At 54.8% G+C, this 57,019-nt stretch overlaps 2 protein-coding genes across 4 annotated transcripts; one reads left to right on the top strand and one right to left on the bottom strand.

The window, feature by feature from the left end:
• Positions 1-2,626: 2,626 nt before the first annotated feature.
• Positions 2,627-34,219, top strand: Sh3gl1 (SH3 domain containing GRB2 like 1, endophilin A2). 2 transcript variants are annotated; one of them, XM_005332045.5, is made up of 10 exons: positions 2,627-2,863; positions 28,649-28,717; positions 28,999-29,071; positions 29,843-29,986; positions 30,333-30,466; positions 30,611-30,769; positions 31,070-31,173; positions 31,843-31,967; positions 32,150-32,206; positions 32,706-34,219. In XM_005332045.5, the coding sequence occupies exons 1-10, from the start codon at positions 2,819-2,821 to the stop codon at positions 32,900-32,902; spliced, it is 1,107 nt and encodes a 368-aa protein (XP_005332102.1). In that variant the 5' UTR covers positions 2,627-2,818; the 3' UTR covers positions 32,903-34,219. The 2 variants fall into 2 exon arrangements, with proteins under 2 accessions (XP_005332102.1, XP_005332101.1); XM_005332044.5 differs by having other exon boundaries at positions 32,147-32,206.
• A 300-nt stretch (positions 34,220-34,519) lies between these two features.
• Positions 34,520-42,396, bottom strand: Mpnd (MPN domain containing). 2 transcript variants are annotated; one of them, XM_078033949.1, is made up of 13 exons: positions 42,330-42,396; positions 41,986-42,236; positions 41,102-41,338; positions 39,481-39,613; positions 38,606-38,690; positions 38,398-38,494; positions 38,039-38,111; positions 37,891-37,967; positions 36,799-36,967; positions 36,651-36,721; positions 36,052-36,141; positions 35,376-35,468; positions 34,520-34,720 (listed from the first exon to the last, which is right to left on the bottom strand). In XM_078033949.1, exons 1-13 carry the CDS (start codon positions 42,334-42,336, stop codon positions 34,634-34,636), a joined length of 1,470 nt encoding a protein of 489 aa, XP_077890075.1. In that variant the 5' UTR covers positions 42,337-42,396; the 3' UTR covers positions 34,520-34,633. The 2 variants fall into 2 exon arrangements, with proteins under 2 accessions (XP_077890075.1, XP_077890078.1); XM_078033952.1 differs by lacking the exons at positions 34,520-34,720; positions 35,376-35,468 and adding an exon at positions 35,697-35,741.
• Between the last annotated feature and the right edge of the window lie 14,623 nt (positions 42,397-57,019).

The following is a 57,019-nucleotide window of genomic DNA, read 5'->3' as shown; positions in this document are numbered from 1 at the left end:
ATATCTATGACTATATATTAAGGTATCATTTGACTAATAAATCACTTTTAATACCTAATTTTTGTTTTTGTCATTAGCTCAATGAAGGCAAGTATCATTCATCACCAGAACCTGGCAGTGATCGTAGGCGCTCAACTAATATTTGAGTGAATGCATGAATACCATTTTTATGGAATTGTTTACATCATGAAGGTTAAAAACCTCACATAGGGCAGGGACAGGGAAGTGTAGCTCGGTGACAGAGTGGTCGCCAAGGATGTAAGGGCCCCTGATTCCATTCTAAATGTGCAAACACACGCACACACAAAGTATCATACAGAAAACAGCTTCAAGCCTGGTGGGGTTGTGCAAGCCTGTAATCCCAGCAGCCCAGGAGGCTGAGACAGGAGGATCTTGAGTTCAAAGCAAGTCTCAGTAAAAGCGAGGTGCCAAGCAACTCAATGAGACCCTGTCTATAAATAAAATACAAAATAGTACTGGGGATGTGGCTCCATGGTTGAGTGCCCCTGAGTTCAATCTCTGATACAAAAAAAAAAAAAAAAAAAGTTTCAGTATCAGACTGTGAGTCTAGAAACAGGTTTTCTTCAGCAGCAATTTAATATCACAGAAATGGATATGATGTGAAAAGATTGGAAAGTAGTCCAAGTTTGGAGTTCTGTTGAGGATTAGATTGACTAATTAAATTCATAGAATTGGAAAATATGGAGAAATAGGAAACTAAAAGATATCATTTGGGGCAAGCCGTTTTATCACTCAAAGCTTCAGTCTCCCTGTCTTAGCCATAGGATGTGTTCTGCCCCTTATCTGACTCTCTGTAATAATCACAGTTCAAAGTGTGTATCAGAATCAGATGGGGAGCTTTTCCAAACTCTTCATAACTAAAATGTATTCATAGTAGCCTCATCATTATCTTGGGGAGTGAAGTTGGGGCATATGTATTCTGAAGAAACCCTCTGATCTAATCCAGTATCTTCTCTTGAGCATGTGAAACTTTCAGCAATTTTCTGGTACAAAAAAGATCACTCAAACCTGTCAACAACTTCAACACTGAAGTTCCAAGCACCTTGGTTGTGTCATTTTCTTGTTCTTCTTTTTAGAATCATTTATTCACTCCAATTCATTATTAATTTCCAGTTCATTCAATACATTGTATCAATAACAGTTGACGTGAGAATTAATATCAATGAAGATCATCTATATCTGGGGGACTGGGGATGTGGCTCAAGTGGTAGTTCGCTCGCCTGGTATGCGTGCGGCCCAGGTTCGATCCTCAGCACCACATACAAATAAAGATGTTGTGTCTGGGGAAAACTAAAAAAAAAAAAAAAAAAGAAGATCATCTATCTGGGCCTGGGGTTGTGACTCAGTGGTAGAGCATTTGCCTCAGCGATTGAGACACTGGGTTCTATTCTTAGCACCACATAAAATAAATAAATAAATAGATATTTGTTTATTTGTCCATCTACAACTAAAATTTTTTTTAAAAAAGATCATCTATCTGGGGAGGCTTCCTGGAGGAGGTGACATTCCCAGTAGAGTCCTTGTTATGGTTCAGACTTGAGCTGTCCTCCAAAAGCTTATGTGTGAGAATACAAAAGCATTCAGAGGTGAAATGATTGGGTTATGAGAGCCTTAAACAGGTGCGTGAATCCACCTGAATGGATTAACTGAATTACTTAACCCTACCTGCTGACAGGTAGGGTGTGGCTGGAGGAGGTGGGTCACTGTGGGTGTGCCATTGGGGTTTCTATTTTGTCCGTATGAGCTGATTTCTCTCCCTTTCTTTTGGCCATCACACTTTTCCGCCAAGATGGGATGATGTTCTGCCTCCTCTTGGGTCCAGAGCAAAGGAGCTGACAGTCTTTGGATTGAGACCTCTAAAACTGTGAGCACCAACCCATCGGCGACCTGGGCATGTGGCTCAGTGGTACAGCACTTGCCTAACCTGTGCGAGGCCCTGGTCTCCGTCCCCAGCGCGGAAGAGGGGTGACAGGGCCGAGTGGGCGACAGTGATCGTTAATTAAAGAAGAGAGCAGAGAGCGGAAGAATGGACCGGTGCAAACTCTACAGGGTTTGTAGCCATGTTAGGAAGCTGGAGTGTGTCCCCTGGCTAGTGCGTGGACTTTAAGCAGAAGACAGATGGTCTGAATTGAATTCTGAACGCATCCTTCTGATTGCCTGGTGTGGAATGCACTTCAGGAGAGAATCTGGAAGTGGACGGCCAGTGAGAAGGTTAGTGGACAGCTATGATCAGGGCAGTGATACCAAATGGCGTGGAATTTGAACAGACGGACACGCGACAGGGCGGGGATGGGGCCTGAATACACCGAGAACTGGGTCTCCTTGAGATGAGCCCACAGGCATCTGGAGAAGCCCTTTGGCATTCCCGAGCCGCGAAGATCTTCAGGACTCTGGTTCCGCCGTCGGGACTCCGGGGGCGCTGCGGCCTCCATCGCCTCTCTAGGCTCTGCCGGCGTTACTCGTTGGCGGAGGAGGCTCTCCCGCTCGCTTCACACGCCCAGGAGAAGTGCGCGTGCGCTATCGGGCCGGCAGGGGGCGCGCGTGCGCAGATGGGGCCGGGCGCGCGCGGGGCCGGCACCGGAAGTGTGCGGTTGCCATGTAATATCCTGGCCGCGCGGGCGCGCAAGCGGCTGAGGCGGCGCCGGAGCGGGCGCGGAGCTGGCCAGCGGGCGGCGGGGGCGGCGCCGACGGGGCCCGCGGAGGCACGCGAGGGGTCGGCGGCGCCTGGGATCTTGTGATCTGTGCGGGGCCTGCGGTTCGCTCGGTCCGGGCGGGAGGCCCGACGGCGGGAGGCAGCATGTCGGTGGCGGGGCTGAAGAAACAGTTCTACAAGGCGAGCCAGGTGAGCGGGGCCGGCCCGAGGCGGGGGCTTGGGCGGCCGAGCGGCGGGCCAGGCCGGGCTTCGGCTCGGGCGGGGTCGCCGGCGACTGCGGGGCGGCGTTGGCACGTGTTCCGCGCTGGGAGGGCAGCGCCGGGCACCGACGGGGCCACCCCGAAGCTCCGTCTCTGGGAAGGGCCGGCAGAGCCCCGCCGGGACGTGGACCCCGCGTCCTCCTGTCCCCCTCTAAGGCGCGACGCGGGCAGAGAAGGCGAAGAAACAAAGTCGCGAGGCTGTGGACCCAGGGCTCCTGCCAGAGAGCCCAGGGGCAGGGGGAATTTGCATCTAGAGGGTTGCTTCCAAAGTCCTCTTGATGGACACGGTCCAAGTTGAAAGGGTAGAATGAAAGGCGACCCCATCCTCAGGCAGCCAACCCCTCTCCCCAGAAACGGGGAAATTCTCATGTTTCTTCCCCAAAATACGTGTCCACCTTCCCTGTAAAAGCAAAGCACACAGAGTGATAGATAGCCTATACCCTGCCAGACCCTGTGTTTTGTTAAATGTGTCTTGGAGAGAAAATTTCTCTACCCCGGCGTTGTTGACATTCGGGGACAGATTGTTTTCCGGGGTGGGGCGGTCCTGGGAACTGCAGGGTGTGGTGGAGCATCCCTGGCCTCCACCAGTCCTGTGCCAGGAGCACCCTCAGTCTTGACAACCAAAAATGTCTTCAGACCTTACCCAGTGTCTTCAAGGAGCAGAAGCCCTTCCCGCAACTTCTGCACTAACACATATTCCTAGAGTTTCTTGGAATTCCTTCTGCCCCCCAGAGGGAGATCTCTCTATGGTGCCCAGTCTGGCCTCAAATTCTTGGGCTCAAGTGATCCTCCTATATTAGACTCCCAAGTAGCTGGAACAACTCAGGAGCCACAGCACCCAGTTTGGATCTTTCTAGTGGGCACATGGTATTCCATTGCACTAAGTTGACCACAGTTTCTTTAATCAATTGTCTATTGATAGATGTCTATATTATTTCCAGTAACTTACTACTACAAAAAGTACCACAATGAGTAACCTGTGAATACCTCTACTCACGGATGGATTTGGTTTTACAGGATAAATTCCCAGAAACAGAATGCTCAATCAAACACCAAACGTATTTTACATGTGATAGAAACAGATTTTTTGAAAAGTTTAAGACCTGCTACTTCTAAATCTGGGGAAAGCTGTGGATCCAAGAAAACTAGGCAAGTGTAAAATTCAGTGTACAGTTTCAGATCCAAGAAACCCTAGATGCCTTGATTCCTATTGATCCATGCATTGTAGATTAAAGATCTTGGGTGTGTAGTTCATGTGTACAGGTTCCACAGAAGAACCAACAATGACCTTAGGCAAACAGAGCCCTATCTGTAATTTGGAAAGGCCCAATAAAAGGGAAGAAACATGAGTTCCCAGTAACGTGTGGTTGGTATCTTTACCCTTTGGAAGGAAAATATAAGGACCCCAGTGGTTGTCTAAGGAAGATATTTGGGGTCTATCTCTAGACAGCAGATGATAGCCAAACCCTAGAGGAAGCGAGATTTATTCCAGAGGAGTTTTAAGATTGTTGTAGAGAGTACTGCCCCTTTAACCTAGCAGGGTGGAATTAAGTGGGTTGGGCCTTATCTGGCAGACGTTTTAGCCCCCACATGCCCAATGGAAGCACCTTAGAATGTGGCTCACTGGCCTGGATCCTCCTGTGGGGACAATGTCTCCAGAGATCTTGGAAGAATTCCTTTGTTCCCTCATGTAGGGAAGTCTTGAAGGCCCTGCCCTCCTCCAGCTATCAGGCCCTATTGGTGGCCCATGCAGTTCCACATAGACACTGCCAGAGGAACCTGCCTGGCCACTCAGGCCAACCACTAGAACCTTTTCTTTCCTGGGGCCTGCATTCACATCTGTGACAGTGCCTTTAAACCTGGAAAGCACAGTTCAGTGTGAGCTGGTGTTTAGGATCAGTTTACTGTTTCAACATTCCAGAGCTCTGTCCCAAAGGATTATTGTGGTAACCCAGCCTCCTCACAGAGCTGTCTTAGCCTCCCAATCGATTACGAGGTTGTGTTCTCAGGAATCACCCTGGCTGTGTTCCATCTTCTGCAATATTTTCCACAGTCTCTGGCATCTCACTTGTTTATCTGGCTGTACACATCTATCTGCTTCTTCTCAGTAAATCTCTTTGACCCTACCCTGTGCCTTCAGAATCCAGTCACCTGTCAAGAAGAGATTCCTTCCCTTCGGTAGTGATAGCTGATACAATGGCGTTCTCACTGTGTCACCAGCTTCATGCTCTTAACCAGGAGTCTTGACTGGTGTCACTCTTCTGGCCTAAGATGAATGTATTCCGCTTTTATAACCCCAAATCAGCAGTGTCTGGGAGCATGTTTGGCTATCACACTTGATGGAGTGGTACAGGGATGCTTCTGAGTATCTTCCATATGGCAGATCCTTGTTCCCTAAGAATTAGGTAATTTATAGATGTTAAAGCTTGTATTTAGACCCCCCCTAAGACCCCACCCCAGGTCTTTAAGTGTCCTTTGGTATCTGGTATTTTTCGGGTAGTATAAGTATGGGTCATGGCTTCTTATGCAGGAATGACTCTCACTCTTTTCCTTTCAATCTAGAAATGTTTGAGATTATTTTGAATTGTCATAATCTGAGGAGAAGGTACCAATGACATCGAGTGGGTAGAGGCCAGAGATGTTGCCAAACAACATGGGATGTTTGGCAGCCCTTTTCCCCTTCCAAGAATCATCCAGCCCCAAAAGGTCAGCAGTGCTGAGCTTGGGAACTCCTGAGTGGAAACATTCTGGATCTCAGAGACTTGTAACAGTGTCTAACTTGAGAAACAGAAGCTAGGAGGAGGGGGAACCTGAGCCCAGAAAGAGAAACTGGGTTTCCTGCTGTGAGGCTATGATGCTACTGAGGTCTGTGACTTCTCCTTGGTGGTGTGGTAACCACCTTAGCAGATCTTGTTCCAGTCGTCACCCAGCAGAGTCAGGTTCAGAAGCAGTTTTGTCTCAAGCAGGGGAATTTTGTACCAAGGTTTTATTTACAAGGCAGGGGAGGTCAGGATTAATAGAAGAGCAAGCAATACAAAGTCACCTCCCTAGTGCCCAGGAAACACACTTCCTCAGCACATCTAGAATTGGGGTCTCTAGGATTTCCAGGGAAGTCAGGAAGTTTATGTACATATTTAAAACCCTACTAGCAAGATGGAAACTCAGAAACTCACTTCTTTGAGCAGTATGTGTTTGGGTGAGGTTACTTTCAGACCTAAACTGCTTGCTGGTTTCCTGATCGTTTTTTGTGGCCAGGCTGTATGGAGATTTGCGAGTGCAACTAGGGATGGCCCTGGCAGCTGCCTGGAATGCTGGCCTGTTGTCCCCTGCCCCCTTTTTGCCTGAAAGGAGGTAGACAGTTTGAAAGGAAAGATTGATCTGTCTGAGCTAAAAGTCTCTGTGTGTGTGTGTGTGTGTGTGTGCGTGTGCGTGTGCGTGTGCGTGTGCGTGTGTGTGTGTGTGTGTGTGTGTGTTTTGCTGGGCATCAAATCTCAGGGCTTCACCCATGCTAGGCAGTGCTCTACCATACTGAGTTTACCCCAGTCTGTCTTCCACGGCTTTGAGGTATGTTGGACGCTTCCTAGACCCAGGGTCCATGCCTGGGGGGAAAGCTCATATTTCCTTTGAGAGACTTGAAGGTTAAAGGGTGCCCTAGAAGCTGGGGGCCCTGGACCCTAACCTATGAGAAAAGCAGTAGGCAGGGTAAGGAGAATTTGGTGTCTTAGAATGTCCCAAAATTCTGCTTGCTCTGACTTATTTTTCTTTTTGGTACTGGCAGTTGAACCAGGGCCTTGTGCATGCGGGGCACATGCGCTCTTCTGCTGAGGCCCACCCCCAGCATAGACCAGTTTTTCAGACCTCACTTTGTGGATGTGAGCTGTGGCTTTCCTAGCAAAGTGCTTGACTTATTAGTAAGAAACATGGAATGTGAAGCTCGTATCCCTTTGCTTCTATGTGAATCAAAATGTGCAGCCCGTGCCCCGGGAGAGAGGCAATTCAGAGTTCTGTGTGCATCATCTGGAAAGAGGGTCAGGGCCAGGCACCCAAGGTTGTGCTGAGCACCCCATCCTCTGGAGCACCCTGTCCCACGGAAGGCACAAGCAGCAGATGAGAGAGTGGGTTTTGCCTTTGTGATGTCCATGCCTGAAGGGAACTAGTTAAGTCCACTCTGGCAAGAAGCCACAATGACCTGGCATTTGCTGTGGTATGAGGTCCCCAGGGGAATACATGGATGGTAGGTCCCGCTTTCCCTACGAGGCTTTCTGTCTCTTGCTTGCACAATAATATAAACAGTCACTGTTTGAGGCCTGAGCTGCTGGACTGTGGAGATAGGGAAGACGTTTGAGACCATTTTTCCCTGAAGAAAACCTGGGGCTCCTTAAACTCCACCACTTCCTGGCCCTGTCTGTAAAAGCAGCTCCTCCCGCTTGTCTCCCAGGCCCACTGTGATTCAGCCAGGAGGCTCTGTGACCCAGCATGCTTCCTGTCCACTCCCATTCTTAAGCCCAACTGAATGGTCACCCTGTTCTGACTTACTTTCTTTTTTACTTTGGGGTGCTGGGGATAGAATGCAGGATCTCAAGCTTGCTAAGCATTCACTCTTCTACTGAGTCACACCCGCAGCCCCTGTTCTGATTTCTGCCACGTGTAACTGCTGTACATTAGGCCACATATTAGCCGAGAGCCAAAAGTTCACTTCTGACTCAGAATCCTGTGTTCTCTAAAGGCTGGTTGGAGCTCTGCAAGAGCTAATCGCCCTGCTTATCTGGGTGTGTTAACACCAAGCCCCACCATACTTAATTATAGTCCTGTGCCACTTAATCACAGCCTGCTAGGTGAGGGGTTCACAGTATCTCCCTCTTCCCTTGTTGAAATTGGGCGTATCCTATCTTTCAGACCCTAGACTTACCAAAGACTCAGAAAGGTCCTCAAAAACGTTTGCCCACGCTCACCTATCCATCAGCCTCTTGTTGGGGTAGCCACTGTGGGAGTACTAGTGCACTTGGGGATGAGCTCCCCAGTTTCTCTTTCAATTGGCCATATGCTCGTCATGCACACTGATTCCTCCTGTTCCTCAAAAAATCTTTCATGTGGGCCCATCCAGCTGAGACCTGCTATTGACCTCTGTGTCTGCGTCCAGTGGCCTTTGGCCCAGGGACCTAGGTTGCAGTTGTGTCCTGGCTCCTACTTAAGTCCTTGTCCTCCTTTTCCCTTGTCTCCAATGTTCTGAAACTGATCTGATCTGAGGGAAAATTAGTTTTTAATTTGGAACGTGCAGCCAGCTTCCCTGATAGGCTTTCAGAGGCAAGGCACATTTTGGCACTGTAGCAGGTGGGTGGAAGGAGGAATGGAAAATTACCCTTCTGTTTGCTGTGGGCTGGAGGTCTCTAAGGCCTAGGAGGGTTCCTTCAGTAGGGCTCCAGGCTTCTTGAGACTTTTTAGCCCCAGGAACGTGGGGGTCAGGAGCTCAGCAGGCCCACTGAGGCCTTACACCCTCTCTTATCAACCCCTCATGGCTTTTTTAACAAACCTGGGAAGTGTCCTGGCGGGCTCTTCTGGTCCCTTTTCAGAGCTGTCCTTGGAAAGCTGGGGGAGAGTGTGTAGGCTGCTTAGCAGCTGGTGCCTGCCTCTACCCCCACTCCCCACCCCCTCCGTGCAGCCAGGCCTGGCAGGCACTTTTCCTGAGCACTCATCTGGGGTTCGTTTCTGCTCATTTCCCGTTAGGCAGTCAAGGGCCCCACACGCATGTTCCTAGAAGATGACTGTGTCTTCCTTTTCCACTTGGCTCCTAGAAAAGCTTGCTGACTGGGCCCTGAGCATGGGGTCATGCGGAGACTTCCCCACCAGGGCCGGAAAATAGATGCTGTTTCCTTCCCGGACCTGACTCAGCACTGGCCCACTGACCGCTTTGGACAGGACTGTGGCTGGTTAGTTTCCCCACCTGGCTACAAACCCCAGCACCCCCTACGTAGGTGTCTGCAGGGGCTCACAGTCCTGGCAGATACCGTGATTTCTGGGAGTACTAGACACCCAGTGAAGCTCCAGAGCGGGAGGCTGTCCTTCCCATCCCCTTCTGCCCTTGCCCGGGCATCCTTCTGGTCTCAGGAGTAGTGAGATCCTGGCTGAAAATTGCAGATAGATTTGGGGATTGAGTATTCCAGTGTCCTTGTCACTGGCTTATAAGCTCTTTGCAGACAGATCTAAGTATTTCTGCTCACCACTATAGCCTTATTGAGCTTAGTTCCTGGCCTGTCCCAGGAACTCAGTGAATATTGGTTAAAAGGGTAAATAGCCTTGCAAAGCAGCCCCTAAAGAAGAGAAGAATGTCCCCAGGGGGCCTGGGGTACAGTCAAGCTAGCTGTTTTCTGGCATTTTGGACCTTCTAAAGCCCTTACCTGAGTCTCAGTTTTCAATCCCACCCTCTTCCTCTCTGGGTGACACATACAGTCCAACTGGTCTGCTCTGCTGTACTCTGAGCCCTATATGCCCATGTTCTCTGCCTCCTGTCTGGTGGCACTGTCTGTCCTCTTCTTGTCTGCCTGTAAAGCCCTGTGCCTCTCCTTCACCCTCACATCTTGTGGGACTGCCTGCTGGAGGGGCGTCTTCCCCTGTGAGCAGCTGGCCTCTTGGCTTTCCACCCACACCACAGTCCTGTCCTGCACCAGCTGTGCTCTTCTCCCATCAGACAGCTCCTGAGGGCCAGGCCAAGCTGGGCACCTTGTGCCAGGCCTGGGGCCTACTGGGTAATGGCTTGCCCACAGGCTCATCAGAATTACATATAACCAGGTCAAGTTGGTGTGCTCCTTCTCAGGCAGGAGTGGGGCTGTCTCCCAGTGGGGCCTCCCACAGTGTCCCTAATGGCATCCCAACACCAGTTCTACTCTCTTGACCTGGTTTCTGCTCAGTCCTGGCAGAGTTCCAAGGACTTGGGTGGTTGAGAAGATCTTTGAGAATTTGGTCAGGAACAAGTCCAACTAGCCTAAAAAAAAATTAGAAAGCTCAGAGATTGTTCTCTTTGCCTTAGGTTGTGCTCCAGGCACAGTGACCAAGAATGACCTGCACTCAGCTGAGGCCAGAAGGGCCTGGCTGGTGTCTTAAGTAGTCTGGTAACATGGATCCCACCAAGCAGGCCCTGTGGAGCAGAGATAAGAGTTCCACTTTCCTCCTTGAAGGAGCCAGGCCCAGAGTTCCTAGGACTGCCCAGCCTCGAGGCCTCCTTGGAGAGGGTATTTTCCTCACTTCCAATTTTCCCTAAGATAAATCATGCCCTAACCTCCAAAAACCTGCTCCCCAGGTCCAGGCCCTTTCTTAGACTTAACTGTCTTTAACCTCACTGTGCTTTACACCCCACCTCCCAGATGCCACACCGAGGCCTGTTTTGTTTTTTTGGTACCTGGGATTGAGCCTGGGTACAGTTCAGTGACCACTTATGAGTGCTTTAAGCTCTTAAGCCACATCTCCAACCCTTTTTCTTTTTTATTTTGAGACAGGGTCTTGCAAACTTACTTAGGGCCTCACTAAGTTGCTGAGGCTAACCTCAAACTCGGAATCCTCTTGCCTCGGCCTCCCCAGTTGCTGAAATTACAGGAGTGTGCCACCTCACCCAGCCCAACATTTTGTTTTATTGTTTGTTTGTTTTTAGTACGGAGGATTGAACTCATGAGCACTTAACCACTGAGCCATGTCCCCAGCCTTTTTTTTTTTTTTGTATGTTATTTAGAGACAGGGTCACACTGAGTTGGTCTAAAGCCTTGCTAAGTTGCTGAGGCTACCTTTGAACTTGTGAACCTGCTGCTTCAGCCTTTTGAGCTGCTAGGATTACAGGTGTTCATCACCACGCCTGGCCCTGTTTTGACTTCCCTCTCTGGGCCCCTCCAGCTTGTTCCCCTGGGTTCTTTGGATTTTGCTTTCTATCTTGGCCTACTATCTCCTTGGTATCCACTAACCTCTCTGTGCCTGACTTCCAAATCTCTCCCAGTCCCAGTGTCACCAGTGACACTCCCACCCACCTGTGGCCCTGATTTGCTGGTTCCCCTCCCTCAGCCTGAGCACCAGCGTAGACCACCACACCATGGCCTGCAGCAAAAAGAAGTGACCACCAGGGCTCTTCACCTGCTGCCTGTGCTGTAACTTGAGCACAGTGGTTAATTTGGCTTTTTTACTTTATAATAAGTTCGATTTTTAAATGGGTTTAAAAAGAAATCTTGGTCTTACTCTGTGTTTTCAGTAGTAGTAACTGGAACAACAAATGCAGCAGCAACAAAACAGTGCAGTTTGTCCTCTTAGATGCCTTGCTCTTGGCTCTTCTTGGTTAGATTCTGCAGTAGTGACCAACCGACACCCCCCCCCCCCCAAGTGCCTCCTGGCCAGAGGAGCAGCACAGGAAGAACCGCAGCAGAAATAGTGTCCTGGCCATACAGTTCATGGATCTGCCTCTCACACACATGCTGTGAGATACAGGGCTGCGCTTCTTCTTTACTCTCTCATGCCTACTGCTCTGCCCTGCTCAGTCTCAAATGAAGACTCAAGAGATCCAGTGGACCTGAGTAAGGCTCAGAGGACAGCTATGGCTGCAGGTAAACCTGGCTGTGGCCAAGTCCTTGGTGCCTGGGGGAGGGCTTGTCAGTCAATGATGTTATCACATTGATTTCTTATTCTAATTGCCACCATGGCCAATGATTTCAGTAACTTTTGCCAGTAAACCCCAGTCAAACCTGTTTTCTTTAAGCAGGATGATAACCAGTGGCTTTTCTGGGTCTTGACCCTAGCAGTGAACAGAGACTTGTTCACAGAAAGCTTCTGGGAAAGAACCTTAGGGAGCTCTCTGTCCTTTATTTTAGTTGTAGATGGAGACAATACATTTACTTGTTTGTTTGTTCGTTTATTTATTTTTGTATGTGGTGCTTAGGATACAGCCCAGTGCTTTACCCGTGCTAGGCAAGCGCTCTGCCACTGAGCCAGAATCCCAGCCCTCTCGGTCCTTTTTCCTCCCCCACCATGGGAATTATGACACATGGGCTCCCAAGAGTCCCTCCTCAACCCTGCCATGAGCTGACTGTGGCAGGAAGGTAGGTAGGTGTCCTTCAGTTTGAGCCCTCAGAGTCCTGACTGTTTGAGATGGACAGGCAGTGCTGGCTTTTAAAGGCCAGGCTTTGTGGCTGGAAATGGCAGTCTAGGAAGCTAGGGTGGAATTTCTCTATACCCTGGTCTGCCCTGGCCTAGGTTGTCCATCATCTCTCATCAAGGCCTCCCGTGTGCATGTTCTCTGAGAGTGAGACACATTGCTATTTGTTTAGAAAGGCTAAACTAAAAAAAAAAAAAAAAAAAAAAAAGCACCAACCAATAAGTTAGGCATGATGACAGATGCCTGTGATCCAGCTTCCAGGAGGCTGAAGCAGGAGGATTGCAAGTTGAAGGCCAGGCCTCTTAGGGAGACCCTGTCTTAACATAAAATAAAAAGGCCTGGGGATGTAACTCAGTGGTAGAGTGTTTACATGGCATGTGTGAGGACCTGGATTCTATTCCCAGCACTGAAGAAAAAAAAAAAAAAAGCAAAAACTACTGGGTTAGTCTTTTGCTTCTTGCTTCTTAGTCAAATCTGCATGTTACCCTTGAATCTGAGTTGCTGTGGATCCTCTGACAGCTGGGTGGCCTGTGTGACACTTTGGGGTCATGCGGTCATGGATTCTCTTCCCTTGGCTTCTTTGTTTTAATCTCACAGTTGCAAGCTCTCTGGGAAGCCTCCATCCCCTCTGGCTCTCTCCCCACGCATGCAAGGGCACCCAAGTGTTCTGTCTGTCCTTATATTGCCCAGTACAGGGGTAGAAGGCCACAGCAGGCCCCTCTGCCTTCTCTGCACTGGAGTGTTGGGGGTTCCTGGGTGGGAAGCCCACAAGGAGTGCTGCAGAGAAGCAGGACTAGGAAAAAGGTGCCTTGGCCAGCCTGCCATGGTGTTGTTTCTGGAGCCCTAGGCCAGAAGCATCATTAAAGTTTACAAAAGGACTAGGGATATAGCATGCATGAGGTCCTGGGTTCAGCTTCCTAGCACTGCAGGGAGGAAAAAAGTTATAAGGTGTTTCAGACATCAAAGAATTCTAAGGAATGGCCAGAAAAATAATCAGGTGCACATCATTCTGCTTAAAATAAAACAAGCAGTGCTGGGGCAGTGTTAGCCCCTGCCTTCTGCCTTCACCATGCTTGGGATCATTGCAGAGAAATATGTGGTGTGGTGCCTCCTCCGGGTGGTACCCTGCAGTTGGCTTGGGGCTTGGCTCATTTTCTGTGAGCTGTTTGCACCAGCCCACATTGCTCCAGTTCCTTTCCATGGCTCTTTAACTCCCCTCCAAGAGTCACGCCCAAGCCTTAGTCCGTTCTGCCAGTGAACATTTGGGATGTCTTGAGTTTGGGCTCTTCCATGCCATAGGGTGGTGAGCAGTCTTATGGCTGTCCGGGCACGAGTCGGAGAGTTTTCCCTAGAGCTGTACCTTGTTTAATACAACCATAGAGGTTTTCAGTGGTCCTAGCCTGGAAACAAACAAAAAAAGCTTTTCAGTTTATGGATGGAAAGTCTTGGACCCAGAACTGGTGGGTATCACATGTTCGAGCAGTTGTGAAGTGTGATATTTCAGCCATCCCATTGTGCTGTGTCTCCCTGAGGGGTGTAGCCAGCTGGGGGTTGCTCCCCAGGCACAGGATCAGCTCTCTGGTCCAGAGAGAGATGGACCTGGGGTACACCAAAGGTGCCCACGCTGCTTTCAGCTGAGACCTCCATTAGTGCAGGCGCCAGAACCCATATGTCCAGTTTTGTTTTGCACAGGGAAACTGAGTTGCAGAAAGAACGTGCACCTGTACCCTCCCAGGCCCCTCCCCCTCCATCGCTAGGGCCTTGGCAGGATCATATAGGTGTCCATCCTAGTTGTTATTCTTTCAGAATTTTCAAACATACTTTCTTGCTGAAATGTATCCTGGCCCCTAAATCAACACTCAAGCTCTTTCACAGTCATTCATGGATGTGCACAGAGTAGTGAAAACTTTATCTTCCATATATCTTCCAGCTAGGGCCACAGGCTGCAGCACTGTTTTGCTGTCCCAGCTGTCATGCTGTGAACCAGGATACTTAGTGCTGTGTTTTTCACATTCTGGGGACTTTGGCTGGCTGTTTAATGTGATCCCTGAGGGCTAGGGACTGTGATGAGCCTCAAAGAGGAAGCGCTAATGTTAGAAAAGCCTCAGGTATGAGCACTAGGATTTACTGTTGACTGTGGGGTCAGCATACAGAACAACATCATGTGTTGATCAACTGACAAAAACAGAGTGAGCAGAGGCCAGCAGGTACCTGCCCACAGCACGTTTCCTCTGAGAGCAATGGTCAGTGTTAATCAGCTTTCTGTCTCTATAACATTCCCAGGGGAGCCAACTTTTTAAAGAAAAAAGTTTACTTTGGCTCAGAGTTGGAAGGTTCCAAGTTATTGCTGGGTTGGCTTGTTGCTTTAGGCCTGTGGCAAGGCAGGGAACATGTGGTGGAACAAAACAGCTCACCTCCTGGCCAAGGAGCCAGGGGCCCACCAGGCCCTACTTCTTTTTTTTTTGATACTGGGAAATTGAACTCAGGGGCACTCGACCACTGAGCCATACCCCTAGCCCTATTTTGTATTTTATTTAGAGACAGGATCTCATGGAGTTGCATAGCACCTCGCGGTTGCTGAGGCTGACTTTGAACTTGCGATACTCCTGTCTCAGCCTCCTGAGCTACTAGGATTACAGGTGTGAGCCAACTCGCTTGGCCCAGGCCCTACCTCTTAAAGGTACCATTATCTTCCAATATCCCCAAGCTGGGAACCAAGCCTTTAACATGTGGGTGTTTAGGGGACACTTAAAGTTCAAGCTGTAGCCAAGTGTGTATGGGTCTCCATTCCCACGTAACCTCCAATTTAATGACTGAGTTAGTATGAATTAAGTGGAATTGTGGAAACTGGCCATGTGTTCAGATGTGTGCAGAAAATGATCTTTCTTGTCCAACCCTGAGGATACCCCACACCCAGAAACCCCTCTATCAATCCTATCCATCATGCTTAGGGCCATCCTGAGCTTGGTGGCACACTTCTTCTGACAGAAGAATGCTGGAGGCTCTTCTTAATGACCCTCCATGTCTTCAAGGTGGACCTTTCAAAATCCTGTCTGGGCTGTTTCTGAGCCAGCCCTCACTAGCACAGATCTCCATGTCCCCTTCTTTCTCCCTTTCCTCACATTTTCTTCCTTCCTCCTTCAAAGCCAGTGCCAGGCCCTCGCCTTTGTGGTGCATCTGAGGCCCTCTCCCTGCACAGAACACCAGGTGTCTCGTGCCTGAAGGCCTCCCTCTATAACCTGGGGCATCGTTAGTGTGTGCCTTGTTATCTCTGTTCTTTCTCACCTGGCTGGACGTGTAAAAATAATGAGATACTTGTTGAATGAATAAGCACAACCTTAAAAAGATAGATCCAGTCAGCTGACTCTAGCCCCAGAGAGTCACCCTCCCGCTTGAGAGTGGGTCAGCCCAGGCCAGAAGAGCATCCCAGACGCATATGATGGTGGCTATAATTGAAATAGGGCTGATGATGATGCGCCTATGAGTGTCGCGACACACGACTAAACCAGTCAGGTCACTCCCAGTGAACTGGGCTGGCACAAAATAATCACACAGAGACAAATACCTTTTTCTTTGGGTTCTATGACAACTCCTTTGACCCAGCTCCCACAAAGGAGGTAAGGCAGGCGAGAAAGAGAAAGAGCACACCTTGAACCCTGTTTTATTTGGGGAGAAGCCATTCAGATGAGGCAAGGGGCTAGGTTGCAGGGGGGGTGAGTCTAGCTTCTTGATGTCTTACAGGTCAGCAGGTTGACTAACCTTGGAAGGCCAGGCTCATCTCATGTGTTGTGTGATGATCAAAGACAGAGCAAGCAAAAGGAACACACATACGTGAACAGCCCAGAGAGAGCTGCATCGTCAGTCCAGTCCAGTGTACTCAGAATGCTCACACTCACAGCCCATGGCTGGCTTGCCACGTCTCCACATTCCTATTGCTCAAAGCTGGGGGGCATTCAGCTCCTATGTGGTAGTTCCCGACATAATGGGGAGCAACCATGCTCTTCGTGATGGGAGGGGAACCCGAATGGTTCACACATGCCACAGGCTCTGAAGTGCGCAAGATTGGGGTGTAGGAAGAGGATAGAAGGAGGGATCCGAGTCTCCAGTACAAGCGACCCCACCCTGGGCACTTCCTTGGGCCATCAGGAGGGGGAAGGCCCAGGTTGCTTTCCCCATCATCCAAGGGCCAGGCAGCATCTGTCTGTGGGTCGGTCCTTCCAGAGAGCAACAGCGGTGCTGGAGGAACCCTGGCCACTTGGGAGAGATTAGAAGACTTTATAGCTCTCAGCTCAGGGAGTGGCTGCGCCAGACCCTGGCACAGAGCAACGCCACAGAAGCAAAATGAGGCCTCGGGAGAAGACCAGAGGACAAGGCTGCTTTTCTTTTGCAAAAAATTTAAAAATCTCAATCACAGGGCATTGCTAAGAACTTTGAGTTTGCACTGCAGCAGCTGTCTGTCCCCTTTGGGTCCCCTAGAGTCTCCTGTGCAGATTGTGGGCCTTGTGTCCTGGGAGAAATTGTGCACCAGCCCCACGTCTGGTCTCTTTGCCAGAAGGATCTCTTTGCCAGGCCGGAAGCAGATAGAGGGATGCACAGGGCGTTAGGGTTTACTGCTGTGCAGGCAGGGTGATGGGGCAGCAGGAAGAGGCCCTGGGGCCTTGGGACTACTGGGCATCAGACACAGGGGAGCTTCTCCGCAGGCCTTCACATTGAGCCATTTGTCTCTTGGCACTGTTCCTTTTCTCCCTGCTTCTTCCCCCACAGGAGAGCATCACAGGGTCTATTTGCATGTTCACAGAGCCATTTGCACGTTCGTCTGGCATGGGGAGCTGTGTGGTGCTGGGTTACACCCCAGCACCCGCCTCAAGAGCCCGTGGCACAAGCGTGGGTTCAGTCTGCGCTCCATACTTTGACTCTGTCCCAGTGGTTTGTGTGTGCGCAATCCAGAGGTGGGTGTTACTCCAAGAAGGATGTTCTTTTTGTCCTTCTAAAAGAAGAGTGTCCATATAGCCTCTCAATCCAGGAAAACTGGGTGCCAGTGCCATGTGAGGGGCTGAAGGAAAAGCCCTCTCCAAGCTTCTGTGGGCTGCACCTCCCCGGTGTATGGTAGAGCGGGTAGTGTGGGATCTTCAGAGCAGCTTGTGGTTCCTGACGTACCTGCACACCTATGTCCTACAGCAGGCCCTCTGTAATCCCCCTGCTCTACAGCTGAGGAACCTGAGGCCAGGGGAGTTTGCAGTTTGGGGGGCACTTTATCCTCCCCCCAGTACACACAGTGCTGGGGCTGGAACCCAGAGCCTCTTGCATGCCAGGCAAGTGCCCTGCTACTGCACTAAACCCCAAGCCCTGAGTTTGCCTTCTTTCTTACAGTGACAGCCTTGATGGACAGAGCAGAGCAGAGCAGACCCAGTCTTGAGACTGCCAGTCTCAGCTCCCCTCCCCTTCCCTGTCACCTGCCCTGCCTTGTGACCTAGTGGGCATGACTCTGTTTTGACTTGTTATTGATACACTGAGAGCAGGTACATTCATTTGTTATTTATTTATTATCTCTATAAATATTATTATTATCCCAGCAAATATTCAGTAACCAAGCACATGTACCTCTACTAACCCTGTTGATGCCCAGCCCTGCTGTCGGGAAGCACATATTTGGGGACAGAATATGTTGAGGTGGGCAGAGGATGCCAGCTGTTCCCTGGTAGTGATACACAAATGTAACCATGGAAGAGGTCCAGTCTCACAGGTAGGTAAAGGGCCTAAGAACTGCTGTTCTCCATTGTGTGGCCTGAGGGGGATCCTGGGAAAAGCCACACACTCCCTAGATCTCACAGGTGTGGGTGCTCTGGCCTCCCCACGTGCACAAGGGGCAGTGTCAGCAAGTGCTGTGTGTGCCTCAAGGAGGAGAGGCCACCAGCCCCACTGCTATAGTGTAAATGACAAAGAGGCAACAGCCCTGGCCAGTGCCCACCTGTAGCAGCCCAGTGCCTGCAGCTTCCTCCTGGCTTCCTCCTCTGTGTGTCCTGGGGTGGTTAGTGCTAAGATTCAGTCAGCTCCAGGTTTTCAGGACCAGCTCTGACATGTAAAGGGCAGGTGCCTTTTGTGTTTAGTGGGTGAGAACCAAGAACTAGAGCCAGTACAGATGCCTGGGCTCCGGGACGGGCTGCCCTCAGGGTGATCGAAGCCAGCATCTAACACAGCTCAGCTGACAACACAGCCAGCAGACACCCAGGTGTGGGGCCCTCTGACTGCCTCTCTGCTTGCTCATCCATCCTGCCCTGTGCTGTCCTTGGTGTTATGACCTACTCGGGCACATGGGTAGTCAGGGCTCAGAATTCTGGTTTCCCTGATCCTGGCCACATGTGACCTGGCAAAGGCACATTTGTCAGCCCAGCTTCTCACCAGCTGCTGCTGAGTAGGTTTGGGGACTGTTTCTGTTTGGCTTTCAAAGGAATTTGCCTTTCTAGTATCCTGGAAAGGATAGCTAGACTCCATACCCATGGTTTTCTCAGGAGATGGCTGTCCATAACAAACACTCCATGCCAGGGCCCTCAGAATAGTCCAGTCCCCCAGCATACAGGCCGGATCTGGCCTGGCTTGCTTTGTTCTTTGCGATTTTTCCCAAACCTTCAACTCTCTAGTGAGGGAGCCAGCTGTGGGAGTGGGGCTGACAGCCAGGGCCAGCCCTCCTCCAGCCCCCAGAAGCAACATACCAGAACTTGCTGAAGGAACAGCATCCTCTGGCTGGCTTCCCAGAGCTCAGCCCCCTCCAGGGGTGGGGTGTGGCAGCAGGAACCCCAGAAGTCTCAGGCTCTGTTTTTCATTCCAGGGTAGATATGGCTCTGACTCAGGGTACGGCAACAGGGGAGGCCATAGGCGAGCAGATGGAGGCATGGTGATAGGTGGTGTGAGACAGGACAGGGCGATAGCATGAGGGGCTGGCTCAGGGTTCGCACAGCAGGTCCATGGAGGGGTAGCACAGACAGGAGCAACCAAGGAAAACGTCCTATGGTGAGCATGAGGTTGGCACCTTCATGGAACAGAAAGCAGGTGGGGCAGAGACTTGCAAGGAGAGATGGCCTTTAAAAGTGGAAGGGGTTGGGCTGGGGCTGGGGCTCAGCAGCAGTGCACTTTCCTGGCATGTGTGAGGCACTGGGTTCGATTCTTAGCACTGTGTATGAATAAATAAAAAATAAAGGTCTATCAACAACTACAAAAACACAAAGTTGAAGGGGCCTTAGGGACTGGGCCTGTGTCTCGTGGGGGGCGTGTAGGAACAGGGGCTCTAGGCTCTAAGTCAGCCACCCTGGCACATCAGTCCCCAGGGAGCTGTGACCCTCCTTGGGTCCTGCACCTCTAAGCTGTGCTCTCAGTGTGATACAGAGGCTGTCCGGTGCTGTCGCAAGCCAAGCAGTCCCCGCCTGACCTGCTTGACAGGATTGTGCATCCCGTCCCATGATCAGGCTCTTCCTGAAGGGCTCTTGCGTCAGCCTTGCCTTTGATGAGAGATTTGTTCTTCCTAGAGCGCCTTATCATTTCCATGCACGTGTGAAAAGCTGGTCATGCCTCAGCCAGCAACGCCCCCACAGGCTCCTGAAGCAGAGCTGTGCTGCCCTGCCCAGCAGGGACTCTGGGGACTTATTGCCTCATTTGTTTGTGGCTTGGGTTTTTCTTTTTATAAGTTTTTGTCTGAAATTTATTTTATCAGCATGTGACATGCAGCCAACGTGACCCCAAGATGAAAAACTAAATGTAGAGGCTGATTTCTGTTTGGAAGCTGCTGCTCTGGTGGTAGGAGCAGGGTCTGTGGCCTGATTTGGAGCCAGTCTCTGTCTCCAGCAGGTTTGTGCCCACATTAGGTCAGCTAATGCTGTCCCAGCACCCTGATGGCCCCTGGTCCTAAAAGAGCACTGGAGAAGGGGGGCCAAAATCAGGGTGCAGGCGCAGCCTCTGTATAAAGGAAGGTGTGGGAGCCCAGGACTCCTCAGCTTCATCAAATGCTTGGAGTGCTGACTGGCCATGGACAGAGTGGCCTCCTCCTCTTCCCATGTGCTGAGTGAAGACACCTGCCCTGAGGTTATACCTGAGCCAGGTGAGTGAGGAGGGCCCAGATGATGAAGGAGCCAGCTGGGCAGTAGATGGAGAGAGCAGCGAAGTGTCCATGCCACATTTGAGGCCAGGCAGTCCTGCCCTGCCCACAGACACTGGCAGAGCACTGGCCTGCTGAAGCAGAACAAAGGATGTGCCCTCCCAGACATGGCAAAGCAACCAGGGACTGGTATGCCGTGAGTGGAAGAGGGGACAGTGTTAAGTGCCCTGTTGCTTGTGGGGAAAACCTGGCAACTTTGGTGGCAATCCCAGGGCTGCCTGTTAGAGCTGGACCTGCAGAGCATTCTCATCTTGTAGATGAGGAAGCAAGGGTTGCTGCAGGAGTCCCCAGAGGAGCTGAGGACAAGGACCATGATCTGCCCATCTCAGGCCACTGCCTCACACACTGGCTTCTGGCTAGGCTGGCTGTGAGGGGAATGCCCATTCCCTCCCCTCCACCACCCACAGGGAGCTGGGCCAGCAGGGTGTGAGCCTTCTTACCCCTTTCTAAGGACCGCTGAGTCACCTCTGAGGGAGGGGTGGAAGACTGAAGCCATCCGCCTATCTTGTCCTCACTGGGACTGGAGGAGCAAGAAACAACACTGCAACTCCTATGGCTGCCTTGTCGCACAGTGCAGTGTTGTGGGCGCCCTGTGTGCCAAGCAGTGCACAGGTCCCGGGGTAGCAAGGAGCGCTGACAACTGCTGTGTGGGGCACTGGGTCAGCCAGGTGTCCATCACCCACTGGACTGTAAGATGATGTACTGGTCATGGCAAGAAACAAGGCCCACAGAGACAGGGGGGGTGCTGAGTTAGAACATGTGCTTGGAATGGCTTCCTTAACAGGAAGTGACACCAGAGCCCAGGCCTTCAAAGCCAAGTAGCAGTTTGTCCAGAGCAGAACAAATGGGCAAGGGAGGCAAATCCCAAAGAGGCCCTGAGCTGCCAAATAGCGAGGGCTGCGTGTGGACAGAGGGCATGGGTAAGGCCTGTGGATGGCAGGCTAGGGAGCAGGCCACACTGGAGTCCTAGGGGAAGATGCCAGGGTGGGGGCCTTCCAAGGGACTCAGACCGAGGACCTCATCAGGAACGGATGATGTGGACAGAAACCTCCTTCAGGACTGGTGACTTCGCTGTCAACACAGATGAGTTCTTTCCAGCCCTGTGCAGAAGGGGTGGCCATGCCTGTAGCTGCCCTGTCTGCCACTAGACAGTACCGTTTTCTGTCGCAAGGGCAATGACACACAGAGCTGCCTCTTAACAGCCTGTCTATTGTGACAGCCACTGTTGCCATTACTGTCTAAAGCAGCTCTCTTCTGACAGCAGCCCCTCTGCCTCCTGTCTGGGCAGTGCTGGGCCACAGACGCATGATTCAGGTGCCCCTCTCACTGCAGGTTCCCTCCCTGCCTCCTGCAGCCTATGCAGGCAGAGGGGCAGCAGCTGTCACTGGGAATGCTCTCAGCTCCGTGCCTTTCAGGCAGCAAATTGTAGCCAGGCACAGTGGTGCAAGCCTATAATCCCAGTAGCTCAGAAGAATCACAAGTTCAAAGCCAGCCCCAGTTACATAGCGATGTCCTGTCTCAAAATAAAAAGGGCTGGGGATGTGACTCAGTGGTTAAGTGCCCCTGGGTTCAATCCCTGGTACCAAAAAACAAAAAACACAAAGTTGCTTATTCTCCATGCCAGCTGGGTGCCATCCTTAAGCTCAAAAACCCACACTGGGAGATGGGGTCAAAGTGACTAGTGCTACAATGACAAAAGACATCCTCCAGGAGATGAGCCTGACCACGGCCCTAATGCCAGGCTCTCCACAGCCCATTTGTCCCTCTGACAAGCCAAGTCCCAGGTGAGGGACCTGGACTCTTGAGAACCCCCATAAGCTGGCCAGGAGCAGAGCCCTTTTGGATGGGGTGGTGCTGGGATTGAACCCAGGGTGCTCTACAGCTGAGCCATGTCCATTTTTATTTTTTATTTTATGACAGGTTCTTACGGAGTTTCTGAGGCTGGCCTTGCCATTCTCCTGGGTAGCTGGGATCCCAGGCGTGCACCACCACTCCGGTCTCCTTTCTAACTGATGTCGAACTGTTGTCTTGTCCATCAGCCCAAGTCCAGGGGACAACCCCATGGGCTAAGAGGACACCCTGGGCTTCGGTGCTACTGTGCTTTGACACCAAAGCTTGGTTCCCCAGTAAACCTTGACAAACAGTACAGGGGGTCAGTGGGTCTCTCTTAGGACTTGAACTAATGGTGGCAGTAGCACATGGAAAGCCATTTTAGAAGTCTTTTGCTGATTCTTCTTCTCCTGCTGCCATTCACAAAGGTTGCTTGCTAAAAACAGCATGGCTTTGGTGGACAGAGAGGCCATCTGTGTGGGGAGGGCACATCCGGGAAGCCTCGGATGCCTGGTGTGTGACAAAAGTGGAAGTTGTACCTCCTGCAGCTATGGAAGGGGTGGTGGCCACCCAAAGTCTTATTTACACAGCCTGAGGTGGAGCGCGCCATGACACATGGTCCTCCCCTTACCAGCCTACTTCATCCTCCTGCCTCACCCAACTGGGGCCAGAGTAGGAAGTGCCTTTGGCACACAGTGGTGCTCCTGTGACCTCTTTTCTCTCTACCCTTTTCCCTGCCCACGTGCTGCTTCCATTCAGGAGTGACAATTCCTGCTTCTCACGCAGATATCCTGAGGGCTCCAGGGACAGGACCCTCTGCAGATCACATCCAGGCTGCACTCTATGGCTTTTCCTCTCGTGGAATGATCACTGCCCCATAGCCAACATCTCTTAGTTGAGCCATACAGGAGAAGCTCACCTCTGGACATCATCCTGGTGACTCTGGGGACCACTGAGAGGTCCCTGGCCAGAGCAGACAGACGAGGGCAGTGCCAGCTAGTCATTTTCCTTCCTGGAAGATCCAGTGTGCTGTCAAGTCCCTCCTGCAGGGCTTTGCCAGCATCCCCAAGTCAGGAGCCACGGCATAAGCACAGAGTGAGCTGCAAGGATGCCAGCCGGGCAGCAGAGCAGCCTGCAGGCGTGCTACCTTTTGGCCCGGCTCAGGAGGAAGACTAATGGAAACTGGGAGGGTAGCTCCATGTATGTCTGCCAGTGGCTTCACAGATCCAAGCCAGCATGGAAGGGGTGTAGCTGGACAGGGACAGGGACAGGGACCTACAGACCACAGATCTGCCCTCACGCCCCTCTCTTCCCTTTCCCTATCCTCTCACCCAGTGCAGGGATTTCTCCACACTGCCCAGGATAGTCTCAGCCACTTCTTGGGCCTCCCCAGTTATGTCCCACACACAGCTGTCTGACAGCCCTACTTCCTGAAACCCAGGCCTCCCTCCTCCTGTCTCACACATGGGTGGAGTCAGAACTGGCCACTTACAGGAATGTCAGGTTGGACCAGTGGTCATTCAGCTTCCCTGCCTACAGTTTCAGGGCCATAGAGTTCCTTGGCCTCTCACCCATGTCCCCATCTGTAAAACGGGTGTGTCCCTATGTGGTCATCTAGTGGGTGTTACTAATCAATGACATGGGCAACATGGGGCCCAGTAGGTGGTGCTCCTTTTCCGTACCCTGCCCACCTCTCCCTGCATCTCACCTGCGTGGCTGGTTTTGCCCATTGGGAACTTGCCTTGTGAGTCCAGCACAGGTGACCTGTTCCTGGGCTCGTCGCAGCCAGGCCCTCCTCCCTCACTTCCTGTAGCTCATTCCACATTCTCTTTGCTGGTGTTCTGCCTCATTTCTTAGCCACCTGGTGGCTTCCTCAAGACTAGAACAGAGACTTACCACACACACTACCGAGCCCTTAGAGAGCACAGCATCTAGTTGACAGCCTGTTGATCAGGGCCTCCGGCTGGCACTGGTCTGTTGCTGTGGTGGACACAAGGCATTGGTCCCTCCCTGACTGATTGCCAACTGGGCCACCCACCAGACCCACCCTAGTTCCTGGTCTACAGGGTGCTGAGCCAGGCTCCCTCCAACAGAGGAGAACAGGACTGAGAGTTCCACTGAGAAGGACTCAGAAAGGAGTGTGGGACTCTTTTTGTGGTGTGGTGTGGACAGTGTCACCACAGGTCTAAGGGCTGGGTTGGTAGCTCACAGGCAGAGGGCAGGAGGGGAAGCCAGCTCCAACCCTCACCCTGGCCCAGAGAGGACAGGTGACCCCTGTGGCGTCCTATAGGAGGTTACCTCCCACTTCAGGGTCCTAAGGAAATGAGGCCCAGCAGCAGCCCTCTGCCCTCCCACTCCTCCATGCTGCTTTCTTTCCTTCAAACAATCCACCGAGCCTGCAGCTGGCCACTTGTTCTTCATCTCGTTGCTTGTGATTCATCTCCCACTCCCACCCCCACTGTGGTGCAGCAGCTTGGCAACCTGTTCTGTGCATTTCCACTATGGCGGAACCCTCCTGTGTGTCAGTTCCTCACTTCTGCCCAAAGATGGCCAAGGATTAGGACTCAGGAGAACGCTTGTCTTTGAAAGAAAACCGCTTCTCTTAATGTCTTTTCTCTTTGGTGGTTGGATCCCGATCCTCAGTAATGGGGATGGTGCCTGGGGCTTGGTGCATGCTAGGCAAGCGCTCTACCACTGAGCCACTCCCCGCCCTGGTCATTATTAATACCGATGAGCCACCTGTGCTACCAGGAGTCACATGCTCTGGAATGGAAACCCATCTGATTGCTTGCTCCCCAGGTGCCTGGTACACAGGTGACAAACACAGTAAAGGGGCCGTGCTGGTCAAAAGCAAATGTGTGTGAGCGGGGGGCGGGCACAGGTGGGTGGGGCACATGAGGTAAGAGCAGGCAGGTCTCCACTGGGCGACCTCAGGCTGACTCTGGGGTCAGGATCCAGCCTGAGGAGGTTCTGAGGATGTGTCCTGCAGGCAACAAGACTTCTCAACCCTGCTTCCCACCCAGCTGGGATCACCTAGGTATGGCCTCTGCAGGAGCCTTCACAGGAAACGGGCTGCTGCCCAAATCTAGGGCAGTCTTGAATGAGTTCCCTCTCAGGGTCCAGCGCACATCTGTCCTGGGACTGGGTAGGAGGTGATGGTGTGGGTTTCACGCTGGCTGCCCTCCTGGGCACAGCAGTCACTTGGCTCCACAGCTGCTCTGCCGACCCCAGCAGGTGCTGTGCCACACAGCTCGCTCAGCAGGGCTCAGGCCCGTGCTGTGTGTGCTCTGCACCTGGCTGCCAAGAGGCAGCGTGGATTTGCTCCTTGGCCGTCTGTCCTCAGGGTGGGACTCCAAGTGGCCTCACTTTGGGATGGGCTCTGTCAAAGGCTTCATTTCATATCTGCTGCTGAGTCCATCAGTGGCTCTCAGCAAGGCGGGACAGTATGCTAGTCCCCCGTGGAGATGGGGCAAGCCCCTCTAGGGTTGGCTGCCCTGTGACAGGGACATGAATGGCACCACTCCTCACGTGGAGACTAAAGGTGTGTCCTTGTAACCCATATGTGTATGTTCTGCCCCTGCCCAGATGCTGTCCTTCTTCCAGTGCTACTGGGCCTGTAGTCAACATGAGGGAGACTCATCTCTCCCACATCTTCCTTTTGGCCTTTGATCTTTCTGTCCATTTGTGCCTGTTCCTAGCCTGTGGAGCTGCGGAGAGAAGGGACTTCTCAGTCTTACAGATCCCCCCTGGTACAGACAGGTGGCCATGTGAACATGGAGGTCCTGAAGACGTTGTGGGGGCCTTGGGAGGCTGAGGCCAAGAGACACATAAGATCCTACCAGTTGTGCCTTGCTCAGAACAGGTCCTCAGGCCCAGCTGCCCTCAGGAAGTGGTGGTTTGTGCCTGGTTGGCTTCAGTTCTCAATTCACTGCAGGAGCTGGGCTCACATTTCCCTGTGGGCAGCCCCAGCTCTGAGAGCGTCTTGACTTCCACCCACAAAGGAAGCGAAACTGACCCATGAAACTCAGTGGAACCCCCCAGAACTGCTGGCAGAGGGTCTTTATTCCTAATCCTGGCCTAATCCCTGGGCCAGCCTCCCTGTGGGGTGGAGCACACTGTGCAGGGCCAGCAGTGACAGGGGGCCAGTGTCCCTCCCACTTCTTTCCTGCCTCTCCCCTAAGTCCCAGGCGCCTCCTGGATCAGGAGTCCAGCCTCCCAGTGGGCGTGGACAAGGGGATGTGCAGTCGGGTGATCTGGAAGGCTGCCTTCTGTGGAGCAGGCCTGCTCCTGGGCCCAGCAAGCACATCTGGGAGGGTGGGTACTTCTCAAGCCTCCCCATTTCTGCTCTTGGGCCATTTCCTCCTGGGTTGCTGTGGTTCCTGTGGGATCCTCACTGTCTCTACCTGTGTCCTGGGCCACCAAATACTCTGCTAGGCCTCCCTTCATATAGCACACTGGGCACTACAGGGACCATCACAGCATCCCTTGCTCACATCTTGCAACATTTGGAGCCAGGGAGACTGCTAGGTGTAGACTGGCAGGTACCCCTCAGTCTTGGGGTAATAGTCACCAGTGACAGCAAATGACACCTTCCACTCTTCTGCTGTGACTGTTAGCTGCCAGAAGGACACAAGCCTGTCTCTGCTGTCCGGGTGTGTGTGCACACATACATACCTGCACCTGGGATATGGTCACATACCATTAGACCAGGACATTAAATGTGCACGGTCACTTGAGTGACATCAAGCCTCCTGACAGTTGAACCACGTGGGGGTGTGGTGAGTGAGCTGTGGAAACCACCAGAAGACTCAGGCCCTCTGTGCCAGAGCCTCACTTCAGGTGGGAACAGGCTGCCAGGCCATCCCACATAAACACTGATTACTGGAAGGAGCCCACGGCTGTCCCTCCTCACCTCATGCTGCCCACTCTGGAAAGCTCTTAAGTCCTGCAGTGAGAAACCCTTCTTAAGTAAACGGGGCAGTTTCCGTGTGCTGTCTGCCCCTGGGCCTGCTCCCCTCTAGGTATGCCCATAGAGGATGGAGCAAGGCCCACTCAGTTTCCTTCCTGGAGAGGCAGGGAGCCTCTGGTGGGAGGTTGAGGCACCGCAGTAGCCCAGGAGCAGCCTCGCTGCCATCCATCAGCCTCCTACCCAGGAGGGCATCCCAGCCCTGTCATAGGGTTGTCAACGTGTCATTCAGCCACAGCTGGCCCCTGCATGCACACCTGGTGTACACAGTGTCTCTGAGCAGGTGTCTCTAGAAATGCCGCCAATTCTGTGTGTGTTGGCATCTCTGTGCCCACAGCCAGGCCTAGCACCAGACTAAGGTTTCCTCCTGGGGTGGGGTGGGGTGGGGCTCCTCGGGGTGCGGTGAGCCTGACGTACAGTGCCACCTGGACTGCCAGGTCTCGCCCAGCCACCTCCCAGGCACAGGAGCCCTTGGTCAGGGGGCCCCGCAGCCTGTCCTGCCCAGGTGGTGGGAGGTGGCCAACCTGTTCCATTTCTTAATCTTGCTCCAGCTGTATGTAAGAGGGTCTGTGTTTGGCTTAGAGAACTGCACATTCCCTGACAGGTGCTTTGTCTCATCCCCATCTCCCTCCTGGCTGAATGGACAGGGACTCAGGAAAGGTACAGCAAGCCTGCCTTTGTGCTCCCTGTTCACAGTGCCCTGAAGGCACTGGGCAAGGAACCTCGGCAGTGCAGGGACTCAGGGGTCTCTGCCCTGCTCCCTGGGGCCCTCAAGGTTTCCAGTAGACCAGCCTCCATGTCACACAGATATAAACCTGTACCAAGCCCTCAGTGTGCCAGCATGATTGAGGTTCCCCTGGTAATTCTTCCGAGTTTCAGGGCTACTTTTGCAGCCAGTGGATTTTTTCACATCCTAGCACTTGGTCAGAGGGTGCGGCTGGTGGATGGTGTTCTTGTTGTGCTTACCCTCGCATTCCTGTAACTGGTGTACATCCCTGACTGGCCACCTTTGTAGGTCATTATGGTCATAGTACTGGTCAGTCCCGGAGGACCCAGGTGTGCACTCACCTTGTGAACTTCCCGGGAGCTCACAGTGTGCGTGTGGGGCAGCTGCGCCTGCTCTGCAGCTCGGGAGGGTGTGCCTGGGTGTCAGCTGCAGGGGTCGAGCACATGCACGTGCACCGGACCCGCTCTGGCCACCTGCCCCTCACCCCAGACCATTTACCTGTTGGCTGGCTCTCAACCAAATTATGAGCAGGGTTTTGGTGGATTTGTTTGTTTTTTCACTCGATTGAAAGATACTCAAGAAAGGTGTGGGGCAAACGCACGTCTCCATCTGCAGGGGGTTCATGTAGGCACTTCTGGAAGTGTGTCTCCAGGGCTGTTTTCCTACACAGTGGGATCCTGCACCCCTCACCTGTAGGTCTGCCTCTCCAAGGAGAGTGTTTGGTCCTGGGTGCACCCCTGAGGTCCAGTGCCACCTGGACTGCCAGGTCTCGCCCAGCCACCTTGTCAGTCTTGCTGTCGTCACCCTGTTTAGGTTCCCTGTAGGCCATGGTGGCTATAGAAGATGTGACTAGGATACACCCAGGGGTGCCTCTTCCTCCTCCTCTGCACTTCACATGATCTCCCTCCTTTTGTCTTCCAGTTGGTCAGCGAGAAGGTCGGAGGGGCAGAGGGGACCAAGCTGGACGATGACTTCAAAGAGATGGAGAAGGTAGGGAACTGCCCAGGCTCCTCACGCTGGTCAGTGCTACTAAAAGAGGGGCCCCAGAGTGCTACCTCACCGTGGAGCCCCAGTGGATTGCCCACCCTGGCAGGGCTATGACTGACAGGCCCCTGTCAGTCAGGTGGACTCATAGGTAGCAGCTTCTACCCAACCCCAGGCAAGCAGCGATGGGGACAGGATTCAGCTGAGCTGATGGACAGGGTTGGGCAGTCCTGTTTTGGCCTTGGGTGCCAATGGCTGTGGAGCCCAAACACTGCCTCTCTCCACAGAAGGTGGATGTCACCAGCAAGGCAGTGGCAGAAGTGCTGGTCAGAACAATCGAGTATCTGCAGCCCAACCCAGGTAGGGCCAGCTTGTTATCTGGGGTCTGCCCAGGCCTCCTGTGTCAACAAGAATCTTAAATTAACAGAGCGCAAAGAGAGACTACTGTGCCTGGGTGGGTGGGCTGCAGGCATGGCTGGATCCAGGGGTCCAAGCATCGTGTTTAGGATCATGTACTTGTTTTCTACTTGAGCTGACAACTTGCCTTCCTCTACGCTGGCTTCACTGTAGGGCCAACTTCTCCGCATAACAATCTTACCCTTCAGTAACTCCGCCACCGCCAGCCAACAGGCCCTGCAGAAAAGAACACCTTTCCCCTCCTGACAAACTGGAGCAGTGTGTGTGGGGGTACCAATCTCCTGATCTGGCCAGGGCTCCATCCTTGGATATGGGGCTGACTCCTGGGCCCAGAGCAGGCAGAACCTTTCCCCTGGCTCTGCAGTGGGAGGCAAGGAGCACAGATGAGCAGCAAATCCAGCAGCAGCCACTGGAGGCCAGTGCCAAGAACAGAAAGGGACAGAGGTCCACAGCTGTGTCCCCCACCCCTGAGGCCGCACGTGCAGCTCCCTCCTCCCTCTTGCAGCTTTTTTTTTCACTGCACTCATTTGGGGACCCGCTCTTCCTGTGCACTGCCAATTCTTTTTGGCTGCTGGGGTGTCCAGAGGGGAGTCACACTCCTGGTGGCCTGTCTTGTGGGCGATCTTGGGAAACAGGTCTTGCACAGGTGCACTTTAGGAAGGGACAGGTGTGGGAGGCATCCCCATGGCGCCCCCCTGGCTGGTCCTGTTGCAGCCTCTCGGGCCAAGCTGACAATGCTGAACACGGTGTCCAAGATCCGGGGCCAGGTGAAGAACCCTGGCTACCCGCAGTCGGAAGGCCTCCTGGGAGAGTGCATGATCCGCCACGGGAAGGAGCTGGGCGGAGAGTCCAACTTTGGTGAGCTGCACATGCTGCCCCCTGCAGGGCAGCCCTGAGCATAGTCCCCAGGGGCACAGCTCTCAGGTCCTCTGTGCCAAGTGCCATCCTTGGGACTGGGGACATGTGATGGCACAAAGAGCTTCCCCATGCAGGAGGCTGTCCAGACCAGTGGGGGTGGGCGGGCAGGGGTCGATTCACCCAAACCTGACCATAGGGAGGGACACTAGGGAAGAGCCTTTGTTTGGTACCAAATTCCAATTGCCAGGATGTTGGCTGTTGAGGAGGGGCTGTTCAAGAGCAGGGAGGATAGCGATCCAGCAGGAAGGGCCCCTGCGACAGCTTCCCATGCCCCTCTTCTCTGCAGGTGATGCCCTGCTGGATGCAGGGGAGTCCATGAAGCGCCTGGCTGAGGTGAAGGACTCACTGGACATAGAGGTCAAGCAGAACTTCATTGACCCACTGCAGAACCTGTGTGACAAAGACCTGAAGGAGATCCAGGTGCTGCTGCAGCGTCCCACTGCCCAGTCCCGCCCTCAGCCCAGCCCCAGGGTCACTCTTCCACAACAACTAGGTCACATGTTGGACAATTCTCCCGTCTATCCTGGGAGCCACCAGGTGACACTTGTCCCCTGCAACCTACAGCACCATCTGAAGAAGCTGGAAGGTCGCCGCCTGGACTTTGACTACAAAAAGAAGCGGCAGGGCAAGATCCCTGACGAGGAGCTGCGCCAGGCCTTGGAGAAGTTTGAGGAGTCCAAGGAAGTGGCAGAGACCAGCATGCACAACCTCCTGGAGACAGACGTGCGTGGCCGTACCCCACTGTGCCCTCCTGTGTGACCAGCTGCCCTGGGTGTCTTGGGGGTGGGGTGGCATCACAGAGGAGCCAGGGTAACCCCTCCTGTACCTGGCACACCCAGGCTCGGCGAAAGCTTGAGGGAGGCCTCATGGCTTCAGGGGGACAGAGGGCTGCAGGCAGCAGCCTGTCCACTGCCAAAAGCAAGGAGCACTCCCCAAACCTGGGGCCCTGCTCAGGCTGTAGCGTGGGGGTCAGCAGGGAGACGCCACCACAGTGGTGTCCCTCCAGCCCTGCTGGTCCCACAGATCGAGCAGGTGAGCCAGCTCTCGGCCCTGGTGGACGCGCAGCTGGACTACCACCGACAGGCCGTGCAGATCCTGGACGAGCTGGCCGACAAGCTCAGGCGCAGGTGGGCCGCCTCGCTGTGGCGGGCATCTTCTCTGCTGGAGTCCCTCTTGTTCTCTCCCTGTCCCCGATGGCTCCCCGCGAGAGTTCCCTGAAGCCTGAGTCCCCATGCTTTCTGCAGGCCCTGGGCCCTCATGCCCCTCTGTTGGCCATAGGTGTGAGCAGGTTCCACAGCATGGCCCTGAGTCTGCTTCCAGAGTCTCCCAGGCTGCCTGAGTTTCGAGGGGCCACATGAGGAAGCAGGACATTATTAGGCTCGTCCTGGTCCCCCTGGGAGACAGCAGGAGTGACATGAGGGCCAAGAGGTTAGGGGAGTGCTGAGCCACCCAGTTCACCCTGAGGTCCACGGTAGCCTGCTGACCCCTCCTCACCCATGCCCTGCCTGAGGCTCACCTGAGGCGTGTGGTCAACTAGAGCTGGGCCGGCTTCAGGGAGGCGGGACAGGATGTGCAGGGCACCTGCTTCCTGGGCTGTTGGGGACCTCACCCGTGCATTGAACTATCTAGAAGTAGTCTGCAGCTTCTGAAGGTGCCGGGCGGGGGTGGGGGACCAGCCCAGGGCCTCTGACTGGTTCCTGGAGCCTCCAACCAACAATGTCCCCTGTGACGGGGCCTAGGGCATCAGCTTGGATCTGGAGTGCTGAGGCCCTCATGGCCAATGATTCCCCTCACAGGGTGCGAGACGCCTCCTCACGTCCCAAGCGGGAGTACAAGCCCAAGCCCCGGGAGCCGTTTGACCTCGGAGAGCCTGAGCAGTCCAACGGGGGCTTCCCCTGCACCACAGCCCCCAAGACCACAGGTAGCAGGGAATGGAATGCTGCTCTGGGTGACAGAGGGCTGGCCCTGTCCCAGGCCTCTGAGAGCCAAGGCCCAGGAAAACCGAAGCCTATTGTCCACCTGGACTACAGGAGGGGTCCAGGGACCAGGAAATGGCCCCCATACACACTGTGATCAGTCTCCCTCTGTTCTGTTCACAAGCAGCTTCATCATCCTTCCGATCTTCAGACAAGCCCATCCGGACCCCCAGTAGGAGCATGCGTGAGTGTCCCCTGCTAATGGCTTCCCTGCTGATGGCTGGACTTAGCTGGCAACACTGCCTTCTGTTGTATTCCGAAAGGGTCTTTCTCCTACACATCTCCTGGGCCAGGAAGTCCCGCCTGTCCCCTGTGGGCAGTGGGGCCCAGATGGGAGCTAGTTGGACCGCCCCCACCGCTGGTGGGTCTCCAGCCCCTAGCCTCATGTGCACACCAGGGGCTCAAGTGCTGAGGGCCAAGGACACCAGCCTGGCTCAAGGCTGTCTTGCCTGTACAGTGCCCTGAGTGCTCTGGGCAGTCTCCTTTCCCCTTGACCCTGTGGGCATCTCCAGTGCTTCCCAGCAACACTGTGGCTGACCATTGCCAGACCTGGCTCCGCCTCTCTTCCTCCAGCAGTGGGGGAGGGGGCAGCTGAGTGGCAGGGCCACCAGGGAGAGGGGCCAGGGCTTGGTGAGAGAGAGCTGGTGAGAGCACAGTGGCCCTCACATCTCTCCGGCCCCCAGCACCCCTGGACCAGCCCAGCTGCAAGGCACTGTACGACTTTGAGCCTGAGAACGACGGGGAGCTGGGCTTCCGCGAGGGCGACCTCATCACGCTCACCAACCAGATCGACGAGAACTGGTACGAGGGCATGCTGCACGGCCAGTCGGGCTTCTTCCCCCTCAGCTATGTGGAGGTGCTCGTGCCTCTGCCGCAGTGACATGCCAAGGCCCTCCCGCCCTCCGTCCACACCAGCCGGGTCTCCTGCATTCCATTTAGCAGCTGATTCGGGCCCATCAGGCGGCCTGTCACCAGGCTGCAGGGCCAACTGGGCAGGCAGCTCTCATCCGGGCAGGTGAGGCCCGTCTGCACCAGTGAGCGTGGGCCCGCACTGGAGGCAGCGGGCTCCCTTCCCCACCTTCTGGCAGTCCTCCTGGGGCTGGGCTGCGTCCTTCCTTCCCTTTCATGGCCTCTTTCCCTGGCCAGCAGGCCTGAGGTGGGACTAACACTAAGGTGCTCTTAGAAACACTAATGTTCCCTGGAGGAGCGGCAATTCCCTCCCATCCTGGGGCCATCCCTGTTGTGGCTGCAGGGCCCAGCTCCTCTCCCTGTCACCTGACCTGCTGCCTTAACAGGGTGGGGTGGGACTGAGGCAAGACCCCTGGCCACCTCCCCACATCCCAGGTTTTAAATCCCCTCCCCGCCCGTTGCTGGCGATGGGCCAGGCCCCCATCCAGGGCACCCCAGAGGCCTGAAGTCCCAGAGGTGCTGTCCCTGAGCCTTGCACACATGCTACTTCCTGGAGAGCTGGGGCCCTCAGAGGCCCCTAGGCCAGGGTGTCCCCCACCTCTTAGAACCTGCTGTCAGCTCTGCTTGTGGTCAGGACAAAATAGGCCTGGGTTTTCGGAGGCTGTCTGCTAAAGGACAAGCCCTCTCCAAGGAGCCCTGGGCCCACCGCTGTCTCAGGAGCCTGCCACCCTCCCAGCCAAGTCCTCAGACCCTGGCTGGCTTGGACCCACCCACCCACAGCCACCCTCACGAGGCCAGTGGGTCCAGTCTCTTAAAGCCCCAGCCCAGCACATGGAGGGCTGTGCCCACCCTGCACACAAACAGCTCACTCGGGACCATGGCCCATCCTGCTCTGCCGGAGGTTGAGCGCGAATGCTCTGAAGACTGGCACTTCAGACCTGGCTTGCCAGCACCTGCCTTCCCTACAAACAAGCCAGCAGCTGTGTCCTGAGACCCCTACCCAGACCAGCAGGATCCCAGCTCCAGCTTCTACTCCCTCTCACCTAATCCAAACTTGACTAAATGGAGGGACCTCTGGGCTTGGCCACATTCACATTCCCTTCCCCAGGACTCCACAAAGTCCCTGGGACAACAGGCTCTGCCCTTCTCTTCTGCCCCTTTGTGGCTACCACATGGGGACACACAGTCTCTGCCAAGATGGGCGGTGCGACCTGGCTTCCCATCCAGGGTGGACTGAAATGTACGCCTAATTTTTTAAAAAAAGAAGTATTAAATGTTTCTTTCTACAGCCCTTGGCCTCGTTGGTGCAGGGGTAGGCCTCAGCTCCTCTGTGCTGGTCAGTAAGGGGCACCCCTAGTACCAGCCCCCAGTCACTTGTAGGTGATTCTGCATCCCAAGGTGCTCTGCTGCCTAAACAGCAGCCCTCACCCAGTAGGTGCTGTGGAGCTGGCTGGGGAACCACTTGCATCTGTAGCTCAGTGCCCTGCCCTGCCACCCAGAGGAGGAAGCCACACTTGGAGCTGCTCAGGGGACCCAGCTTGGGCATGCAGCTGGCTCTCGTCCACCCATGAGACACATTGCAGGCTGCTGGCTGCTCAGTTCTTTATTATCCAAGCCTGTATACATCACACAGGATGGGACAGCAGCAGACGGAGTCCTTGAGCCAGGCCCCATAGTCACCTCTGATCTCAGGACAGCACCCTCAGCTCCCCTGCTTGAGGAGACTGTAGACCTGCTCCAGCACATGGCACAGACCTTGGTCTTTGGGTGTCCTGCTGGCCAAGGAGATCTGAAACAAGCAGGGCTGGTGGCTCAGTGCCCTGCCACCACCCAACCAAGCACACAGTGGTGTTCCTAAGTCCCAACTCGCCAAGGGGAACAGTGCTCTTGACCCAGAACCAGTGGGCTGCAGGCACAATGTCCAGGCGGGGGCAGGGGGGGGGTCTGCCTGCCAGATCCCAGGCCACTGAAGTCCAAGTGTGAGCGACAGGCCACAGGCGGGCAGGAAGGTGCTTCTACACAAAGTACACAGACAGATTCAAGTAGGGAGTAAATGGGGCACCCTCAGAAGGCGGCGTCAGGGGCTAGCCACCAGAGAAGCCAGCTCACACACCAGCTGCCTCTGGCCTTGCTGGAGCTCAAGGCTCCAAATCAAATCAAAACCTGTGTGCCCTCTTCAGGTGGCCGTGCAGTGACACGGGGTCTGATGGAGAGGCTTCTCCAACTGGGACATCCTGGGGTTTTCAAGGTCCAAGGGGCATTGTGCAGGGGAGAACCAGGGTCTTGTGTGTGCTCAGCACAGCCCCTGCTGAGCTGCTCACTCGGGCTGTTCCCATTTTTATTTTCATTGTGGTCACTTTCTTGGGGTGTCCTGAGTATAGTCCTGGGTGTTCCCTATGCACAGTCCTTGGGGCTACAGCTCCTGGGGACAGATGTGGTCTCACCTTTAGCTTGTCCAGGTAGCTGTGCTCCTGGCTCCAGGGCTCCTGGAACCTCACCAGGTCCGGGGCGCCTTTATAGAACTCTACCAGCAGCATCTGCGGGAGGGCAGGACTGAGTGCCAGCTCCCTTCCCTCCCTAGACCAAGCCAAGCAGCTGTGTCCCAAGACCCCTATCCAGACAGCAGGATCCCAGCCCCAGCTTCCACTCCCTCTCACCTAATCCAAACTTGACTAAATGGAGGGACCTCTGGGCTTGGCCACATTCACATTCCCTTCCCCAGGACTCCACAAAGCCCCTGGGACATCAGGGAGCAGGCCTGCCCTGCTGCCTCTTCTAGCCTAGGGCCAAGGAATGGCACTCAGGCCCAGCTGTGTGAAGAAGGTGGGCTTTTTTTAGCACATGCTGAACATGTGGTTATCAAGCCTATGACCTGGGCTGGGGCGCATCCCGGTGAGCAGCTCTGGCCTAGTGTGTGCAAGGCCCTGGGCACAACCCCAAACTGCAGTTTCTCTACTTGGAGAACCAGTGGCGGGTGCAGAGGCCCAAGGGGGCAGCTAGCCAGGAACAGGGAGAGGGGCTGTGGAGGGTCTGGGGCTTGTCCTAGGATTGGCACTCAATCTGGATGGGCTGGGTGCCTCTAGCAGGGCATCTCCTCAGTCCCTCCCACGTGGAGCTCACCATCTCGTGCAGGATGTCGTTGGTCAGGAAGCCGTCCTGCACGTAGGCCATCTCCACCTCCATGGGGATGCCATAGTCGCTGGACCTTTGCTGAGGGCAGTGCATGCCAATCAGAAGACCTTGCAGCCCACCCATGGCAGTGGGGACAGCAGAGGGCCTGGGGCTGGGATCCGGGGCTACGGACCATATGGGGCCTTGATAGAGCCAGATAATGGGGCCAGCGTGGCATCCTGCCCACAGATGCCAAGAAGAGATGGAGCCCAGAATTCCCTCCAAGGATGACCTCTGACCCCTAGCGGGGCCTGGGCAGTGAAGCCAGGCAGGGCTTGGGAAGGAAGCCACCGCACTAAGAGCAGCACGCTGCACCCAGGCCCACGTCAGGCCTCAGAGAAGCTCAAATAGGGTGGCCAACAGCATCTGCCGGAGGGCAGGACTGGGTGCCGGCTCCCTCCCCTCCCTAGACCAAGTCAGTGGGAGAAACAGGCCCAGAACAGAAGTGCCCTACCTTGAGCCACCAGCACACCCTCCTCGCCCTGGCACATCTGCCCACACCGACTCACACCCCCTGGCCTCCCAAGAACCCCGGCAGCCCTACCTACCTCGGGAGGAGGCATCACCCAGAAGGGTGAGATCTTGGACTCAGGTCCCGGGTTGCCAGAGTAGTACGGGGCTGGGGAAGGAGGAGGAGAAGGTGCTGGCTGGAGGCTCAGCCAGCCCAGCAGGGCGCCACTCCGGCCCAGGACTCACAGCACAGCAGCGCCAGGCAGGGCTGGAAGCCGTTGCTGGAGCCCTGCAGCCGCAGCTGGTAGTCCATCTGCGCGTCAATGTCCTGTAGCGAGGGCAGCGCCGGGCTGTGTGGGTGACTGTGGTACCAGCCGACCAGGGATAGGCCTCGCAGGAACAGGCTCTGGTAGATCTAGGCAGAGGCAGCAGCAGGGTGGGGGACGGGGTGGTTCTGTTCAGTGCCTCTCTCTGCTCCTGCAACTAGAGTGGGCCCTCTATCTGTGGGGGACACCGGATCCCAGGGTGCTCAAGTCCCTTGCACAGCGCAGCACAGCATCTGCATGGAACCTGTGCACACCCTCCCCTAGGCTGGAACTGTCCTGGGTGGCCTGATACCTGACACAGTGTGTGTGGCTCAGAGAATGGCAAGCACCAGGGTCCGCGCGCCCACAGTTCCCATCTGCCATGGCAACTGCGGTGGGAGGCACAGAGCCCGCCCCGCCCGAGAGGGACCTTCCCAGCCATGAACAAGGAGGGGCAGAGATGGACAGGGCGGCGACACATGTGCCTGATCAGCGCCTGCTCACTGTCCCCTGTGGGACACTGTGACAAAGCCTCGAAGAGTGGTTGCAGAGTGCTCCGCGCAGTGCCAGGGACACACTGAGCTCCATCATGACAACAAGACTAAGAGCAGCAGTGGCATGGAGCACAGCCCGGGACCCAGGAGTCTCCCAGGTGAGTCACGAGTCCCAGGCCAGCCTGGGTCACCTAGCAAGACCCTGTCTCAAAAGAAATTGAAAAGGGCTGGGGATGTGGCCCGCGGAGGAGCACCTGCTTATCCTGCGGGAGCCCCGAGTTCTAGCCTCAGCACCACAGAAAAGGGAAAAGCACGCAGCAGCCCCATGCGAGCTAAGGGCCAGTACCGGACTGCGTGAGACGATGACACCTCAGGTTTCACAGAAAAGAACACCGAGGGTCTGAGGGGAAGGGCTGGTAGGGTTGGCAGAGAGCCTAGGAGCCAGGGCTGGGTCCCATTCGCCCATCTCCTGAGCGCTAACACTGCCAGCTGCTAGGACAAGGGCAGGACAGCTGCGTTCCGCCCAGGCAGCCCCTCACCTCCTCTTCAGTGGCAGCTGCCGTGTCAGCGTCCCCAAGCCGGCTCCTGCAGGGGAAGGCTCTCAGCACCGTGAGCACTGCAGGGCGATGGGGAGAAGAGATGTCAGTCCTACTCCCAGCACCCCGTCCACCCGGCCCCAATACGCACTCTGGCTGGTGATGTCCCAGCGGCCTCCAAGGTACCCCACGACCTCGCTCCTAGTCAGGTGGCTGTGGAAGTCCTGGGGAAGGGAGTAGTGGGCACTGGCTCAGGCTGTTGCTCCTGCCCCCTACAGGGCCAGCCCACCCTCCTCTTCCTCCACATATTTATTGAGCAACTACCATTTACCGTAGCAGACATGTGTTGAGAACCTATTAACCAGAGCAAAGCTCCCTGCTCCTACTCAGCTGCCATTTCAAAGACCCCTCCCTCCCTCTCTTCCTCATTCCTGGGTACCCCAGCCCCCTTTCCAGGCCAGGGAGCCCCTTGTCTGGACACAGGGCCAAGGTGGGAGATTAGTCACATACCAGCAGGAAGAGCACATTGCTAGAAATGGCCACATTGAACGGCTGGAACTTGTTAATAGCTGCAAAGGATGTCACTTCCACCAACGTGTGTGGGTTCCTGGAGGGGCCAAGAGTCCCACAGCCTCAGGCCCCCCTAGGCTCCTCCCTCACCCCTGAAACTATCTCCCCACCCCACCGGGCCAGCCAGGGCTGCAGAGGCGCATCTGACCTGGCAGAGTCGCGACTGCCCAGCATGCAGTAGCGCACAGGCGCCCGGGGCTTGTTTTCCACCCGCTTTCCTGGGGGTGTGGCCTCTGAAAAGCGGGAGGAGAGAGAAAGAAAGCATTGGAAAGCCCTCCCCAGGCCAATCTGCATACCCAGGCAGTGCAAGAAACCAAAATAAATCCATCTAGAGGCAGCCTTAAAAATCAGGCAGAAACAGCTGGGAAATAAATGTCAAAAGTCAGACAGATAGCCTTTAAAAAAAAGAGCTCAGGGGGCTGGGATTGTGGCTGAGGTAGAGCGATCACCTAGCACATGTGAGGCCCTGGGTTCAATCTCAGTACCACATAAAAATAAGTAAAATAAAGGTAGCGTGTCCAACTACAACTAAAAAATAAATATTTAAAAGAAAAATGAGCTCAGAGCCAGGCACAGTGGTGCATGCCTATAATCCTAGAGGCTCAGGAGGCTGAGACAGGAGGATCGAGAGTTTGAAGCCAGCCTTAGCAACCGGGAGATGCTAAGCAACTCAATGAGATCCTGTCTCTAAATAAAATATAAAATAAGGCTGGGGATGGGGGATGTGGCTCAGTGGTTGAGTGCCCCCGAGTTCAATCCCGGTAATCAAAAAAAAAAGCTCAGGAAAGCAGGTAGTGGGCCAAAGAAATCAGGGAGCACATAAGGAAATGGGGCCGAGGTACTCAGAAACCCAGCATTAGAGTTTAAGAAAACAGGCAGCAAATGAAATTGAGCAGCGGGGCTACCAAGTCAGCCAGGCAGGATCTTGGGGGCTCCGGAGAAGAGCAAGACCCCAACTCTCCCTGCTCCCTTCCATGCTCCAGGGCCACCCCCTTCCCGCCCTGCCTCTCCTGATCCCCTCACCAGGGTGTGCAGGCTCCAAGGGACCCTTCCCAGGGGGTCTCCGATTCTTGTCCTCTGCTGAGACCCCTGCCAGGACCTCCTCCTCCTCTTCCTCCATCAGCAGCTCCTCCTCCTCCCCTTCGCTGGCCGGGCTCTGGCAGGGACAGCAGCCAGACACTCAGCAGGACACTCAATTGGTCACCCCTGAACCCAGACTTCTAGCAGACCGGAGCCCCAGGTGCCATTGCCCAACACGACGGCTAGAGGGCGAGAGCGAGCAGAGGCAGTCTAGTGCGCAAACGCAACTCTGGCCTGGCTGGCACCCCCAGGCTGCTTTCCCTCTGGTTCAAATTTGCTCTGCCTCTTACAAGGGGGTGTGTCTCCAGTGGACAGCCCTAACCCCTCCACTCCCGTTCTTATCTGTCAAAGGACCCAGTAGTCTCCAGCCCCATTGGGCTGAAGTGAGATCACACATGTGAAGCATCTGGCCTGCGCCCTCGAGTTCCCTTTCTAGAGCAAGTTACATGGATCACTGTAATTCCCCTGACTGCCCCTCAAAAACCGCCTCCTGCCAAGGTGACCTCCTTGGATTCAAATCTAAAGGTCACATTTCGGTCCCTGCACTCACCCTCTCAGCAGCGTCTGCCACTACAAGACCCCCTCTGTCTAGGAGCATCTCCCCTGATACCCAGACCCAGCACCCGGGGCCCCCTGCTACCTCTACGGGTCCTTCCCTAGGTGGATCCACACGTAGGCCTCAGGCCTCTTCCTCCACCCACACCCTCCGAGTGGCCTTGTCCATCTCAGACTAGGGGTCCAGCTGCCCACAGATGTCTCAACATGGCAACACTGGGCCAGACTAGGCCCCCTTACCTGCTCTTCCATGTCTCTCATCTCTTGAGCTCAGCTCCACCCACCCATTCAGGATCCCCCTTATCTGATGCATTAAGTCCTGTCAGATGCACTTTCAAAAATACCCAGGACCTGGGGCTGGGGCAGAGCGCCCACCTAGCACTTGCAGGGCCCTGGGTTCGCTCCCCAGCACCACATAAAAATGAATGAATGGAAAAAAGATATTGCATCCAACTACAACTAAAAATTAAATATTTTAAAAATCACATCGATGGCCTCAATGGCTCCAGCTGCATCCTTAGCTCACCAGGACCAGCCCAGTCCCCTCTGCCTGGTCCCAGCATTCCCTCTCTCACCCCCCAAAGCCTGCCCTCCCTACAGCAGCCACCACAGGGCCCCTGTGAACACCAAGAGTCAGTCTCAGTCCTCTGTTCACAGCCCTCCATGGTTCGCACCTCCCTTGGGGAAAAGGTCAAGTCCTTCAAGCAACCTGCAGGGCCCTGCAGGAACCACCCTGTCCCCTCTGTGCTTCACCTACTCCCTCTATCTCCCTCTCTGCTCCAGTCACAGGGGCCTCCTTGATGTGCTTCCAACACACACCAGACTCTGTCCTGCCACAGGTCCTTTGCATGGGCCATTTCCCAGATATCTTCATGGCTTCCCCATCCCCCTTCAGTTCTCTGGTCAAGTCACCTTCTCTGGTCCAGCACTAGAAGTGCTGTATGCAACTGAGCACCCCTCATCCAACAGTAAGTCGTAGAGCGTTTTCTGCAGGAGCCAAAGGACATACCTCATCGGCAGGAGCTACAGGCACATGCAGCTGGTGCCGTCGGAGCCAGGCAGCCTTGTACTTGTCCAGTTTTTGGCCCTTGTACTTGACAGAGGCCCAGCCACAGCCGGATTTCTTGGCAGGGTTCACCAGTTTCTTGCAGTGTGTGGCCCAGGCACTGGGAGAGTTGAAGACCTGCCCAGTTTCCTGCCACACAATTCTCCCATCTGGCTGCAGATCCCCAATGAACTTCTTTCCCTGCAGAGACAGTGGGCTGGCTGTGCCCAGGGCCTGGTACCCTCCAGGGCTTGGTACCCTCCAGGGGACTCCTCCTGACCCATGCTCCCTGAGGCAGAGCTGCACTTTCCAGTACAGTGACCCTTCCAAGCCCAGGATCCTTTCCTAGGCCAGTCCTCTCGTCCCTGGACTGTGAGCCCTGGAAGGGCAAGGACAGGGTCCACCTTGATTAGTTCTGTACCCCAGTACCCAATATGCTGCTTGGCATACAGCAGGTGCTCAATGCAAAAATCAAGCAATAGCAACCACGACAGTACATGCTTTTAAAGCCCTTGCTGGACAGCAGAAATGTGTAGACTGCTTTATTCACTGAATCCACTGGAAAGGGACTGGGAGAGGAAAAATACCCATTTATACAGAGGGGGAAACCGCTACCACCCAGAGAGGCTGCGGAGTCACACAGCCAGGAGGGCCCATCTTAGCCTCAGACTCAACTGCAGAGTGGGGCTTTAGATGAACCAGGTCCTCCAGCCCAGAAGGGGCTCCATCCGGGGTCAGGCTGCTCCGTGGCTCAGTTCCCCTCCCCACATCGGGGTCCTGCGGCAGGGCGCTCTGGGCCTTGGGTTCCCTTCTTGTCGGAGCTGGGATGAGGGTCAGAGGACGCTCACCAGGTAGTAGATGGACAGCACCCCGGCGCCAGGCTCCAGCAGGGCGTCTTTGAGCAGCACCCGCAGTGTGACCGCGCGCCTGGTGAGCGCGCCCCCCAGCGCGCCGCAGAGCCCCGGCCCGGCCCCGCCAACGCCGCCGCGCCCGCAGCCGGCGCCGGCCGGCCGCTCGGGGTCCTCGGCCTCCGCCTCGTCCTCGTCCTCATCCGGCGCCTCCTCGCCCGCGCCGCCCGCGGGGGACAGTGGCTCCAGAGCTGCGGGGCAGCGAGGAGCTTAGGGGGCCGCGCCCGCACGGCGGGTGCAGCCCCCGCGCGCACAGCCTCGCCCTCCGCCCGGGCCCGCCGTACCTGCCATAGCTGCCCGCGCCCGGCGCCCCGCCCCGCCCCGCCCCGCGTCGCCCCGCCCCGCGTCGCCCGGCCCCGCCCCTCCTGCGTCATTCGGCTCCGCCCCGCGCCTCCCGGCTCCGCCCACCAGCTCGCGTCGCCTGGCTCCGCCCCGCGCGGGAATCCCGGGACTCCCGCCTCCCGGACCCTGCGGGAAACCAGCCGGAGGGCGGCCTGGGGGAGGAAATCGAGGTCCCGCACCTCGTCTTTCATTGGGGTCGTGACTCCGCCCAAGGCCACCACCTACTAGTTGCAGTCTGGGCTCGGGAGTGGCGCAGCCAGCTGGGATGAGCGGGGAAACCGAGGCGGGAGCGCGGTGCGGACCAAGAGGAGGAGACTGAGGCCCGGAGCCTCCGTCCTCGGAGACTAGTGGCCCCAGCCGAGGCCACCACGTGCTGAGTTGCAGCCTGTGGGTGCAGGAGTGCCACAGCCTGATGCCACGGAGGGGAACTTTTGAGCTGGAGAAAGGAGAGAGTCGGGGAGCGCGAACGGGCAAACGACGTGCGAACTGGCACTTGCGCTGCAGCCCTTGTCGCCGCGCGGCTCCCGTGGTACTTGACACTGACCCCAGGCGACCTCCACCGAGCCACACCGCTGGCCCTGTTTTTATTTTATTTTGAAGATTGATTTGCTGAGGCCGGCCGTGATCCTTCTGCCTCAGCCTCCGAGTTGCCAGGATGACAGGGCGGGCGCCACACATGGCGTCGGGGGTCTTAGCGTTCTGCACCTCCTCTGCGGCTCACATCTCCTTAGCATCTTAGGTCTCCACCTCGGGGCGTGATTTTTAGTATGCTAACAAAGTAAATGGAAGCTGCTTTGCCGCTCAGCACCTGGAATCATCTCTTTATGGGGAGAGTCCCTGATGTTATTTTCAAAGCAGGGCACACTGTTGTCCTGTCTCAGGTTTAGTGACCTTGTCTTTCTGGCTCTGACTTGTTGAGTTTATAACACAGAGTGGAGGCCGTGGGTTCTTTGTCTCCTGAATTTGGAGAATGCCTTCCCCAGACAGGAAAGCAAAGTAACAAGATTTATTAAAATGACAGAAAGAAAGGAGAGCTCTGCAGTGGAGGGCCTCCAAGGCGGTGGCCAGGGGCGTCTGCTGTCCAGGTGTTTATATGATAAGGTTAGAGGGGAGAAAGTGCCTTGAAGACCACAGGCTAGAGATGTTCAAAGCAGTGGGTCTTGAGTCCAGTAACACCAGGGCACCTGGGGTCCATGTGTCTCCTGGCCCGACAGGTTACAGTGTTACCATTTGTCCTGGTTTGGAAAGGGCACTGGGTCACAGATGTTTCAGTTTCACCTGGTTTTTGAGCTGGCCTGTCTGTGGTCATCCTGCTTTGTTACAGAGGCATCTGACCCTCCTGGGGCCAACGTTTTTGGTCCATCTGCCCAACTTCCTCCCTCAGCCAGTCTGCTGCCCAGAGTCTCAGGCTGGGCTGACTCCAACCTGCCAACTGAAGGCGGTCATCTTAATTCCGCAGCCTTGAAGGATGGTCCACTCTAAGTTGCTGAAGCTGGCCTGGAACTTGCCTTTGTCCTGCCTCCCCCTCTCAAGTAAATGAATTTACAGGTAGTTGTCACTGTGCCTGGCTCCGGACGTTTATTTTTGTGTGTATTATTTGTTTGTTGTTTTGGGTACCTGGGGTTGAAGCCAAGGACCCTTAACCACTGTGCCACATCCCAGCCCTTTTTATATTTTATTTAGAGACAGGGTCTCACTAAGTTGCTTAGGGCCTTGCTGAGTTGCAGAGCCTGGTTTTGAACTCATGATCCTCCTGCCTCAGACTCTGAGCCTCTGGGATTACAGGTGTGCACCACTGCACCTGACTTCTGGTGCATTTTTAATATATATATATATTTTTTTTAATTTGTTTTAATTAGTTGCACATGACAGTACGATGATCTTGACATATCATACATTTGATTCAGATGGGATATAATTTCTCATTTTTCTGAGTGTACATGTTGCAGAATTACATTGGACATGCAGTCACGTATATACACACAGCAATAATAATGTCTGTTTTATTCTGCTGTCCTTCCTTTCCCCTCCTTCCTAAAATGTATATCTTTTAAGTTGTAGATGGATACAATACCTCCATTTTATTTATTTTATGTGGGGCTGAGGATCCACCCCAGTGCCTCACACAGCAGAGGCAAGTACTCTACCTCTGAGCCCCAGCCCCAGCCCTTCCAGTGCACTCTTAACTCCTCGTTTTCTGGTGTTGTTAGGTAGCAGTGAGATGTGAGCAGTGCGGGGCAGGGCTTTAAGAAAAGAATAAAATCAGTTAATTGACAGGCCTGCCTCCGTGGTGCCTCCGGTGTGACAGGATACTCACTTCAGGCCCTGCCTGGCCTCAGCCGGGCACACTGTTCCTTGTGCAACAGGAGGAAGATGGGAAACCAGGCTAAGAACCAAATGGCAAGGGTACGCACCTCAGAAGGTCCTGGTGGTGAAACATCTTAAGCAAGACCCTGCACAAAGCCGACCAATGGCCCTGAGGACCAAGACAGACCCAGGACCAAGTCCCTGGGAAGACAGGAGGACTCGGAGCCCACCCACCATACCCCTTGCTCATCAGCACCGTGTTACAGTGTCATCATCAGAACCACAGCTCTTCTCCCCACCCGTGGGTCACGCAGGCGCAGTACAGGTTTAGGGATCCAAAGCAGCTGCAGGCACAGGGCACACACCCGCCCGTCATCCCAGCAACTCGGAGACCGAGGCAGGAGGATCCCAAGTTCAAGGCCTGGGAGACTTAGCAAGACACTAAAGCAACTTAGCCAGACCCTGACTCAAAAATAAAAAGGGCTAGCAGGGCCGCCCAGTGGTTAAGCACCCCTGGGTTCATCCATGGTACCACACACACACACACACACAGGCACACAGGCACACTTGCGCGCGCGTACGCGCACAGACATAGTGTTTTATCAGAGTTGAGGGGTGATTCTTGGGTAAGACCCTCTAACACCTCCCCAAAGAAAATTCCAATAACCCTGAGAAAGAGGAGCAAGTGGAGACCCACGCCCGTCCTTGCTTTTTCTCGTTTGTACTAAGCTTTTACTACGTTTCCCATCTTGAAATCTCTGGGATCAGCACCCCTGCTCACCCCAGGAGATGGAGGGCAGCTTGCCTGTGTCTCCCCGACCCCCACCAAGATCTTGCTCCTTTAACCTTGGGGGGTGCTGTTCTCCATCAGCAGGGCTGTCTCAAGCCCATCGGGATTAGCAGGAAAATGGAGGCTTGGGCCTGCCCTGCATGGCAGCGGGAGTCCAGGGCAGGAGCATTCAGGAGAGAGGCCAGAGGCCGGTGGTGACCTAGTGGAGGAAGTCGAGGCCCAGGCCCTCCTCTTTAGGGGCCCAGTGGTTCCACCCAGGGCCACCACCGGCTGGACTGCCACTGGGGCCACCCACTTCCAGGCCTAGGGCTGATGAGGCAGGGGGACTTTGGCCTCTGCTGCTAGAAACAAAGGGCCTCCAGGCAGGATGAACCCCGCCAGACTTTACTGGGGCTTCTGTTTAAGTGGTCAGGCTGGTCAGGTGGCGGCTCATGCCTGTCATCCCCGGATGGCAAGTCCCAGCCCAGCCTGGGCAGCCCAGTGTGATAAAAAAGGGCTGGGGGTGTAGAGCACCCCTGAGTTCAGTCCTCAGAACAACAAAACAACAGACCTGTCAGGCTGGCCCTGTCTGGCCCACGAGGGACGCTTCAGGGCAGCTGGAGGCCAGGGTTTTCACGGGCTTCCGGCACAATTCCGAATGTGGTCTCCTGGGAAGGCCCTTCAGTTTTGAGGGATGGGGGGGGGTCTGGAAGCAGAGCTCCCATTGGGCAACATCCCATTTAAGGGTCACTGGGTTTGGGGCGAAGGCCTCTTCTTGTAACTTCTTCCTGTTACGGGGGGACAGCTCAGAAAACACTCTTAAATCCAAATTTGAAACAAATTGGAGAGTGTTTGTTCCCTGGCCAGGGACCGTTTCTCACAGGGGCCAAGAGACCCCGTGGGAGAAGAGCCCCATCTGTCAGTGGCTAGCATATTAAGGAAGGAAATCACATCCTATGGAATCAACAATCAGGGTACAAGGGCTGAGAAAGCAGTCAGCAGAGCAAATCAGACAAGCCCATCCTGGGTTCGAGCCCATCTGTGGCTCCATCCTAGGTGTGAGTACATCTGTGGGAGTATAAAGTACAGAAAAGCAATTATTTCTAGCATCTTAGAAGAGCTTACATAACAGTTTCTCACAGGAATCATAAAAACGGAGTCACCGTGTGGCTATATTTACTTACACCTGTCTATTAGCTACACCTCGTACTTAACTACTGTCCCACTAACCTACACTCACCTGTGACTATATGAACCCATGGGCTCATACTGACCACCTTCCACTGTTGCACATCTTATTTCTAACAACTTAGATCTTAGGTCTTACAGTTACGTGATTGTCTTCTTGTAACTCAAACACAGTAACTTAACATCATTTATTCCATAACACTTATCACAGAATGCCATTGTCCTACTTATTAGTATTTCATAACCTTTCATCTATGTTGACCAAGCTTAGATCATAACATTTCTGCTGATATGGGGACGTTGATTCCGTGTATCCATGGAGGTGACAAAGATGTCTTGCGCCTAATCTACAGGGGACAGAGTGGACCGCGCAGGCTCCTAGTCCGGGAGGGGCTTGTATTTCTGGGCAACCATTGATTCTTCTTGAAACTCCTGGATTGTCCAGTGCACAGCCTTAACCACCGATGGAAACAGGAATAGGCCGAAAACAAGGCACAGCAAAAGGCTAACCTGTAGACGGAGGACGGCCGCGCCCACGCTTTCGCAGTGCCCAGCCGTCGCCTGGGTCTGGGTCCTGGTAGCCCCTGCGCAGCCGGAAGGCCAGCTTCTCCAGCTCCTCCGACTGTTCACACAGGTGCAGCAGGTTGTGTTAATGAGGACACAAACTCCCGGTGTTCTGCCGGGAGATCCTCCAGGGAGAGTTGTTTGTCTGGATCACGTCTGCAGGGGGTCTGCTGAAGACTGCAACGCAAAGATGTTTCCCGCAAATGGGGCCAAGTCCTGCAGGGAGTCGCAAGGTTCCGAGGGTGGCCTCATGGGCAGCATGTCGGGTCCCTGGCACTGCCAGTTTTCGGGTGGTGGCTCTCCAGCCCTCCAGGATCAGCGCGCCATTGTGTGCGGCTGGCCCAGCGCCTCTGAGCTCCACGCGCGCCAGGATGCATTTTCGGGAGGACTTGGAAGTGCAGCCCAGGCAGGCGTGTCCCAGAGGAGCGGGACGGTCGGCTGCCCCTTCCCAGCCACGCTCCAACTGAGGGCCCCAGGGCGGCCAGGTAGGGCAACAGGCGGCGCCAAGACCCCTGTTCGTGGTGGGTAGATGGCTGGAGGGGGCATGTGTCCGCGAGGATCCGCTCAGGCTCATTCGGTGGCCTGTCTGCTCCCCTGTGCGGACTGCAGGGCCCAGGTTGAATTCTCGGCGGGTGCCCACCTGGAGATGCCCGGGCCCTGCGGGGAGGTGCCTAGCGACCCCGGGTAGGCTCCTTCCATTGAGGCCAGGGGGATCTTTTGGGAAATGCCCCTTTGGAAGGCTTGGGGAGCCGCAACCCAGGAACAAATCTTCAGAGGCATTTCTGTGCTCCTAGGAAGCTTCTCCCGCCCTGTGAAGAGTCTGGCTTTCAAGGGGAATTTGGGTTAAGGGCAATTGCCAACTTCCCCTGAACAGGTGCCAGGTGGTGGACAGGCTTTACAACCTGGGGACGGCTGGGGATTCTCAGAGTCATTTTGTATGCAAATCTGCCAGCCTTGAACAAGCTGTTCAACAGTCTTAGGAAGTCTCTTTCCAGGCCCGGGGTGTGTCCTTTCCTTAATGGGTGGCCTGGCGTGAATGTCTACTGTCTTCCTTGGTCAGCCTCAGGAGTCCCAACCTGCCGTCCATCTGTGGCCACAGATGGCCGTCCTGCCTCACTAACACAGTAGCCTAATTTATTCCACGTTTTTCCCTGCTGGTACTGAGAACTGAGCCCAGGGGTGCTCCAGCACGGAGCCATGACCACTGAGGCACAACCCAGCCCTTTGGGATCTTGCTAAGTTGCGGAGAGGCTGGCCTTCAACTTGCCTCAGCCTCTGGAGTCTGGGATCACAGCACGCACCACCACACCTGGCCCCATGTGGACATGTTTAGAGCTTGACCAGAGCCGGGGGCCCAGGATCGGGATCTGCAGCATACCTTGTCACGTAGACTCCTCCGAGGGCCTTGGGTTCTGGCCATGCTGGCTTCCCGGCTTACCAGGATCTGTCCCTCGGGGCCCCTCGCACTGACTCACTGCCCCCTACCTGTTCAGGAAGCTGCGTTGCCTTGGAAAGGTTCCCGTGAGGGCCTCATGCTTTTTGAACCCAGGGCCTGGTGCATGACAGGCAAGCACCCTACCAGCTGAGCTACAGCCCCAGCCCGGGGCCTTAGACTTTATTGGGGAACTTTTAGCTGTTAACACCCCCTTCCCCCCGTAGCAATGTGGGCCTGAGATCCTGGAATCGGGGCTGCAATTTCCAAAGGGCCCTGGCTTCCCAGGTCATTGTCTCTTCCCAGGGCACCTGACAAATGCGGGTGGTGACCACGCCTGTCATCCCAGCAACGCAGGAGGCTGAGGCAGGAGGGTTGCAGATTCCAGGCCAGTTTTAGCAAGACCCTGTCTCAAAATAAAAAAATAAAGGGGAGGATGGGGCTCAGAGGTGCTGCACCCCTGGGTTCAATTCACGGAACCAAAAAAAAAAAAAAAAAAAAACAAGCGAAGTTTAATTTAGTCTGAACTGGGAAGGTGTGGAGGGCGTCCCCTGGGTCAGCCTCCCAAACTGGCTCCTACAACCCAAGTCCTCCCAGGGATCAGGAGGAGGGGCTTCCTCTCCATTTCAAGGGTCAGCAAATGAAGGCTCCACTCTCTGAACCTGGCTCCTGGGGGATGGCAGGCCTGCTCCTGCTCAGGTCTGTAGGTCCCTCCGTAACAGGGGGACAGGGCACTCTGGGACACAGAGAAAGGAATAGGAGATGGTTTGGGAACCGACTCAGAGCAAGAGGGAAGCTCAGCGTGTCACCGGGGCTCGCTGTCTGCTCCCTGGGGTGAGCTGGGGCAGCGGGCCGCAGTGGACAAGGGGTCTGACGGAGGGAGCAGCCTCCTCCAGGGTGGGGCTCAGCCCTGGGACAGCTGCCAGATGGAGGCAGCTTCCAGGGGCGCCAGGAGGGCTCAGGCGGGGGATGCCACTTGGCCACCCTTGGGAGGGGACCATCAGGGCACTCCTGCAGCCACAGCCTTCTTGGTGGCCCAGAGCACACCGGCTGGGCCCCAGGGGCTGCCAGCCAGAGACCTCGGAGCCCCTAGGGGGCTCTTGGCTGGGCACCAAAAGCTGGGGTTTCTGATAACTGTGGCCCCCAGCTCCTCTGCCCCGTCTCTGTTCTTATTTATTTGGAAGCAGGGACTGAACCCAGAGGTACCTCACCACTGAGCCACATCCCGGTCCTTGTTGTCATTTTGAGACAGGGTCTCACTAAGTTGCTTAGGGCCTCACTAGACGGCTGCGGCTGGCCTCACACTTGTGACGCTCCTGCCTCAGCCACCTGAGCCGCTGGGATGACAGATGCCCCCTCGCCCAGTCTGTCTCCATTATTAATCTCCAAGGGCCTCATCACCAGTGGCCGTCGACGCTGATGTCCCTGTGGTGGGTTTTGAGTTCTCTCCTCGTGCCCAGGCTCACTGCCCGGACTCTCAGGGCCTCCTGGTGCGGAGTCAGGAGCTGCCCTGGTCTCCCGTCTGGTAGCTCCCGCCATCCCCGTTGGGAATACGCTGGACGCGGCCCTGGGTCCCGGGACTGTGTCCGAATCTACGGGTTTCAGGGTGCCCCTCTCCTGCCTCGGGTACACAGGTCTGTCCACTCCCCGTGGCCCCCACCGCTGTGATCCCGCTCAGGTCCTTCTCGGGAGCGTGACTCCCGCCTGCGTCCACCGCGATCTGGGCGGGTGACACGAGTCCACTGACACCTCCTTGCCTTTGCGGTCACTAGTCTTTTGGTTTATTCTTTTTTTCTCTTTCCACCGTCGGGGAGAACATAGGCAGCGCCATTCTGAAGTACGTCCTCCATTTTAGAACAAGGGTCACTCTGACCCAGAAGGGCGGTCGCTGACCGGAACCCCAGACCAAGTCTGCCATGGCCAAGGGCCAGAATTGTTACCAGGAGCTGAACTCTTGAGAAGCATCCTGTCCCACATGGGACGGCCACCTCAAAGAACGGAGGTGGCGACCCCCTAGCAAAGGCCACAAGGCAGAAACTCCCGCCCCATCGCTGCCCTGGGCATAACCCGGGGTGGGCTCCAGTCTCCACTGGCTCTGCCTCCAGAGGTTTGTCCCCAAATACTCCTGAGCTGCTGTTGAGCAGCCGTGTTCTTCTCTTCATTTACCTTGATCTGTGTTTTACCTAAAACCATGGAGCGGCACCCAAGCATTTTTACTTACTTATTTTTTATTTTAAGCCAGGGTCTCACTAAGTCACTGAGGCTGGCCTCCAACTTGCGATCCTCCAGCCTCAGCCTCCAGGATTGCTGGGATGACAGGCATGGCCACCACACCCAGCTCTAGTCTTTTTATCTGTTGCTCCAGGACCATCATTAACTTATCCTGGGATTTTCCAACCCTTTTTTATTTTGCCTGGTTTGGAAACACAGACCCTCTGAAGTGCAAAGCTCTAACCTGTTTAACTTCAGTGCGTCCTCCTGCCGGGAGGGAGGCCACGCAGCCCTCAGGGGGAGGGGGAGGGGCGGGGACAGCAGGACGCAGGGGCTGGGGAGGAAGGGGGCTTGGTCACCAGGCAGAGGGCTCGGGGCCAGGCTACCTGTGGCAGTGACCCAGGAGGAACCAAGAGGGGCAGCTGGCGCCTCTGGCAGGGGTCACACCGTCTGGGTGGAGCCACCAAACGATGATAGCAGAGGCAGGACGTTTTCTGAGGGGGCAGGAAGGCAGGCGGGAGTGAGCCCAGGTGCCCAGGCCAGGCTGGACTGGGCATCAGGCTGCTCCACAACAAACCAGGGGCTGGCTGTATTCCCAGGCAAGGGGCCAGCCGAGCGGGGCTCAGGCCTTTCACTGGCTCTTGGCACATATAAAAAAATGTTTGTCCCCCTTCTATTCTGAGGGGCGCGGGCAGTCACTGTATCTCCCGGGGCCACGTGAACGTCTTTGCCTGTGACAGGGGTGGGTGGCTGCGCCTGGAGCCCTCCAGAGACGGGGGGGGGGGGTCGGAGGGAGTCCACTCCTGTCCACTCCTGCAGGTCAGGCCCGGGCGCACTGCAGCCCCAGCCGCCTCCCTTGTCCTCCGCTGTCCACCCGGGTTCCCACAGACACATCCTGGCTCCAATGAGGCACCTGATGGGCTGGGGATGTGGCTCAAGCGGTAGCGCGCTCGCCTAGCATGCGTGCGGCCCGGGTTCGATCCTCAGCAGCACCACATACCAACAATGATGTTGTGTCCGCCGAGAATTAAGAAAAAATAAATAAATGTTAAAATTCTCTCTCTCTCTCTCTGTGCCCCCCTCTCTCTCACTCTCTCTTTAAAAAAAAAAAATAAATAAAAAATAAAAAAAAATTAAAAAAAATGAGGCACCTGAGTCTTGAGGTCAGCAAGAAGATCTGAGCGAACGAGGGACGGGGGACAGGCCGCTTGGGAAGCCAGACTTAAAGGCAGGCGGTCGGCGTACTGGGCGACTCGGGTCTGAGGTCGGGTCTGGGAGAGAAGGGAGGCCGATGGAGTCAGGGAGTCAGCACTGCACCCCGGAGACTGAAGTGTGTGTCCTCAAGGCCCGGCCACCCTAGAGCAGCTCCCAGCAGAGGGGGAGGTGTGACCAAAGCACCCTGGGCCCTTCCTGCCCCGTCACTCCCCGCCCGCGGTCCACCCGTCCTCCACCTTTGGCCAAACCACCCGCGTCCCCCGTCACAGGCAGGACACGGAGGAATCAGAGAAAGGACAGAGGAAGACCTTGGAGAGAAAAGGAGACCCCATTCCCTGCCTTTCGGGTCCCCCTTTTCCTGGGGGGACTGTCCTGCTGTCCTTTCATAAAGCCGTGACCTCCCTCTCTGCGGGGGCCTCGGGTGCTCCTCCCTTGTGCTTCACATTCGGGGAAGCAAGGCCTCGGCAGGTCCCCGGGTCACTGCCCGGGGACGGGGATGAGGGAGGTGGGACACAGGTTAAGAGGGTGATTCTATAAGCCGGGCCCATGTGCTGACCCCACAATGTTCTTTTGCCCAAAAAATGATCTGCCTGCAGCCCCTCCTTGCCTGAGGGTGGCCAAAAGCTTAGTCCCTGTCCCCAGTGCCAATCCAGTCCCCAAGGACACTGTTTTGAGAAAAAGGAAGAAGTCTTATTGCCCCCCCCCAGGAGGAATCCAGGGACCCCTGCTGAAGCAGACCAGGGCCCCACCCAACACCCTGCCTTCCCGAAGCTGTCCCCGGCCAGGTCCGCGGGACTTCCCCCGAGGATCCTGTGGTTGGCAGTTTCCTCGTCCTTGCCGAAGCCAGGTCTGCACACACAGGGGTGACCGTCTGCAAGCCTGTGGTGCAAAGAGCCACTGTTAGGCCCCGAACAGTAGTGACTCCATTTTAATTCTGGGCTCCATCTTCACCCCAGTCCAAAATCTATGAACTGCCAAGAAAAGGAGACTCCAGACACCCTGTTCCCGTGGCCCCGTCCAGGCCCCTGGATAAAGAGACCTGTTATCACCGACCGCCTGCGCCCAAGGTCCACTCAGGCCGACCCGGGCTGCCCTTGGTCCTGGTGGAAGGTGGGCAGAATCTCTCCTCCTGCAGCTCTGGCTGGAGCCCCTTGCAGAAGGCAGGCCGCAGACACTCGGTCCAGGCACCTTTGCCTGACTCACAGCTGCGTCTCTCGTGGACATCTGTGCGGCTACCCTGACACAAAGACCCCTGTCTGCCTTTACAAAAGCACTTCCTGGGGACTCAAAGAATGGAAAAAAAAAAAAGATGTTTTTCTGTAAATCTGCAGCCCCGCACCCAACACTGGGTATGAAGTTCAAAGAATTTCCAAAATCTTTGTTCAGAGGAAGAATTCTTAGGCGAGAGCCACCTCTGAACCCTGCAGTCAATAAACCTGCTTCCTGAGAATTCCTCGGTGTCCAGCCTCAGCTGTCCCCTCCCCGTCCCAGAGGCTGTGACTCTGCCCATCAGCAGGAACAAGGGGCTTTTAAAGAGGCAACTCGAAGGCTCCGGTGGTGGGGGGTGCTCAAGACAGACACCGCTGCCCAGCGCGGGGGAGTCCCTGAGATCAGGGGGCGCAGGGAAGAGGAAGAGGAAGAAACCGGCCATTAAAAAAGCAAGCCGCGGGGGCCCAGCCAGGACTGTACTCCAAGCCCAAAGTGGACCAGTGCCCCAAATGCACAGGACACGTCCCACTCCTCGGCAAACTGAAGCAAGGGGCGGAGGTCAGGCCATCTACAACTGCAGAAATAAAAATAAAACAACAACACAGAATCCTGAGTGCTCAAACCGACACATCTAAAGGGAGGCAGGGCCGGCTGCGTCTTGGCCTTTACAGACCCCAGGACGCCCTTGAATCATCCGTTCCCTTCTCCCCAGCGTCGGTGCCCAAGGGCAGAGGTCAGCCGCGGCCACCCACCATCCTCATCCTCCCCTCAACCCCAGCGGTCACCGCCCACAATCACGCCTCTGATGGACCCACTTTCCTGGTGGAAAATGAGCCACTGGCCACAGGAGGAGCCGGTGCCTTTACAGGTCACACTGAGAAGCTGTAACTGAGAAGGTGGCTTGATTGAGACATGTCAGTCTGAGCACTCAGGTTTGTGTTGTTGTTGTTTGATTTTTTTTTGTGTGTGTGTGTGTAGTTGTGGATGGACAGATGCCTTTATTTTATTTCATTTTTATTTATTTATATGCAGCGCTGAGCATCGAACCCAGTGCCTCGTGCATCCAGGCAGGCGCTCTGCCCTGAGCTGCGGCCCAGCCCTGTTGCTGTTTTTATTGGGCAAGGTGGAGGGTCCGAGTGCGAGGCCAGCATCCAGAAAGGATTCATTTTGGGAGAGATCAAAGCTTATCTTCCCAGAGACTCTCATTCTAGGTTTGATGGACACCTTCTCCCGGGGGACTGTCTTGTCACTGGGAAGGGATCCATGTCTTGTCCTCTCCCTCCTCCTCTCTCCCCAGGCCACACTGTGTTGGTGTTTCTCGTGGTTGGTATTGTCATGGGCCAGGCTGTGTGGGCAACGACCAAACAGACTCCATTTTGCCCTGAGACTGGACGTCATGTGGAATGCTTCTCCCACGGGAACACCCTGCCCCTGCGCCCACCGAGAGTCTCTGAGCTCAGCGTGTTCGGCAACACAAAGGGGCAATTCGTATACGACGTAAAATTGTTCTCTCTTTGGTCCCCACTTTTCTTGGACAATGTCCCGTCAGAAATTGATTATCTAGACGTCAGTGACCGTCCTTCAACTTGTACTCAACGAGGGTCTTTTGACCCACTCCCCCTTCTGCTTAGGATTTGGGATCTCATGTCATTTGTTTATGGTTTTGAATCATAGCAACAGCCCCTTATGATCAATGTGGTTTTGGATTATAAATGTGTACTCAAACCCTGTTTGAGGGGGTTGAAAGGTGGACTTGCAGCCTGCCCCTTGCCCACCAGCTGGTGAAAAAAGAAGTCTTCATCTCCTGCTTTAAATCAACTCGGTGATTGATTGCAGTCTTGCCATAACAGTATGTTAAACCTCCCCAGCCTTAATTAAGAAAAAACCACCATTTCCAGACCATGTGATCTTCATCGCTAGTAGCCAAATTTCAAAACCATGTTGTGATGTAAATAAACTGTCCTGAGGGCTGGGGATGTGGCACAAGTGACAGCGCTCTCACCTGGCATGTGTGCAGTCTGGGTTAGATCCTCAGCACCACATACCAATAAAGATGTTGTGTCCGCTAAAAACTAACTAACTAAATAAGTAAATAAATATTAAAAAATAAAAAATAAACTGTCCTGAGAATTAGTGCTGGCAGAGAGAGGGCCCCTCTGCTTTCAATTTCTCTTTAGGTCAGCCCTTGTTCAGGAAACCTGATTAACACCTTAGACACCTACCTTTTGGATTGTTAATAATGACCTCTAGGAATCTAACTTCTCCCCTTTGAAATGTAAGGCCCAAGGGTAGAGGCATAAGAAAGTTCCTGAGAGGTGCCAGTTCTGCCCCCCCTTAGGGTAGCTTCCCCCTCCCTCACTGGGTAGCTGGCCCATGAGAGGTGCAAAGGGTTATTGTCAGAGAATGTCTGCCAGGCTGCCCTTCTGCAAGGTGACAGCGACTCCTTAACTATATAGTCCAGTTCAATGGAGTAGTTAAGAAATAACGGGCTGGTCCTGTGATTGTTACCTGACATTTCTGGGTAGTCTGGGATTCTTTCAAGGTGGGCCTGGGAGAGCTGGTGCCGGTTTTCAAAACGGAATCACTTTGGATTAGGGACCTAGGGACCTCACACCCAGCCGGCACACCAAAACGGGCTTTTCTGCTAGCGGCCCCCTTGGGCATGGTGGGAGTTCCGTCTCTTCCTGCTTAAACATATCCTGCTCCCTTACTCTTCCCTTCTGTGATGGTCCATGGATTTTATTCTTCAAAATTTGTGAAGAACCCAGAGGAAATTGGTGAAGCGTGGAATCTAGTCTCCTCTCAAAACTCTGGTTTCATCGGGCTCCGGATAAAACCCAGGGGCAGGAGAGGAGCACCATCCCTCTGGCCTCTCAGTGTAAGGAAAGAGGCAAGTGGAGGAAACAGGAAGCAGATGAAGTAGGACAGAGGAGGCTGGCCCCGCAGAAGAGCAGGAAGCAGGTTTATTGGCTGCAGCCAGATTCAAAGGCGGAGGGGGGGGATTTTGCCTTCAACAAATCACCCGTCTGAGCCCCAAGTGCAGAAAGTCTGGGACTTTACACCAGTGTGTAAGGGGAGGGGCTCAGAGGCTCAGAGTCTATAGAAGTTCACACAAAAGCAGCCTTTTCACTGTTCTGGGCACCCAATTCAGGCCAAGGACATTTTCTGTGAAAATTGGTGTCTGGGAAAAAGAGAGTCCCCTCCCCTTTCTTCCCACCAGCTGCCTATGGTCCTTTGAGATGCCAGCCCCTCTGTGAAGGCCTTGGGTTAGTTTTTCTTATCACACTGTGTTTCTGCAGGCGCATCCCCCGCCTGGAAATTCTTTTGCAGAAATTTGCTGAAAGTCTGAGAAGAAATTATGGTGGGGTCTCTGGAGAAGCTTGATTAAGATTTCTGTGGAGAAGGGGGTGCACTACAGAGAGGCAGCTCAGCAGTAGCACGGGTTTATTGAGGATGTAAGATTGATGTTTTCTTTTCTGTCAAGGTTGGAAACCAACATGATTACTGTAACTCAAGTCTCACAGTATATAGGACCATCTTATGTTAGGGAACCAGGTGGTCAGAAGGAAGCCATCTTGAAAGGGTGGAGTCATGTGATTAAAATAGAGCCATCTTGAAATTAGGAAGTCATGTGACCAGAGTGGCACCATTTTTAAATTCCCTAACAAATGTCCAATCATAATTGTAGGTCTTCCCTTTGGCTCACCCCAATTTTAAATTAGCTAATCACATAGATT

This window comes from Ictidomys tridecemlineatus, chromosome 2 (genome assembly GCF_052094955.1).
Source record: "Ictidomys tridecemlineatus isolate mIctTri1 chromosome 2, mIctTri1.hap1, whole genome shotgun sequence".
NCBI lineage: Eukaryota > Metazoa > Chordata > Mammalia > Rodentia > Sciuridae > Ictidomys > Ictidomys tridecemlineatus.
This window is presented reverse-complemented; position numbering and strand designations above follow the sequence as displayed.

Excerpts from the sequence above, each read along its gene's own strand:
- Sh3gl1 (XM_005332044.5), top strand. The coding sequence starts at position 2,819 with ATGTCGGTGGCGGGGCTGAAGAAACAGTTCTACAAGGCGAGCCAG. Across the intron at positions 29,072-29,842 it reads GTATCTGCAGCCCAACCCAG|CCTCTCGGGCCAAGCTGACA; the intron begins GTAGGGCCAGCT and ends GTCCTGTTGCAG. Across the intron at positions 30,770-31,069 it reads ACAACCTCCTGGAGACAGAC|ATCGAGCAGGTGAGCCAGCT; the intron begins GTGCGTGGCCGT and ends CTGGTCCCACAG.
- Mpnd (XM_078033949.1), bottom strand. Across the intron at positions 38,495-38,605 it reads GGCAGTCGCGACTCTGCCAG|GAACCCACACACGTTGGTGG; the intron begins GTCAGATGCGCC and ends TGGCCCCTCCAG. Across the intron at positions 36,968-37,890 it reads CAGCTGCCACTGAAGAGGAG|ATCTACCAGAGCCTGTTCCT; the intron begins GTGAGGGGCTGC and ends GCCTCTGCCTAG.